At 38.1% G+C, this 72,089-nt stretch overlaps 2 protein-coding genes across 7 annotated transcripts in view; both read left to right on the top strand.

Annotated features, from left to right (window-relative positions):
* LOC149776829 (uncharacterized) overlaps positions 1-11,802 on the top strand; it is a 20,116-nt gene extending 8,314 nt beyond the window's left edge. For both annotated transcript variants that reach the window (XM_089941558.1, XM_089941559.1), the window contains 8 exons: positions 811-849; positions 1,764-1,873; positions 2,494-2,620; positions 3,219-3,368; positions 3,675-3,854; positions 4,814-5,008; positions 6,864-6,960; positions 8,024-11,802. In XM_089941558.1, the coding sequence (XP_089797684.1) occupies positions 831-849; positions 1,764-1,873; positions 2,494-2,620; positions 3,219-3,368; positions 3,675-3,854; positions 4,814-5,008; positions 6,864-6,960; positions 8,024-8,153 (1,008 nt within the window). In that variant the 5' untranslated portion in view covers positions 811-830 and the 3' untranslated portion in view covers positions 8,154-11,802. The remainder of the gene's footprint in view (positions 1-810; positions 850-1,763; positions 1,874-2,493; positions 2,621-3,218; positions 3,369-3,674; positions 3,855-4,813; positions 5,009-6,863; positions 6,961-8,023) is intronic.
* Positions 11,803-31,019: 19,217 nt separating this feature from the next.
* Positions 31,020-56,138, top strand: LOC149776828 (death domain-containing protein CRADD-like). 5 transcript variants are annotated; one of them, XM_089941556.1, is made up of 5 exons: positions 31,020-32,295; positions 32,794-32,905; positions 47,732-47,819; positions 51,934-52,083; positions 52,942-56,138. In XM_089941556.1, the coding sequence occupies exons 2-5, from the start codon at positions 32,897-32,899 to the stop codon at positions 53,256-53,258; spliced, it is 564 nt and encodes a 187-aa protein (XP_089797682.1). In that variant the 5' UTR covers positions 31,020-32,295; positions 32,794-32,896; the 3' UTR covers positions 53,259-56,138. The 5 variants fall into 5 exon arrangements, with proteins under 5 accessions (XP_089797682.1, XP_089797678.1, XP_089797683.1 ...); XM_089941557.1 differs by lacking the exon at positions 31,020-32,295 and adding an exon at positions 32,302-32,710; XM_089941552.1 differs by lacking the exon at positions 47,732-47,819 and having other exon boundaries at positions 31,022-32,295.
* Positions 56,139-72,089: the final 15,951 nt, after the last annotated feature.

Genomic DNA, 72,089 nt, shown 5'->3' with positions numbered 1-72,089 from the left:
CGAGTGAATCGTGACAAAAAAAAAAATGTCTCGGTTTTTACATGCACGACACATTCACCGAATACATAATGCTTCGCTTTCTCGTACTATTCTGGCGAAGATGTAAGGACATAACCGATAATGGAAAGCTATATGTACGCATTTGAAAATTCCAACAGCTATAATATTTCCAATGTAAATGTTTTCTTTTCTGGCGATGAAGATATGATAGGAAAAGATCTGAGTATCCGATCTAGTTGGTGGTACAGCGAAATTTTCTGTCTTAACTTTTTTGATGCATTTTTTTATACTACTTACTTTCATATTCGTTTCATCGTGAGAAACTGAATGCACCATTTAATGACATGTTAACGATGCTGATGCCGATAACTTAAGTCTACATTTCAATCCAAGATCTTTAAAGGCTCATATCCTATTTGGAAGGATAGTAGTGTTTTTTATAATTCAGACGTTTTTCTGATATTATCTGAAAAGAAATTTACCCAGTTTGAAAAATATTTAAAGTTATTCAATTTGACAGCGCTATATTGATAACACCCTTTCTCCTTCTCATGAAAAAAAAGAGCAGTCGATCGATGAAACTGTTTACAAAATTTATTAATTTGTATGTAGCGGCCTAGTAGTTATACTGACGATGATATGCTATGCAATTTTCTCATTTATTGATGAAATCAATTGGTTTTAAATTTTAAAACAAAATTTGTTAAGAAAAATGACTTGAAATTACACATATTTGACCAATTTCTTTCAATGCGTCGGATATATTTTCATAATATTATAAGCCAATCTACCTTTTTACGCCTTCAACAGATTATCAAGGCTCCACAGCTATGTGGATTTCGATGGAAGGTACGTACGTAAAGGGAGAGAATTGCTTCTGTATAATATTGCCTTTTTAGTCCTTCTTATTAGAATTCGCAAACGACAAAATTCATGCTCACAATAGTTCTATTATTCTTCCTCCTCCTCCAAATTCTCTTCCATCTCTTCGTTTTCGTTATACATAGAGGATCTAAAAAAGTAATGATTTATTATTGCATTTATGAAACGAGTTGAATAATGTCCAGCTTTGCCGAACCATAGCGAGCAACAGCTGGTCAATATTCAACAAGTTTCATAAATTTAACATTAAATCATTACCCATTTGAGATTCTTTTTATCACCTAGTTTTTTTTTCAGTGAAAATTATTTAGATAGAAAGAAGACCGAATAATTCGTTCATTCTGACAGACACCCTCTCTGATTTCAATGAATTCGTACGTGTAAAAGATAACTAATGCAGATGGGGATGACACTTGTATTTTCCGAATCAGTCAGAAAGCTCCCAATTATCTGGTGACGGAATAATTATATAGTAATTGATGAAGCAATCTATTGGAGGTCTCACGTTTACAACTAATATAACAGCCACAGTTTAAAAGATTCATCCCATAAACTAGTGTTATAAACTGTAAGCACTCTGGAGAATTATTATTCTTTATTGTTTCTTTTAAAAGTATGAAGCATGTTTTCTCAGATTTATTTTACTAAATTAAAATTTAAATGTTCTTCTTGGTAATATGAAGTAAATAGTCGTCATCCCTTTCCATATACTTAACTGCACTTCACAAACAATTGCTTTAACCTCTATTAATGATATAACCAAAACAACATCGCTCAGAAGACAGAGGTTTTCAATCATGACCCGAAAATAGTGCGTATATTAGTGTTTGATATTTATTACGTTGATACTAGCAGATAATATATTTTTTTTCTGTGTCAAGGGTGCTACTGGAATTCTGGTAACTCTTCATGTCATCATGATTTGTCAGAAAAGAATAGCCCGCAGAATTGCTTCAATGCACGTCAAAGCTCGACATATGTAGGATTAAAGGTATATTGAGCCTTTGTAGCAAAACCTAGTTAAAACATATATAATGTTACCAAATTACACTTTTATACCTAGTTCTTAGTTTTGTTTTTACATTTGGACTTTGTGAATGCTTGACGAAAGACTCGTTTACATCATTCAGAAAGATTAGTCCGTTCATTTCAACCTGCGTATTAATGGTTTGTTTGAAAATATTCATAGCTTCTACTTTCATTTTAAGGCATATACATGTACATAGCTTCTACTTTCATTTTAAGGCATATACATGTATAACATTTTCTAAGCAAGAGGTTTGAACTTCTATCTTAAAAAAAAACACATTCATTACACGCAGAATATATGTTGCTCAAAATGATAAAGCAAAAATTGATCGATATTTATTTCAACACCATTAGCTATGAATAATTATAAATAATCGATTCCTAATCTGTCGAACAAAAGTAAATTAAAACGATGATGTCTTAGATAAACATGTATATTTGAATAAGCATTCATATTTAAGGTTTACACGTTGAATATATGTTCTTTCCTTGTGATATATATATATATATATATATATATATATATATATATATATATATATATATATATATATATATATATATATATATATATATATATAGGAACACTGTTGTATGTGTGATGTACCCCCAGGAAATTACTCCTCTTCAAGAAACTGCAATTTTCCTTGTCGCGGAGAAGAAAATATGTACTGCGGTTCAAGAAACACAACATCAGTATATTTAAAAGGTAATAATGATTAAAAAAATGTATTCCTATATCGATCTCAGTCGAGGTCGATCAGCCATAGATCTCTAAAATGTAAGAACGTATTATATTGTTCCTTCTGATCGAATATGTTTTTCATATTACTTCCATGAACCGTTATCTGCACAAAAGTGAACGTTGCCTCTCACTCGTTATAAACAAAGGTATAGATAGTGAACGACGTACGTTTCTGGAGAGTACGCAATTAGTCACGTCACAACAGTTTTCTCACACGAGATGGATCTAAATTAATCATCTTAAGCTATAATAATTACATTTGTTTTACTCTTGGTTAAGTGAGAACAAAAATAAGAGTAGAGCTACACCAAATTTGTAAATTATTTGTTAGACAAGTAAACATACTGAGAAACGACCCTTAATCACATTAACATGGATATGGCAACTGTTTATTTCTTATAGATTGACTTATTGTTCGGACGGAAACGCAACCTCTAGGACTCACGAAATTAAAATAAAAATGTTTTTCGCTCTGTGTTTATGTATATATATATATATATATATATATATATATATATATATATATATATATATATATATATATATATATATATTCGTACAGTGTTGCCACAGACAAACATAAATGGCGAGTATGGATATGCCTACGTTCACATATCAGGTGCTATCGGAACTCCTTCTTATGCGTTTCGTGCAGCAGTTAATGCCTCAGAGAAACACAAGTATTTTTGTTCAGATGGATATCCTTTTGAAGGTATGTAACTCTAATGTCTTATCGTTACCATGACAATACAAATTGTTATGGCCTGATAGTTATATTGCTGACTGATAATTAGCCTTTGTATATTATGCTTATTTTCTATAAATCAAAATGTCAGACGTAATTAACAAATCTTTTGGAAATAAAATGAGCACTTGCAGGCCAAGATTAGGAAACACAAGTTGTAATGTCACGGATGATTTTTCAAATAACATTCATATATATAATATCTCATACGATAATTTTTAAAAAAGTAAGATCGTTTTATTAAGCTGAAAATCAGTAATCTTCGTCTTTTAGGCCACAGTAGATGCTCGTATTCGAATGGAAATGAAGTGAGTTGGCTGGAGGCTCGAAATCAGTGTGTACATCTTCACAACAGAATCCTTACTCCATATCATCTTTCTTACAATTCAAGCTTGTGTTTCCCGCAAACACAAAACGGAGACTACTGGATAGGAATGATCTGGTCTAGACCAAGTAATAATATGTTTTTCCATCTACTAATCTATCTCTATCAATGTTTGAACGTATAGCACCGTTGTTCTTCAAGTGAAATGTATGTTTGTCAACATATGTAATTTGCAAACAAAATCATAGTCTCTCTTTTTAAACGACTTAAATTACTTGAATCACAGACGTCAGATGCCGTGCGAAGAAGCCACGTCCAATTTGTTTGATAATTGTTGACAGGTGCTTTCAAATCTGTCATTGTGACTTATACACTATGCTGCTTTGAAAACTGCATTTAAAGAATAGGCATTAGTGGGATAGCATTATATCCTACCATCCGTACTTCATAACAAATTTATGATAGGGTGATGCAAAAGAAATTAAAATTATCATTTAAGTTGAACGAATAGTTTGTATGTGCTTCTATAACACACACACACACACACACACACACATACATACATACATACATACATATAGCTGTATATATATATATATATATATACACACACACACATATATATATATATATATATATATATATATATATATATATATATATATATATATATATATATATATATATATATACGCATATGTGTGTGTGTGTGTGTGTGTGTGTGTGTGTGTTTCTTCAACATTTTGCACCCAAAACTGGATTTGCATCTCATTCCGACCGTGTCAATGAAAACTAATTTGAATATATGAGTGGCGTTGCGATTGATTTTGCTGGTGATGGAGCTGAACAATGTACTGGTTGGTAGTAATTTAATATAGTTGCATTTGTAGAGAGATTAAAACGATTTTTGCAGAATATGTACTTGTACCAGTAGATTTGCATGTTTGCTAAATGGCATTCACTTTCAATGTTATATCATATTAAAAGTTTTCTTATGAATTTGAGTGTGATAAATACCGAAACAGCAGAAGAGTTAATAAGGACATACAGTGCCTCTGCAATCCGAAAATGGTACAATTGTTTTCAGAATCCACAACAACCATCTCCACGGCCTCAATAACAACAACAATGTCAACAACAACAATGGCAACAACAAAAACGACAACAACAAGAAAAACATCAATGACACCACTTAAAGCAACACAACTGAAAAATACAACGATGACAGCATCTAGTGCACTTCTTGTTCCGACGGCCACTAATCATACGACAGCTATTACAGGTATGCTTACAAAACTATAATTATTGCTACCATTTTCAAGCTTCTGATAATAAAAAGGTTTGCGAATATGCAGGGATTCTTTTAATATACACATGTTTCAGAGGATTTTACTGCGTAATACCGTTGTCATAGATGCAAACACGACTTGAACAAGAAGAATAGTGTATCATAAATGTAGACGCATGAACCTATTGACCTGTATAAGCTAGGTGTTGACATTGAGTTAAGAATATTCTTTTTACATTGTCTTGATGAGGTTATAAGTTTGTTTTTATTTACAGTGTTTTTGGGTTCAATTGATTGAATTTAATGACAAGTCAAGCAAATATTCAAAATTCTAACTCGTAAAGAAAGCACGAGGTCTAATTAGGGCTGTATCAAGAGATTATTAGTCTCATCAGAAATAATTCCATGCAACTTATCGAATGTTTAAGATAAACCAAACAAAGTGAAATAAATTTTAATGAGATATGCATAATGTTTAAATGACAATTATGATTATTTCAAAATCAAAATACAGATCAACATGTAAAGCATAGTTTCCAGAATTCCTAGACAGTAGACGTTAATAAGGAATAAATGCCAGGTCTGAATCACGAAGAAAATGCACAGCACTGCACTCATATTCTTAAGGCAGAGATATAAATGCGAATGAACTCCGTGCCTGATAGCAACCTTTAAAGACATTGTCCATATGAGATGCTTGAACATGGCAAGATCATAATTATGGCAGGTTTCATGCTTGCATCATTTTTCTTTAATACGGTTTTGCTCTCTTTCATGATGAACACGACAATGTTTATTCTACTTACGTGAGTAGATTTTCACATCAAATTAACAAAAAATTCGCAAGTTGAACATTGCAAGAATTTTTACTGATTCCAAGACATTATGATACAGAATAGTAGGCACTATATAGCGTGCATGTCTAAATTAATGTCACTTTCAATATTGAAGTCTCTGTAGCTAAGCAATCGCTAATTATAAATAGATCTATTATAAAATTCTGTTTCTCGGAATATATCACCTATTTTAATCAGAGGAAAATCGAAAAACCTTGAACTTGCTAAATTGTAGGATAGACGTCAGCACGTTCAATGTTTGTAGTAATTGGACTGCATAAAAAGGGAACAATAAGATTTTTTAAAATTTTCTTCTGTTTTTGAGCTCTGTGATTATTAATATGTTTCATTCACTTTTTACTTTTGCAACGTTAACTTCTATTTTTTTTTTTTTTTTTTTTTTGCAATCTGGGTTCTAGGTTAATTATTTTCATTAGCAAGTAATCAGTAATTAATACAAATCTCCTCCGTGTTATACTTAACATTTGTTCAATGGTTTTACGATAATAATATAAACAACGTTATGGAACGCCAATGTAGGCCATAAATGGTGAGATAAGTCTTTGTTTCACAGTCCTTTGACATATTTTAATTTTAAGATTAACATGTTTTGTGTTGAAGCTAAATAGCCAAAACATTATCATATATAATTCTCTTTTCTGAACTATTGACTAGATAAATAACTGTTTGAGTCAATTTTAAGTTTTGTACAAGTTATTGAACGAAAATACACGTTATTATCTCTTGGTGCAATATTACATTTTAGTTTTACCTTGGTATCATGTATAGTAAGTGGATCCAGTTATTTGCTTTAAATTGCTTCTACAGAGTATTTCAATCAAGGCTATTCTTACATGGAAAGTACGTTTTGTCAAAGAAGAAACAAGTATGATATTGTACGAATCAAAGATGAAAATAAAAGACATTTTGTATCATTATTGTTCACACTAATTAATATATATGCTAGCAATTCAGATTTAATATACGTAACACTTATTTATCTTCAACCGCAGTTGCTGTGATCATATCTGTCGTCCTTATAGCCATCGTTGTATCAGTTGTCTTTTGCTACAAGAAAAAAAAGATGTGCTTCAAACATCGACAAAATAGGTTTGTAATCAGATATTTGTTTGTTTGATGTGGCGTTCAGTTTCTTGCAAATATACGCCTACATGGGTTTTGCTTCGGGTGAAGTCAGAAAACCAACTCTTACGCGAGGAAAGATTGCGATAAATTCATACTTACAAAAGCAATATATGCTTTATAAATTCGATTGTAATGATCACCATTTTACAGACCTTTTACCCAAAGGAGATATAAGACTTTTAATTATCGACTACTATACTAGTAAAGCATCAACCCGAACCAAAACACGAATTCAGATTTCCCAGACGTCATTATTTTAATTTACAAATAGCCTGAAGAATTACATCTATCTCCACCCCATATTTGTTCTTCAAAATTACTTCCAATGTAGCTATTTTTATGGAAGGTTTATCTAGTGGACTTTCCAGGAATTCGTCGTATTAAACCAATGCCAAAAGCAAGGCATCATACATTATTTTATAAATTATTTCTGATCGCTTTTTTATCACAGAATCTGGGTTGTGATTGTAATCTATACTCACGTATATTCATTATCATTTCAAGAAGAACATCGAACAAATTTCCGGTGCTGAAATAAATCCAGGAAAGGGAAATATTATCCTTGATCCTGCATTGCATTTATGAATGAGCTGCGTCATGTTTTAACAACACGCACATTTTGCTGTGCATTTCTCGACAATTCGTGCCCTTGTCCGACGACATGCTTCTCCCGATTCCTTCAAGATTATGCATCGATTATTTCCCGAAGGAAAGTTTTCAAACTCATTTAAGTAAAGAAGTTAGAAATACAACACCTAAGCGACTATATAAAATACTATAGCAGCAGATGAAGTATAAATGTATAAAAGTTGATCATGACCCCGTTATATCAAACGATTTAATACTAAGTTCTGAATTTTTGTCTAAATAAATTATCAAGATAAAACGTTTATAAAAGTGAGGTGCAGTTCTCTTGCTCATCTTAACATTTTTCTACAAGCATGACTCGTACAAATATCAACTTCGTAGGCATATTTTCCTATTCATGTTGGGTTGCATTATTTAGGGATGTGATTTCTTCCTGCAGTGTTGGAGTGGACGAGGGTACTAAGAATTCATCACCAGAGACTCAAAGCGTAAATTGTCTAATACCTTCAACTTCTATACCAAGTATTCCCCCAGGCTCAACACTGGCTCCGTTTACATTACATCATTAGAGTAACAGGCCAGTAATGGCAGGGGAAAGGGACATACAGTATATGCACAAATACTACAAAACGACTGGACACTTAGTCGAGTCAATCGAGATGGTGCCTACTGAATAAAACCTTGTTTGGACCAACGTAGAATGCATACGTGACGAACGATACTGGATATTCTAATTGTAAACTTATGAAAACCATTTTTGTATATTTGATTTAATTCATATTTGATTTAATTTATTTGTCTGTTTGTAAGTTTTAATTTTTTAAAATGTTCATTACGTGTCAATGTAATGTAATTTTGTTTACTAGAAATTTGATATTTTCCAGAAAATTCAGTTTGACCAGAATTTTCCCTTAAATACCTAATAATAGAAACACTGTTTCTATTTCTGACTTAGTTCCCGACCTTGATTCAGAAATCACTGAGACATGTAAACAACTATTTGATTTTATTTTATTCTCGACGAAAATAATTGGTTTTTATCAAGGTCATGCTAGGAGTACGTAATTTTTATATATATGTAAACAGCCTCCATTTCGCAATTATGGGTTGTCCGAAATTGCGCACTAGTCAGGCTTTATACCGATGTCTATAGAGATATTTTTCGGTTGGGCTTTTTTGTTTACACTGGAAAGTGTCTGTTGTGGCAGTCTGGAGTTATATGTTAATTTTTAATCAATATATTTGGATTCTAAAAGATTAATTCTTTTCATGGAAATATTTGAGTGCTATTACAGAATTCTTGGACAAAGAAATTTCTGTAAATTTTTTCGGAAATTCAAACACCGGAATATTTTTGACTGCGGAATAAAAATGAACTGTAGACGATACAGCACCATAAAGGCTACAGTATACTTCATCTCCTTCCATCTTGGAGTTTTCGTCGGGACTCAAACTTAAATTCATTAGAACATTGCTAAAATTTAAGTCGTGGACTATTCTTGGATTATTTTAGGATTTTACTCTGAAAACCGTAAGTTCTTATTTTTTCGTTTTTATAGTGTTTTTCTAGGGAAATAAATTATTTTTAATATTTCAAAGCTTTTGATTTCACTCTTTCTTTTGCTACTGTTTATTAGAACCTAAATACGTAACAAAACTAAATGAAAAAAATCGAAACAAGCGATGCTTTCTTTACTCGTGCACAATTTTTGGTGATACTATTTTGTCAAGTAATTACATTCATCATTATTATTATTGTTATTATTATTAGAGTTTTGTCCATTTTCCCGCCGCAGATTCTCTTGACATTTTTCCATGAGAACCTCCATGTATAGCTACACCGGAATATATCTGTGTGTGTGTGTGTGTGTGTGTGTACGCAAAAAGAGACTAAGAAAGACTGACTTGACTAGTATGTTTGTATATTTTCTTCCTTAAAGATTTTTCTTTTTGTATCGAGATAAAATATGCTTTCCTGTACTTTGCATAAGTTGACGAATACACATATTTTTCAAATTACAGTTTGGTTAAAAAAATATTAGTTATCATATTTGCTAACCGTAAACAGTTTACATGCTTCTTAAATGATTCTTCCAATACAATACTTTTAAAAAGTTCAGAAAGTTTAATTTATCTAGAGCAGAAAACTTATGATAATGATATATAGCAAACGTGCACAAAAGAAACTTATACAATAACTTTCACAGTTTACATGTACATATTTATGAATGCATATATGAATTCGTTTATTCTTGCATGAACGATGAGAATGTATATATACATGTATGTATATGTTAACTCTTACATTGTCGGGCATGTTCCAACTTGTTTTGGCTTTAGTGACGTAAAAGAATAAAGAAAAACTTGTATTGACTGAGTAAATCTGTTTCTCTCTTTCTTATGCAAGTTCCTTAGATCTGTAATTTGTTAGTCGTCTTTTTATCAGTCATAAAACCGACATAGAAATGTCCTTGTCTTCATTACCGACGGGCAACTATCAAATCAAGCAAACCATAGATGAATTTCAACGTGGAATTAAATCTATCCAAGATAGCAATAACTGTACACGAGCCAACGCTGTGCTGCGATTGAAATATTAACACCAGATTATGCCGTTGATATATATATATATATATATATATATATATATATATATATATATATATATATATATATAATTTGTCGATTAGAAATATACTTGGATGGCCAGAGATAGCACCACCAGCACCACCAACACAACCAGAACCTCATCTATCTGATTTTATTACAAACGAACCTGAATTCACGTCAGATATACCTGGTTATATAACCAATAATTTTTGGTTCTACCACCATCTCAGGAGTGATAGATATTTTATTAATATTTATGGTAATAAACATCAACCTGTTATGTACGATGATGGCCTTATGACAGGAATGAACCCTAGTAAAAAAATGGCTGACGAAATAAAACTGGTGCATGAAAAACACATGACAAATTATTATCGTTATTTAGGTAGTATACACTCTTATGTCTCATATTCTTGCGGCAACTCTGATCTAGATTTTCGCTATCGCCTGTGCGAATGAACTTGTGTATCATCACGTAACATCGCTAGCGATTGTGTCATTGCCTGCTGGAGTAATTTGATAAGCCTGATTCGGCTGCGAGTATGTATCTTCCTTCAGATTTTCGTTTTTGTTACGTTTCAGGTTCAAGTTGATCAGTAAGTCTGACCTTGCGGTGGGGATTGACAACATCAGGATTGTTATTAACTCGGTCATGTTAATTAACAATAGCAAATGCGATTGCATTAATATTTTCGTGAATCATTATAAATTAAAAGATTTTGTTAAATATAAGTGATTGATATGTTAACACATTTACATGTTGTTTTACGTAGCGAAAATAGACAGTAAGAACTGAGTATTTCTGCCTTGGTCCCTTCATGGGGTACCCTTCAATGAGAGTTATTCTTTAAGCCAGTTTTATAGTGCTGTTCCATGGGCTTCCCTCTCTTTTTGTCAGCTTATTTGCAATTTTGTAGTGTCTCTTCCCCATTTTTGCTAGTTTACTTGCCGTTCCATTGGGTCCCTTCATTTGGCACCCCTCACGAGCCTTTTTTCTTTCTGTGTGTTTCTAGCTTATTTTTATTTCTGGCTATTTTTTGTTCACATTGCTCTTACTGTCCATTATTACCATGAAGGGTTGGAATGTTTTCCCTTCATAGTCATGGACACATGTTCCGGCGAATTCATAGAAACGAAACGAAGTTAGAGAAATTCAGAAGACTTTCCAAGCAATTCTTCTGCGCTTTTCTACGGATGGTGATAAATGGACATACCTCCCAGGGAATTTCTAGATAAGAAACGAAATTCTAGACATTGAGAAGACTGTGCAATTAATTCCACCCACTGCTCTACCGGCTAAACTGAATCTGAATAATGTCGGAAAAGGTGACTAGTAGACTGCAGTAATATGTTTTGTTAACCTTACCATGTCTTTGAGTTGAAATTATCTTCTGGAGAACACATTGGCATTAGGGGGAGTCATAACCGGAAGTATGTATGCAAACGAGGATGAGATAGCAACTGGTATCATTAGGTACATTGGATTTATCTGCATGCGAAGAGCCTGAAAAAAGAATAACACTATCGTTATTTGGCACTAAGTTACCTAGATGGTAAAGTTTGTTGTTCATGTATGTATATCAATCTGCACGTGTGTGTGTGTGTGTGTGTGTGTGTGTGTGATTTAGATTTTTAACGTAGCTTTAACCTTTGTAGCAATATCGCTATGATGCCTACAGTGTGGCAGTTTATAGTGATGTCTAACACATTTAGCATCATGTCCCACCATGACACATTGTCCTGACACCTGGCCGACCAGTCCTTACACCAACCTCTTAATCCTCAGCATTACGAGGTTGGTGTTAGGACTGGTCGGCCTGCTGTCAGGATAATGTGACTGGTGGGACATCATGTTACATGTCTGCGGTATGATGCCCAGTGCTGAACATCACTATAAAATGCGACACTGCAGACATCGTAGCCATATGAGTGAACATTTGTTAAAGCTACGTTAAAAATACAAATCACACACACACACACACACACACTTTATTGATAGTGACCACAAGCAGCTCTGTCACCCACTACCACTTAAGCTTTACAGAGATACTTGCTTTCAGCTATTATAAACCTGCATTTATTCAATTTTGAGTGTTTTGATCACTTCGTGCATTGATCGGTCTCATAAAGAATGGCGACTCTGTGTGTGTGTGTGTGTGTGTGTGTGTGTGAAAATATCGTGCTAAATACATATATTTGTCGTTTTAAGTAAACTATCGGCAATATTGCAAAAGCTAATAAATAAACACCTTTTTCTTTTCATAGTGAATGTTGTACAATAGCTAGGACAAGTCTGCGCCCCTCCCAATTTTGACTTCGTGAAATTAATGTTGCAGTTTAATCAGATGCTAATGTTTCCATCATAGATTTCACTTTGGGTACTATTTTATACAACGGAGGCTGCTAGTAGTATATGGGGTCACCCTAGCGTCAAGTGGACTTACCATGCAAAAACAGTCGATTCACTCTGGCGTCAAGGGGAATTTAACATGGGAAATTTTAACATGGATGGAACTGTAGAGCGTCAAGGGGAATTGAACATGGAAATTGAACAGGACCGGTACTTTAACGTCAATGGGACTTTAACGTTAAAATATGGGGTTTGCACTTTGTCGTAAATGGAAATTGAACATGAGAATGTCACCTGGATGTCAATGGGAATTGAACTTTGGGTGACGTCATGAGGTTTATAGGGTCAAAACATTTTATAGGGATTTTAATGTATTTGTAAGGACAAAGGGTAGATAGGGACAAACATACAAATACACATTTAAACACACAGAAAAGACGACAGAAATGTTCTAAAACAAACCTCACAGAGAGAATAATGGCTCAAAAAAGAAAAGTCTATTGTATGGGTTCAAAACATTTATTCAAGTATATACATGGGCTCTCTGGCCTGTGCTTTGGTCTAAGCACTATCCATTTAATACATAAACATTTCTACATCAAACAAACCTATTTACTAGTTATTTAGTTCTTGGCTCTAGTAAACCTGTTTACATTTAATGTTCATTTATAAGAAAAAGCTAACACAAAACAAGTAACATGCAATCAAATAGGACAAAGTTCATGTTTCTCTCTCTCTCTCTCTATTCGTCTCACACGTTGTTAAAAATCTGGTCAGCTAGCACTTGTGTCCCAGCGTAGATATTTCCCATCACTTAATCCGTTTCATTCATAAATCGGCTGTTATATCCATCGTGCTAGGTACACTTATCAGTAAGCAGATCAAGTGCAGTCATCGTCTTCTTCCCATGGAGGTACAATGTATACCATATGAATGGTTACTTTTCCTTCGTTGATGTTAAATTTTCCTCTCATCGACTGCACGTCTTCAATAGCCCTAAAAAGTTTGGACGAAGTTATTTCTGCAGGTGTGCTAAATCCGAGACATACAGGTGAGTTCAAACTGTCGCGATACATAGATAGGCTCAAACGACCTCGATCTTTGACTTGGCAATGACATTTGAGTTCCTCTAACAGTGAGTCAAGTAGGTCCGTAATGAAACCTGCTACTTCCTCGGCTGAAATGTCAGACGCGAAGTCTCTAAATTTCACCGTGTAGGTGTAAGTTGTCGTTCTAAATTTTCTTGAGGTCTGAGTCATTTGGATGCTAAAATACTCCTGTAGGTCTACTGAATCCTTTCCCTTCTTGGACGCACTTTGCTGTGACCGTATCGTAGTGAAAGAGGTCAGTGATGTTTGTTCCTTCTCTTTTTTCATCTGCGTAGAGTGATTCATCTTTCTCGTTGCTTGTCCTCGCAATGAAGTGTCGTTCTTGGAAGTCGTCCCTTTTTATACTGGGTGATATCAGTATGTCCATAAGGTAAAGTTTTGTGGTCTGGAAGTTTCACTAGCTGCACGTAGTTTGTCATGGCGTTAGTACATAAATAACTAAGATGTGTTACTGCATTGGTGATGTGATAGTGAGGCAAAGAATCACACCCGAGTTTCTCGTTGGACTTGAGTCTTACGCTCTATACTTGCTGTTTGAAGGGATTCATTTTTTCTCAGTTGGTCTTAGTAGTGACAATGAACTGTTGGTCTTGGACGTTGTCCTTTTTTATATGCTGACCAATATTGATGTGACCGTACGGCAAAGTAAAGTGGTTGGGAAGTCGCACTCGCTTCTGGTACACGATTTGATAGACTTTTTCCAAGGGTCGACTGACGATGTGGTGAGTGGGTAAACGTACAATCTTGTTCGGCTGGTAGGTGGTCACTTTAAAGTTTGCATCCTCTCCAGACTGCAATGCTTCTTTCAATACGCCAAAGTTGACCACACGACTGGTACGATAATTCAGAGTCAATCCTTTCACTTTACACTCTGTGTGCACTTCTCCTTGTGGGTCCCGGTATTCGTAGCCGTAATTTTTGGGACCGCCACTCGCGAAACTTAGAATCTTGTCGTCAGGATGTTCGTCTGTCCAGGCTCCTAAACGGTCTCCTTCGATGTTAGGGTGTTGCTGACCCGGTCGATCGATGTAGATGCAACTGTCCGTGTCAAAGTACAGGACGCGATCCCCTAACAGTTCTAAAGCTTCGTACAATTTTAAGCGAGCATGAGCTGTCACGTAAGCCGCAATGATGACATTTCCAAAAGGGTCGTCTTGTACAAAGTCCAGATCTTCTTCGTAATTGACCAAGATTAAATTCTCTCGAACGACGTCCACGTGTTTCATGTATTTGGTTTTGCCGTGAATCATCTGGAAGTAGCGGGAAGGTTCTGTCAAATATTCCGTCTTGGGTAAACACGGTCGTTGTGCCATTTTACCCCACAAGCAATTTAACATCACTTTGGCAAACGATCGCCTGCCTTCGTTTTTCTCGATGTGGTCTAAAGTGATGCCTTCTTGTTCCCGGTATTTCTCTTTGAATTTTATTTGGTCTTCGGGAGTGTGACACCAGGACGGATAGCCGCTGGCTTCTTGCTTCAGTTTCAAAAAGGCATCCACGTAGTCTGCGAAAATGCCTTTCTGAGTAGGGTCACCCTTGTGGTATTGTTGTGTCTTGGGAAAGTGGCAAATTTCGTACACTTCTAACAGTTGGTATCCCATGTCCATAGCTTTGAACAATTCTACGCTGACCCAGGTTCCCGTCAAGGTCCGTTCTTCCTGGGTGTCCTGACAAGGCTGATCTTGGTTGCACGTTTCGGCACAAGTACGGCACAAAACAACAAAACAAGGGAAACATCAGTTTGCCTTGACAATGGTGAGGTAAGACGGGATGGTATAGGTTCGTGGGAGGCAAAACTTTGCACTTGATCAAGCCTTCGTATTGTCGAATGTTGACCAGGTCGATGTGTTCCGTCAGCAATCGCGGGTGCCCTGTAGGAAAGTGACAATATTTGCACACGTAGGGATACAGCGAACACACATCCAAGTATTTGATTTCTTCTCCTTTCTCTTCGTCGGCTTGGTACAGCAAACAGGTGGCATTGGTCCTTCCTCCGTACAAACTATCCCTCGGGTTCAGGGGGTCCATCAGCTTGTAACTTTCCACGACACGTTTAAACTCGGGATCGATTTTCAAACGGTGATCGTATTCGTGTTCCCACATTTCCACCACTTGGTATCCTTGCTGTTCTAACTTCAAGCGTCGCTGACAAGTGTCCTGGTACAGGTCTTCCATGGTCCGTTGTAAAAACTGATTTTTAGTGTCACGGTCAGGGTAGCAGAAGGGACATCCGTGAAATAAGCAACCGTTAAACTCATACACGATCTTGGGGTTTTTTAAGTCCCAGCCATCGACCGAATACGTTCCGATGGTCCTTTCGCCTCCTCCGTTGCGGGCATGCTGAATCCATTTGCCTTCCTTGTCGCACAAGTAATGTAACCAGCGTAGGGCTTTGACCGAGTATTGACGCTTGACATAGTTGGTCGTTTGAGGACTGATGACAGCCACGGTCTTTTGAGGCATGAATCGTTGGCGGTACACTAAGGAACACGCTTTGGCAATGGTGCAAGCTTCTTTCAAAGGATCGACCCCTCCGTGTTCCATGAACAGTTCTCGAAATTTTCCACAGCAACGTCGTAAAATGTCCACGTCGGAACGACAATACTTTAACATTTCTTCCTGAAAGTCGAAGGGGTCAGAGGCATGAGCCTGGTACCAAGCGTAGAAATCTTCTCGTTGTTCGGTACGCATGTTGTCGGGGTCGTAATAGTGAGCCTCAGGCAAATGGGGTAGAACGGCATGTTGATTGGCTTCCGTATTGAAAAAGTGTGGAAAGTACCCTTTAGCCATTTCTCTCATTCCAAACGTTTTAGGCATTCGACTCAAAGGCATGGCCAAGTAACTCATCGAATCTTTAAACTGCACTTGTCCCACTTGCATGAAAATGATTTTGGCTCCGTTCAAAGTGACTTTAGGACGTTCGGTGCCATCTTCCGTATAGTACCTCAAAAGAAACTGTCCATCGTATCCGGAGAAATTGTGAGCCATCACCGTGGCATGGCGATGACAATCTCGGTAACGTTCGATGTCCTCTTTGCTTCATGTCTTGTCGATGGGGTCTAAGAGCCATTTGGCAAAATCGTCTAGCGTCCTTGGTCCTCGAAAGATTTTTTCACGCCCTCCAGGAATTTTGCTGCAGTGAGGGCAATAACTGAAGATAGGTTCTTGAATACACTTCTCGCACGCTCGATGAGCCACGCAGAAATTAGGAATCTGAATGCCAGTCTCTTGCATGCATTCGAAATCGAAAAAGATGAAATTGCCTTTCTTCTTGTGACCGTCCTCTTTCTCTGGTGGGGGGTTGGTATTTTTGCACGTAACATTGGTGTTCCAAGTCCACGATGTGGTGACAAATGTGACATTTTTTCTTTCCTGAACATACGTGTGCCTTGACACTATTGGTACGTATGCCTTGTCCACACGCGGGGCACAATCTCAGCAGTTGACAAGCGCATTTCTTCTGTGAACCTTGCGTCTTCAAATGTTGTTGGTAACAGGTAGGGCTGACAAACGTGCGCAGACAAGTTGAACAAGGCACTGGTTCTTCGCTCAGACAGGGTTGAGAGGCCAAACATCCTGAGCATTTCCATCCACAATGTTTGTGTTGCTCTCGATTATTATAACCATGGTCACATTTCTCACAATAATAAACATATCCCAGGAATCCAGTGATACTGGTAATGGTATCGAAATGTTCATCGTGATGATAAAGGTGAATGTATTTTCCGTCCTTAAAATGTTGGCCTCGAAACAACAGAGGCCCGCGCATTTCTTGAGGGTGCACTTTCAAGGTGTAGCGTGGAGCTAGGGCATCTTGCAATTTTTGCATCTCAGGAATGCCACAGGGTGTGTCTTTGGACAGTCCGGCTTGTTGTAACAGGAGTTCTGCTTCATTTCGTTGTTTGGCTCGGTCGGATTGTTGAATAGTTTTCCAGGTTCTTTTCCATTCTACCGTGTCGTTCTTGTTGGCATAGGTTCGTCCCACCACGATGGCACGGGCTAAACACATCTGGTCATGAGGGTTGTTAATTCGGACGAGACTTGTTTTGGTGTTGCGAAGGTCGTCCACCAATAAGACCCTTTTGCGTCCTGTCCCTTGAGGAAGAGAGACGTGAGCCATTTTCAGTGTGGCTTTACCATCGGTGATGTCAAACTTGTCATTGGATTGTTGCACCTGTTGTATCTTTTCCATGACTTTGGAAGGGGTCAGTTCTGCGGGTCTGCTAAACTCGATCCAAACAGGGGATTTCAAGCTGTCGTGTTGTATGGATAGTGTCAAGCGATCGTCTTCTTTGGGTTGACATTGTCGCTTGAGTGTGGTGAGCAAAGAATCCCACATCTCGGTGATAAACCCTTCTGCTTTCTCCAACGGTACGTCGGACTTGAAATCTTTAAACTTCACCGTGTAGGTGTAAGCCGTGGTTCTAAATTTTCTAGAGGAGCGCTTTTCCGTCTCTCGAATGTGATAGTACTTTTCAGGGCTGACTGGTGAACTTTGGTTTGGAGTAGACTCTCTCTGTCTGGTCGCAGACGTGGAAGGTGTTGGTTCAGGTTCGCTCATGTCTTCTATTTGAGCGAACACTTCTTTTCGTGTGTGAGGCGATACGTCACTTCGCTGCCTCTTACGTTCTTCTTCTCTCTCACTGAAATCGTGCGATCGTTTCATCTCGATTGCTGATTCAGAAATGATTTAACCAAGTTCATTCTTTCCATATATACCCTCTCTACCTCTCGTTGTGACAATGACTTGGTATATTTCACAAGGCAAGTGAAAGCCAAGCATATAGGAACCCAACGACAGCGTTGCGTCTTAAACACCTCATGCATCTTGACGACCCTTCGATTCAAACCCTACCACGAAAGAAAATAGTTGCAAGAAAAATTAAACAGACAGTTGGTGTCTTCAAGAGAGCTAGAGACGGCACTGTGTCGCTGGGACACGTACGTACGTACTCCAGAAAACTACGCTACTCGACAACGTGAGTGTGCTTGTCAAAATGTTTGAATAAGATTAAAAATGTTTGTCAGTTTCAAAACGCGAACCAGTACTGTGTCCGTTTAATATTTGATGTGGCAAGAAGAAATGGTACAATACGCAACAAAGGGTTTGTACGTTTACACTCCAATCTGTCTGTACTGCAATGGTAACAGCGCTCTTGCGTTGGCATTATTTTGCCACACTACCTTTTAAATAAAACAATGCATCACTCATCATAAACGATTTCATTGGCTATACTTATTTTCTTACCGCTTTCAGTACCTTTTCGCACAGCGACAAGATCGGACGTGTTTTTTTATTCTGCGTCTGGTCGCTACACTACTTGCCCTGAATTTACAACCAAACAATGTGTTACACATTGTAATTGACTTCATTGGCTAACCGATATTTTACACTTCTGTCTCTGTTGATGTGAGTGTGCTTGTCAAAATGTTTGAGTAAGATTAAAAATGTTTGTTAGTTTCAAAACGCGAACCAGTACTGTGGCCGTTTAATATTTGATGTGGCAAGAAGAAATGGTACAATACGCAACAAAGGGTTTGTATGTTTACACTCCAATCTGTCTGTACTGCAATGGTAACAGCGCTCTTGCGTTGGCATTATTTTGCCACACTACCTTAAAAAAAACCCCAATGCATCACTCATCATAAACGATTTCATTGGCTAAACTTATTTTCTTACCGCTTTCGCTTCGAATTGACTTCAGTACCTTTTCGCACAGCGACAAGATCGGACGTGTTTTTTTTTTTATTCTGCGGCTGGTCGCTACACTACTGTCAACAAGCCCTGAATTTACAACCAAACAATGTGTTACACATTGTAAGTGACTTCATTGGCTAACCGATATTTTACAATTCTGTCTCTATTGATGTGAGTGTGCTTGTCGAAATGTTTGAGTAAGATTAAAAATGTTTGTCAGTTTCAAAACTCGAACCAGTACTGTGGCCGTTTAATATTTGACGTGGCAAGAAGAAATGGTACAATACGCAACAAAGGGTTTGTACGTTTACACTCCAATCTGTCTGCACTGCAATGGTAATAGCACACTTGCGTTGGTATTATTTTGCCACACTACCTTTATTAAAACCCCAATGCATCACTCATCATAAACGATTTCATTGGCTATACTTATTTTCTTACCGCTTTCGCTTCGAATTGACTTCAGTACCTTTTCGCACAGCGACAAGATCGGACGTGTTTTTTTATTCTGCGGCTGGTCGCTACTCTACTTGCCCTGAATTTACAATCAAACAATGTGTTACACATTGTAAGTGACTTCATTGGCTAACCGATATTTTACACTTCTGTCTCTGTTGATGTGAGTGTGCTTGTCAAAATGTTTGAGTTAGATTAAAAATGTTTGTTAGTTTCAAAACGCGAACCAGTACTGTGGCCGTTTAATATTTGATGTGGCAAGAAGAAATGGTACAATACGCAACAAAGGGTTTGTATGTTTACACTCCAATCTGTCTGTACTGCAATGGTAACAGCGCTCTTGCGTTGGCATTATTTTGCCACACTACCTTAAAAATAACCCCAATGCATCACTCATCATAAACGATTTCATTGGCTAAACTTATTTTCTTACCGCTTTCGCTTCGAATTGACTTCAGTACCTTTTCGCACAGCGACAAGATCGGACGTGTTTTTTTATTCTGCGGCTGGTCGCTACTCTACTTGCCCTGAATTTACAATCAAACAATGTGTTACACATTGTAAGTGACTTCATTGGTCAGTCGATATTTTCCACCGCCTTAGCTTCAAATTGGTTTCACTTGTTATTCGCACCGTGAGATGATCAGACACGTTTTTCTGTACCTGACCATTAGTCACTTCACAAACAATAAAACTAAAACACAAACGATCAAGTCATGAGCGGCTCATGGAAATTATGTTAGTCATGTTACGAAATATAGCACGACTTGTTTGGATGTACTTTTCTGTGGTCACTCTTTAATTACATGCGTCTTCAGTTCACTCTTGTGATATTTTTTGTAAAGGGTGTATTTTTTCTATGGATGTGATTGTGTTATGTTCTATATGTTCTTTTATGTTTTCAGTGATTTTACTTTATATCTATATTTTAATTTAGATGTATAGACTATGTAGTCTTAAATAAAGAATTCTTATCTTATCTTATGTAAATGGAATGCGTGTTTCTTTGAAACTTTCATAAGGAAAATGTGCCATAAAAACAAACGTACGTGTCGTCATATTTTTAAAGTAGGAATACATGATCTCGATCTCTCTCTCTCTCATTGTAGTTTTGATTTATACCCTAATGGATTATGTTCCCGTTTGAAGATACCTCTCCAAAATTGTGATCAGTAGTCACCATAATTACGTGAACTGTTCGTCATGTCATTTTTTTCAAACGTTTACACTCTAAAAAATTGTAGAGCGATTTTTTTTCTTCCATCAGTAAATCTTTGTATGAAATAAAAGCTTGAGTTTGCACAATTCTGGTATCTTAACTTTATCCGGTTTTGGAACTGCAATATGTCACGCAATTTTTTTCTTTTAACGTTAGATTTACAGTTTTTCAGAAAAAAAGACAATCACACGGCTTTTTTAAGAATGAAACAAATGACATTGCACTGTATAACCCTGCATATGGTTAACTCTGAATTCTAAAGTCAAAACATGGGTTCAGGAAAAAATGTAACAATGTTCGTCCTATCCTCAGTGTAAACTGAGAGATTATAGGACGAACATTGTTACATTTTTTCCTGAACCCATGTTTTGACTTTAGAATTCAGAGTTAACCATAGGCAGGGTTATACAGTGCAATGTCATTTGTTTCATTCTTAAAAAAGCCGTGTGATTGTCTTTTTTTCTGAAAACCTGTAAATCTAACGTTAAAAGAAAAAAATTGCGTGACATATTGCAGTTCCAAAACCGGATAAAGTTAAGATACCAGAATTGTGCAAACTCAAGCTTTTATTTCATACAAAGATTTACTGATGGAAGAAAAAAAAATCGCTCTACAATTTTTTAGAGTGTAAACGTTTGAAAAAAATGACATGACGAACAGTTCACGTAATTATGGTGACTACTGATCACAATTTTGGAGAGGTATCTTCAAACGGGAACATAATCCATTAGGGTATAAATCAAAACTACAATGAGAGAGAGAGAGAGAGAGAGAGATCATGTATTCCTACTTTAAAAATATGACGACACGTACGTTTGTTTTTATGGCACATTTTCCTTATGAAAGTTTCAAAGAAACACGCATTCCATTTATATAAGATAAGATAAGAATTCTTTATTTAAGACTACATAGTCTATACATCTAAATTAAAATATAGATATAAAGTAAAATCACTGAAAACATAAAAGAACATATAGAACATAACACAATCACATCCATAGAAAAAATACACCCTTTACAAAAAATATCACAAGAGTGAACTGAAGACGCATGTAATTAAAGAGTGACCACAGAAAAGTACATCCAAACAAGTCGTGCCATATTTCGTAACATGACTAACATAATTTCCATGAGCCGCTCATGGCGTGATCATTTGTGTTTTAGTTTTATTGTTTGTGAAGTGACTAATGGTCAGGTACAGAAAAACGTGTCTGATCATCTCACGGTGCGAATAACAAGTGAAACCAATTTGAAGCTAAGGCGGTGGAAAATATCGACTGACCAATGAAGTCACTTACAATGTGTAACACATTGTTTGATTGTAAATTCAGGGCAAGTAGAGTAGCGACCAGCCGCAGAATAAAAAAACACGTCCGATCTTGTCGCTGTGCGAAAAGGTACTGAAGTCAATTCGAAGCGAAAGCGGTAAGAAAATAAGTTTAGCCAATGAAATCGTTTATGATGAGTGATGCATTGGGGTTATTTTTAAGGTAGTGTGGCAAAATAATGCCAACGCAAGAGCGCTGTTACCATTGCAGTACAGACAGATTGGAGTGTAAACATACAAACCCTTTGTTGCGTATTGTACCATTTCTTCTTGCCACATCAAATATTAAACGGCCACAGTACTGGTTCGCGTTTTGAAACTAACAAACATTTTTAATCTAACTCAAACATTTTGACAAGCACACTCACATCAACAGAGACAGAAGTGTAAAATATCGGTTAGCCAATGAAGTCACTTACAATGTGTAACACATTGTTTGATTGTAAATTCAGGGCAAGTAGAGTAGCGACCAGCCGCAGAATAAAAAAACACGTCCGATCTTGTCGCTGTGCGAAAAGGTACTGAAGTCAATTCGAAGCGAAAGCGGTAAGAAAATAAGTATAGCCAATGAAATCGTTTATGATGAGTGATGCATTGGGGTTTTAATAAAGGTAGTGTGGCAAAATAATACCAACGCAAGTGTGCTATTACCATTGCAGTGCAGACAGATTGGAGTGTAAACGTACAAACCCTTTGTTGCGTATTGTACCATTTCTTCTTGCCACGTCAAATATTAAACGGCCACAGTACTGGTTCGAGTTTTGAAACTGACAAACATTTTTAATCTTACTCAAACATTTCGACAAGCACACTCACATCAATAGAGACAGAATTGTAAAATATCGGTTAGCCAATGAAGTCACTTACAATGTGTAACACATTGTTTGGTTGTAAATTCAGGGCTTGTTGACAGTAGTGTAGCGACCAGCCGCAGAATAAAAAAAAAAACACGTCCGATCTTGTCGCTGTGCGAAAAGGTACTGAAGTCAATTCGAAGCGAAAGCGGTAAGAAAATAAGTTTAGCCAATGAAATCGTTTATGATGAGTGATGCATTGGGGTTTTTTTTAAGGTAGTGTGGCAAAATAATGCCAACGCAAGAGCGCTGTTACCATTGCAGTACAGACAGATTGGAGTGTAAACATACAAACCCTTTGTTGCGTATTGTACCATTTCTTCTTGCCACATCAAATATTAAACGGCCACAGTACTGGTTCGCGTTTTGAAACTAACAAACATTTTTAATCTTACTCAAACATTTTGACAAGCACACTCACATCAACAGAGACAGAAGTGTAAAATATCGGTTAGCCAATGAAGTCAATTACAATGTGTAACACATTGTTTGGTTGTAAATTCAGGGCAAGTAGTGTAGCGACCAGACGCAGAATAAAAAAACACGTCCGATCTTGTCGCTGTGCGAAAAGGTACTGAAAGCGGTAAGAAAATAAGTATAGCCAATGAAATCGTTTATGATGAGTGATGCATTGTTTTATTTAAAAGGTAGTGTGGCAAAATAATGCCAACGCAAGAGCGCTGTTACCATTGCAGTACAGACAGATTGGAGTGTAAACGTACAAACCCTTTGTTGCGTATTGTACCATTTCTTCTTGCCACATCAAATATTAAACGGACACAGTACTGGTTCGCGTTTTGAAACTGACAAACATTTTTAATCTTATTCAAACATTTTGACAAGCACACTCACGTTGTCGAGTAGCGTAGTTTTCTGGAGTACGTACGTACGTGTCCCAGCGACACAGTGCCGTCTCTAGCTCTCTTGAAGACACCAACTGTCTGTTTAATTTTTCTTGCAACTATTTTCTTTCGTGGTAGGGTTTGAATCGAAGGGTCGTCAAGATGCATGAGGTGTTTAAGACGCAACGCTGTCGTTGGGTTCCTATATGCTTGGCTTTCACTTGCCTTGTGAAATATACCAAGTCATTGTCACAACGAGAGGTAGAGAGGGTATATATGGAAAGAATGAACTTGGTTAAATCATTTCTGAATCAGCAATCGAGATGAAACGATCGCACGATTTCAGTGAGAGAGAAGAAGAACGTAAGAGGCAGCGAAGTGACGTATCGCCTCACACACGAAAAGAAGTGTTCGCTCAAATAGAAGACATGAGCGAACCTGAACCAACACCTTCCACGTCTGCGACCAGACAGAGAGAGTCTACTCCAAACCAAAGTTCACCAGTCAGCCCTGAAAAGTACTATCACATTCGAGAGACGGAAAAGCGCTCCTCTAGAAAATTTAGAACCACGGCTTACACCTACACGGTGAAGTTTAAAGATTTCAAGTCCGACGTACCGTTGGAGAAAGCAGAAGGGTTTATCACCGAGATGTGGGATTCTTTGCTCACCACACTCAAGCGACAATGTCAACCCAAAGAAGACGATCGCTTGACACTATCCATACAACACGACAGCTTGAAATCCCCTGTTTGGATCGAGTTTAGCAGACCCGCAGAACTGACCCCTTCCAAAGTCATGGAAAAGATACAACAGGTGCAACAATCCAATGACAAGTTTGACATCACCGATGGTAAAGCCACACTGAAAATGGCTCACGTCTCTCTTCCTCAAGGGACAGGACGCAAAAGGGTCTTATTGGTGGACGACCTTCGCAACACCAAAACAAGTCTCGTCCGAATTAACAACCCTCATGACCAGATGTGTTTAGCCCGTGCCATCGTGGTGGGACGAACCTATGCCAACAAGAACGACACGGTAGAATGGAAAAGAACCTGGAAAACTATTCAACAATCCGACCGAGCCAAACAACGAAATGAAGCAGAACTCCTGTTACAACAAGCCGGACTGTCCAAAGACACACCCTGTGGCATTCCTGAGATGCAAAAATTGCAAGATGCCCTAGCTCCACGCTACACCTTGAAAGTGCACCCTCAAGAAATGCGCGGGCCTCTGTTGTTTCGAGGCCAACATTTTAAGGACGGAAAATACATTCACCTTTATCATCACGATGAACATTTCGATACCATTACCAGTATCACTGGATTCCTGGGATATGTTTATTATTGTGAGAAATGTGACCATGGTTATAATAATCGAGAGCAACACAAACATTGTGGATGGAAATGCTCAGGATGTTTGGCCTCTCAACCCTGTCTGAGCGAAGAACCAGTGCCTTGTTCAACTTGTCTGCGCACGTTTGTCAGCCCTACCTGTTACCAACAACATTTGAAGACGCAAGGTTCACAGAAGAAATGCGCTTGTCAACTGCTGAGATTGTGCCCCGCGTGTGGACAAGGCATACGTACCAATAGTGTCAAGGCACACGTATGTTCAGGAAAGAAAAAATGTCACATTTGTCACCACATCGTGGACTTGGAACACCAATGTTACGTGCAAAAATACCAACCCCCCACCAGAGAAAGAGGACGGTCACAAGAAGAAAGGCAATTTCATCTTTTTCGATTTCGAATGCATGCAAGAGACTGGCATTCAGATTCCTAATTTCTGCGTGGCTCATCGAGCGTGCGAGAAGTGTATTCAAGAACCTATCTTCAGTTATTGCCCTCACTGCAGCAAAATTCCTGGAGGGCGTGAAAAAATCTTTCGAGGACCAAGGACGCTAGACGATTTTGCCAAATGGCTCTTAGACCCCATCGACAAGACATGAAGCAAAGAGGACATCGAACGTTACCGAGATTGTCATCGCCATGCCACGGTGATGGCTCACAATTTCTCCGGATACGATGGACAGTTTCTTTTGAGGTACTATACGGAAGATGGCACCGAACGTCCTAAAGTCACTTTGAACGGAGCCAAAATCATTTTCATGCAAGTGGGACAAGTGCAGTTTAAAGATTCGATGAGTTACTTGGCCATGCCTTTGAGTCGAATGCCTAAAACGTTTGGAATGAGAGAAATGGCTAAAGGGTACTTTCCACACTTTTTCAATACGGAAGCCAATCAACATGCCGTTCTACCCCATTTGCCTGAGGCTCACTATTACGACCCCGACAACATGCGTACCGAACAACGAGAAGATTTCTACGCTTGGTACCAGGCTCATGCCTCTGACCCCTTCGACTTTCAGGAAGAAATGTTAAAGTATTGTCGTTCCGACGTGGACATTTTACGACGTTGCTGTGGAAAATTTCGAGAACTGTTCATGGAACACGGAGGGGTCGATCCTTTGAAAGAAGCTTGCACCATTGCCAAAGCGTGTTCCTTAGTGTACCGCCAACGATTCATGCCTCAAAAGACCGTGGCTGTCATCAGTCCTCAAACGACCAACTATGTCAAGCGTCAATACTCGGTCAAAGCCCTACGCTGGTTACATTACTTGTGCGACAAGGAAGGCAAATGGATTCAGCATGCCCGCAACGGAGGAGGCGAAAGGACCATCGGAACGTATTCGGTCGATGGCTGGGACTTAAAAAACCCCAAGATCGTGTATGAGTTTAACGGTTGCTTATTTCACGGATGTCCCTTCTGCTACCCTGACCGTGACACTAAAAATCAGTTTTTACAACGGACCATGGAAGACCTGTACCAGGACACTTGTCAGCGACGCTTGAAGTTAGAACAGCAAGGATACCAAGTGGTGGAAATGTGGGAACACGAATACGATCACCGTTTGAAAATCGATCCCGAGTTTAAACGTGTCGTGGAAAGTTACAAGCTGATGGACCCCCTGAACCCGAGGGATAGTTTGTACGGAGGAAGGACCAATGCCACCTGTTTGCTGTACCAAGCCGACGAAGAGAAAGGAGAAGAAATCAAATACTTGGATGTGTGTTCGCTGTATCCCTACGTGTGCAAATATTGTCACTTTCCTACAGGGCACCCGCGATTGCTGACGGAACACATCGACCTGGTCAACATTCGACAATACGAAGGCTTGATCAAGTGCAAAGTTTTGCCTCCCACGAACCTATACCATCCCGTCTTACCTCACCATTGTCAAGGCAAACTGATGTTTCCCTTGTTTTGTTGTTTTGTGCCGTACTTGTGCCGAAACGTGCAACCAAGATCAGCCTTGTCAGGACACCCAGGAAGAACGGACCTTGACGGGAACCTGGGTCAGCGTAGAATTGTTCAAAGCTATGGACATGGGATACCAACTGTTAGAAGTGTACGAAATTTGCCACTTTCCCAAGACACAACAATACCACAAGGGTGACCCTACTCAGAAAGGCATTTTCGCAGACTACGTGGATGCCTTTTTGAAACTGAAGCAAGAAGCCAGCGGCTATCCGTCCTGGTGTCACACTCCCGAAGACCAAATAAAATTCAAAGAGAAATACCGGGAACAAGAAGGCATCACTTTAGACCACATCGAGAAAAACGAAGGCAGGCGATCGTTTGCCAAAGTGATGTTAAATTGCTTGTGGGGCAAAATGGCACAACGACCGTGTTTACCCAAGACGGAATATTTGACAGAACCTTCCCGCTACTTCCAGATGATTCACGGCAAAACCAAATACATGAAACACGTGGACGTCGTTCGAGAGAATTTAATCTTGGTCAATTACGAAGAAGATCTGGACTTTGTACAAGACGACCCTTTTGGAAATGTCATCATTGCGGCTTACGTGACAGCTCATGCTCGCTTAAAATTGTACGAAGCTTTAGAACTGTTAGGGGATCGCGTCCTGTACTTTGACACGGACAGTTGCATCTACATCGATCGACCGGGTCAGCAACACCCTAACATCGAAGGAGACCGTTTAGGAGCCTGGACAGACGAACATCCTGACGACAAGATTCTAAGTTTCGCGAGTGGCGGTCCCAAAAATTACGGCTACGAATACCGGGACCCACAAGGAGAAGTGCACACAGAGTGTAAAGTGAAAGGATTGACTCTGAATTATCGTACCAGTCGTGTGGTCAACTTTGGCGTATTGAAAGAAGCATTGCAGTCTGGAGAGGATGCAAACTTTAAAGTGACCACCTACCAGCCGAACAAGATTGTACGTTTACCCACTCACCACATCGTCAGTCGACCCTTGGAAAAAGTCTATCAAATCGTGTACCAGAAGCGAGTGCGACTTCCCAACCACTTTACTTTGCCGTACGGTCACATCAATATTGGTCAGCATATAAAAAAGGACAACGTCCAAGACCAACAGTTCATTGTCACTACTAAGACCAACTGAGAAAAAATGAATCCCTTCAAACAGCAAGTAAAGAGCGTAAGACTCAAGTCCAACGAGAAACTCGGGTGTGATTCTTTGCCTCACTATCACATCACCAATGCAGTAACACATCTTAGTTATTTATGTACTAACGCCATGACAAACTACGTGCAGCTAGTGAAACTTCCAGACCACAAAACTTTACCTTATGGACATACTGATATCACCCAGTATAAAAAGGGACGACTTCCAAGAACGACACTTCATTGCGAGGACAAGCAACGAGAAAGATGAATCACTCTACGCAGATGAAAAAAGAGAAGGAACAAACATCACTGACCTCTTTCACTACGATACGGTCACAGCAAAGTGCGTCCAAGAAGGGAAAGGATTCAGTAGACCTACAGGAGTATTTTAGCATCCAAATGACTCAGACCTCAAGAAAATTTAGAACGACAACTTACACCTACACGGTGAAATTTAGAGACTTCGCGTCTGACATTTCAGCCGAGGAAGTAGCAGGTTTCATTACGGACCTACTTGACTCACTGTTAGAGGAACTCAAATGTCATTGCCAAGTCAAAGATCGAGGTCGTTTGAGCCTATCTATGTATCGCGACAGTTTGAACTCACCTGTATGTCTCGGATTTAGCACACCTGCAGAAATAACTTCGTCCAAACTTTTTAGGGCTATTGAAGACGTGCAGTCGATGAGAGGAAAATTTGACATCAACGAAGGAAAAGTAACCATTCATATGGTATACATTGTACCTCCATGGGAAGAAGACGATGACTGCACTTGATCTGCTTACTGATAAGTGTACCTAGCACGATGGATATAACAGCCGATTTATGAATGAAACGGATTAAGTGATGGGAAATATCTACGCTGGGACACAAGTGCTAGCTGACCAGATTTTTAACAACGTGTGAGACGAATAGAGAGAGAGAGAGAGAAACATGAACTTTGTCCTATTTGATTGCATGTTACTTGTTTTGTGTTAGCTTTTTCTTATAAATGAACATTAAATGTAAACAGGTTTACTAGAGCCAAGAACTAAATAACTAGTAAATAGGTTTGTTTGATGTAGAAATGTTTATGTATTAAATGGATAGTGCTTAGACCAAAGCACAGGCCAGAGAGCCCATGTATATACTTGAATAAATGTTTTGAACCCATACAATAGACTTTTCTTTTTTGAGCCATTATTCTCTCTGTGAGGTTTGTTTTAGAACATTTCTGTCGTCTTTTCTGTGTGTTTAAATGTGTATTTGTATGTTTGTCCCTATCTACCCTTTGTCCTTACAAATACATTAAAATCCCTATAAAATGTTTTGACCCTATAAACCTCATGACGTCACCCAAAGTTCAATTCCCATTGACATCCAGGTGACATTCTCATGTTCAATTTCCATTTACGACAAAGTGCAAACCCCATATTTTAACGTTAAAGTCCCATTGACGTTAAAGTACCGGTCCTGTTCAATTTCCATGTTCAATTCCCCTTGACGCTCTACAGTTCCATCCATGTTAAAATTTCCCATGTTAAATTCCCCTTGACGCCAGAGTGAATCGACTGTTTTTGCATGGTAAGTCCACTTGACGCTAGGGTGACCCCATATACTACTGCTGCTCCTACGTTCATTTAATGACCAAGAGTCAGTTTGTGTCATGTTGTCAGGAAATTAGTATGTATCATCTGCTTGGCTGGATGCAAATTACGATACGATTGATATTTTATATGTATTCATGTAAGGATAGTAAAGGCAAGAAAGATCTATTTTCCATTTAAAATATTTTAAAATAATAAAAAATTGTCTTTACTTTAAAATTGCAGAGTTGACCAGTTTATTTCTTTTGAAAGTTCACTGACGTATGAACAGAACGCTGTGCAAACTTATAGCTTTTTCAGTTCTTACTTCAGTGAAATAAAAGAAAGTAAATGGTCAATCCATGAATGTAATCACACCAATGTGCTGCAAAGTTGTTTCAATGCCAATATGTGTGGTTTTATTTAAATAATAAATTATCTTCGTCGTTTATTATTTACTAGCTTAAAAGGGAATAAAACAAAGTAAAAAATTATCAGGATGGGAGTGTTTAAAGTCTGAGGATAAAAATACAAAAAGGTAAAATTGGGATGCCGCCGCGAGTTTCGAACTTGGGAACTCTCGTTTGGCAGCAGGGACACACATAAATAAAGACAAATGTGGGTGTTCATATATAAGATTATGGTGTTGGAATTTTGTGGGTTTTTTCCATGGAAATTAATAAATTTAGTGAAATAAATTTTCATTTTACAGTATTTTTCACAAGTCTCATATATTTCTTTTTAAATTGGGACCACGTGAAGAAATAACAACAATAAAACAACAACAGCAATAATAATAATAATAATAATATTAATTATTATTATTATTATTATTATTATTATTAAGAAAGTTACACTATACCTGTTTATTGGAGAGAAAAAAAAAATAGCCCCTGTCTGCAACCTGATGTAGCCTTTGGTGAGTCATTCAAGGCACAGTACCAGCAAGCATGCATAATGTTACATGATCAAAGTTTCAGTGATAGCTGGCGAACCGAGTTTTACAGAGATAAACTCGTAGACGTCATGGTTAATTATAAAAATGTAATAAATATGACAAACGATGCTTTCTTATACAAAATGATTTTATGCTCACTCAAGAAATTTTTTTTTTTTCTAATAGGAATGAAGAGGACTCTGCTTGCGATTTAACTCAAGTGTTTTTTCTGTTTCATTGAGAGAGAGAGAGAGAGAGAGAAATTGAGACTTGCACAGAACTAGAAGTGTAGTAGAGTAAAACTTCAGCGTTCAAGTGGCACGTGGAAAGACTATAGTATTAAAAACAAAAATTACAGAACTAGAAGTGTAGTACAGTAAAACTTCAGCGTTCAAGTGGCACGTGGAAAGACTATTGTATTAAAAACAAAAATTACTCCTTTTAGTTTTTACCCCACTTGAACCTCAGTTTAATTTAAAAGCAGCTTATGTATCGATTCATTATCATGAACATAATGGGAGGAGTGAGGGGAGGGGCTTAAGTGGAATAAGGGTCCCGCCATTATATATTACAGATATCTCACTCTGTCCTCGTTAACGCTTAGGGGTTAAGTTCTGGTGGACTATGCTTTTACCATAACCGCTAATGTTATCAGACAATCATATTAAGTCTTTTATCTTCGCGTTTGGGAGTCTGAGCAATGTTGCTGAAGATAATCAATGTTTGCCGAATGATTTGATTCAATTTCAGATTTATGAAAGCCTCATTTCCTCTGGCTAATTCAAGGGTCACCAGAACATCACAACTAAGCGATCGCTGTCATATATTCACGAAGAACAGTGAAGATCTGAATCTAATCAGATTGGGTTTTTTTTCCCCCTGTTATTCCTCCATCAGATTTGGGGTTTTCCCCCAAATTCTCCTCCACAAGATATACTGGCTGTCATGTTTAGTCATATCCTGTACCGAGAAATTGTGTTACAGCCTTGAACGTAAGGGATGGAACGTTTTATTTTCGAGTAGGGTTTTGTATTGAAATAATTGCAAACAAGGTTATTATTATGTTCTCGTGATCAATTATTCTTTGTCAACTAATATAATTGGAATAAATTGTTATAGTTTCTAAAAATCGGAGCAAGAATATTTTTGAAGCTATTTAATGGTTGGAATTTTATTTTTTCAAAACCACCCGGGCGCCCCTGCCTCACTGGAATGTTAAACTAGCGGCTCCTAAAAGAAACGATTCAACTGATTCCTGGTAAAAAGAAACTATTTATCACGAAACACAGTTGTGCTTAAAAAGGTATGATTTTGTTATATAGTTAAAGCGTGGAAGGATCATTTGAGACAAATACTACTATTCTGACGAGCCGGTGTAGTCCAACCAGGAAAGTCAATAGATATTTAGAACAATGTGTATACGATACAGTGGTTTAAAAAAAAGAACTTGTGATTTTCTCCGTGGCATAATCACTAAAATAGAAAACACGTTCGCGTCTATTTGGGTTCCATCATAAACTGAAAACAACAACTGTCTGTTTCGCCTTGTATGACTATCGATTCGTTGCAGTGAAATACAGTGATAGAGAACATTCTGTTAAATTTATCTTTTGATTAACTTAAATACCGTTAAATGTTATTTCGAGTCATTATATAATTCTTAAGCCATGCTTCTACATCGTAGCCTCCAATGACATCTGGATAAATCAGCAAAAGAGGTAGGGTTTTGATATTATGGTGTGCTTGGATTGTAAGATATTCTGAAATATTCTCTAAGGTGAAGAATTTATATTTCTCGCAGTAACTGCATACAATGGCTGGCCTGGAATATCAGGAGGCACGAATGAACGGGGTCCGTAGAAAGCCTGACGTCTGCCATAGAACCCTTTGTGAAACTGGAGTACATGCAAACGGTATGTACGATATGATAGTAAAACTTTTCTGTCTTGTAAAATTTTTGTGTGTAAATTTTGACATAAAGGACATATTTTACCGAATGCTTCTAAAATACTATAGGACTAAATGATCATTGTTGGTTATTTATCGATGTGTAAATTTTAACTAGGCACTCACATATTACCTTTGTGAGTGATTAGGTAACAACTTACACATCAATAAATACACAACCATGATCAGTTAGTCCTTATAATTTAAATTCACTTCCTTTCTAGCATCACATCAACTGATTTCAGTTGCCCGGACTTTTCTTTCATTAGCCTCTTCACTGCGACATGATATGACTGAAAAACTGTTAAAGCTACGTTAAAAATCCAAATCACATCACGCCACTCTTCACTGCGACCGGACGCATAGCCTCATCTTCTCTAGCCAAGGGTCGTCGATTGTTTATATAGTAATATAGGGTAGAGTGTCAGAATGGGTCATGCCATTGATCTAGGGAGCTTGTTATGATCATTTTTTGTAACCAAAGAAAACTGGTTGATGCGATATATATATATATATATATATATATATATATATATATATATATATATATATATATATATATATATATATATATATATATAGGCTATACGTGGCGGCCAGTATTAATGGTGGAAGAAGAACCCGGGAAATCCCCGGAAAGAACCACCGACCCTCGAGAAACTACTAGCAAGCTTTCTCACATATCCACATTGGCCGAATCCGAGACTCGAACCCATGCAGACAGAGGTGAGATGGCAGTGATCCGTAACGGAGAGCGCTTTAGACCACTCGGCCACTCGGGGCCCCCGCCACTGATTGTCTTTACGTCATATCAACTTGAGGACAAGCATCACACGTCGTGCAGGGGTACACAACGGACTAAATCCAGCCAGTTCTTGCTTGGACAAATCCAGTAAGCTCTGTAACATGCCCGATCTCTCTTGGACTTTGATTTTAGGAGCAGGTACTTTGTGAGCAGCTGCCATCGCAGTTAAAGAGAAGGAGGGTGTCACCGCTGAAGGAGAAGTTCTTGGAGACACGGGAATCCATGGTGTCATCAACGGAGAAGTGGATAAACCTGAGGCATCCGGAGACGCGGTCACCGTCGTTGCAGGTCGTGGTTTGCGAATGTAAGGTTGCGTCCTGGCTGAAGTGCCTCTCTTGCGACTAGAAGCTGTTTTTTGTGGACTTTTCTTTTTCTGGGGACTTTGATTTTTCAGGGGTTGTGACCTGGTCTTGACACCGTTGCTCTTTTTCGTCTTGGGGTTTCGCTTGGCTTTTTTCTTGGGGAGAACGTATGGGGCATTAGGATCCCATCTTAAGAGGGAGCGAACGATGACACCTCCTAGAGTACCGCTCCCTCCAGGTTTGAAAATGATTTGCTTTTTGGTTTGAGTGTCGATGCGGGGATCGGCCAGTTGGGTCAAAGCTACTTTGTTTCTGTCAAAAAAAGCGTTTGGTTTGATGAGGAATCTTAACGATGCCTTGCAGTAATCGACGTGCTATAACCGTGAACCATCGTAAGACTTCTTTGAGACTGGCTTCTAAGACACGAGCACGTATTTGTATATTTTTTTCGCGACTGATGCCATACAAGGCACGAATCAATTTAACGGGAAGATGAGACTGAAGGGACGTCATGTTGACGGTGTGTGACAGACAAAAAGTGTCCGAGGTTTTTATAGATTTATTTTTGGTTAAGTCGAGGACAGAGACGTGTACAGGACAGGTCCTCCGTCTTGACACCAGTGGTGAAACAAATGGCTACGAAATCGCAAATAATCGGGGGTAGTAGGTTTCAAATCGACGAGTAAATAGGCGTGTGGAGTTTGAGTGGCATCGTCGTACGCCTGAATGAGCCAAGGGGTTCCTTACTGTTTAGCTAAGACTTGCACTTGCGATTTATCTTAAGGGCTTTTATACAAGACCACGTAATGAGCATTGAGACTGATGGTGCGATGGACTTTACTTTGTTGAAACAAAGTTTGAGTGATATAAATGATACTGGCGTTAGGATGATGCCCTTTGCGGGTAAACCACAGTTTAATTTCTTCTTCGTCTTCTCCTAAGATGTCGTCGAAAATTACCAAATGGGTTTGACGAGGTCAGACACGATTCCGTCGTCTTCGTTAGGAATGCCTTCCACTAACACGATGAAATCGCCTTGACTTTCTCGCAAGAGGCTGTACGCCGATTGCCACTCTTTGTAACACCACATGATTTGTTGAGGTGGACGATCGATCAAATGATGTTTATGTTCGATCAAACGTTTGACAAATTCTCTTTTGCCTGAACCGCTAGGTCCATCAATGAGCGTGTTAAAGGGATGGCGAAGATACAAATCCTCCCAACTGTCACGATCTAAGTGATCGTCGATGACTTTGAAAGTGGGGGAAGAGGGAGCAGAGACAAAAGAGGTAGCCATAGTGTCAGGAATGTCACTTGTGACACGAAAACAGACAAGACAAGAGTTTTATACTTTTTTTCAGGGCACGTTTATTGATGCTTTAAAAATGAACACGAAATAAAAAAATACATAAAAGCCAAAGGCTTAAGTACAATGATAAAATGCACATGAAAACGATCAAAGTGGAATAAAAACAAGCCTTTGTACAACATGTTTTGGGTAATGTTCTGACAAGTTCTACAGGGGGTAATGTCACACAAGTGTCCTCCCGAAAGAGCCTTTCAGGAATGTCCATGATGGGTTCTTCTGGTACTGTCACTAACACAGGTTGAAAAGTGACTTTTTTCTTTGGACGTTGGAAGGAAGGATCACAACTCTCGGGCGTACTGGGCCACTTCTTGTGTCCAAGCCTAAAAACCTAATTTTTTCCAGTCACGTACATTTGTCCAATGGGGGTGTAAGTCACAAGCTACACACCCATCGTCATACACGTCTTCGGTAGCTAAAAGTTGACGAATCTTTTTTTCCCGTAGAGTTCGAGAAGCATCCAGATGAAAACGTATGGCTTTGAGCAAAATGAGTCTCTCGTGACCATTTAAAGGCACCACTTTCATGTTTGATTGAGTAGTAAGTGCTCTTCGTAAAGAGCCCAAAAGGAATCGGCCGGTAAACGAAATCCAGAAAACAAGTCACTAAGACACACATCACACGTCGACCCAAATTCAACGGATACAGTTGTCGTACTAAGTGTTGGTAATCTTCCACGGTTTGAATAGTGTTATTGAGTTCCTTCCATGGAATCTGTTTAATCAGTTTTGATAAAAGCCGTGGCATGGCAGCCTGTTTTTGTACCCTCTTTTTCTCGGAAGCAATAAATGTACTTTCTGCCCAGAGATCTTTGTTCTCCAGTAGGAAGTCTAAATCTTGCAAACTGAAACCTACAGTCCAGAGTTCGTTCAGAAGTTTCCTCTTCCACTAAGCAGATGTTGCGTAAAAGATGTTTGTAATCCTCTAACTCTTCTTCCTCAATTCGTTGCATTAGGTGAATCTCGAAGTAACGAAAATGATGAACATGTTGATCATTTGCGAGCTGAAACTGTTTAACAAGGTCTGACCACTGAAACACTTTCGCATGAATCAGTCCTCTTATAGCATTCAGGTACCAGTGGTTAAAACACTGGTGACGTAACGGATATAATTGTTCTTTAAGTTTAACTTGTATTTGGACCCGTTCTCGGTAAATGCGTTCTCTCAATTCCACAGGCAAGCCGCGAATGTTCTCTTGTAAAGTATCCACAATAAATGTATTGTTTGCACAGACATGGTTTTACTTCAGTGTCGAATCTAAATCATGTAGTCACTAATTTGCACATCACAGTTCGTTCAGAAGTTTCCTCTTTCACTAACTTGACATTGTGTAAAAGATTTTGGTAACTCGTTAACTCTTCCTCTGGAATTCGATGCAGTGAGTTTTAATTGTAAGAAATAGAATCATCAATAACAAACCAATCCATTTTTAAACCAAGGGGTAGTTGATGAATGTCTGCCCAATGGAAGACTTTCAGCTGAATCAGTCCTTGTATTGCATTCAGGTACCAGTGGTTCAAACACCGGTGACGTAACGGATGCAATTTTTCTTTACGTTTCACTTGAATTTTGACCAGTTCTCGCTAAATGCGTTCTCTCAACTCCACAGGCAAACCACAAATGTTCTCTTGTAAAATATCCATTCAGGGATTACTGATATCGTCCCACTAAAGGTAAATAGTGACTATTGGGAGACCATCGAGCATGTTCCAGGTAGGCTGAATCTTGTGGTTCCCAGTGTGAATGACACACCGCAACTGAAGCACTTCATTTTATCCCCTTCGCCCAAGTAGAAAAATCTGGCTCTGGCTAATTCTTCGGGGGTCAGTCTTCCCATATATTTAGGCCATTTTCCTTTGAACGATTGAAAACAATTTTCAAAGTCGCAGTATTCAGGCAAACGCACAGGGAACGAATATTCGTCTTTCACAGGTTCGTTTCGATGAGGGTAGGGTGACATTGACATGACAGGAGTTTGCTCAAGGCTGGATGACATCCATAGGGTGGTAGACGTGACGGTTGACATCCACATTTACCATGAAACCGTGTACACGATAACCAGTGGCATCGCTTTCGCATCCATCAGGTTTGACACGCACAGCATCACTTTCCATGATAGGGGTAGTGACACTAAAGTTCCTATGATGCTTTACGGCATCACTGAGGTCACAGCGTACATCATCGCTCAAATATCAAGGCTCAGCATCGCATTCCACTTCAGAGGCTCAAAACTTGAATTGTGTCTGATTGAACTTGTTTTGTGTTTCTCTGAAAGTATTCATCTTGTTCGCTTGGTCTTGGTAGTCACAATGAACTATCGATCTTGCATATTGTCCCTTTTTATACTAGTCGCAATGAAGTCTCAAGCTTGTACATCGTTTCTTTTTAATGTCTAGTTTTGGAAGGTACCGTCTCTAAGGTACCGTCATAATTGTACCGTAGTGTGATGGATGGAAAGGCCATAGAAAGGTAAGGACAGTGCGGAGACCATCGAGTATGTTCCAGAACAGCTGAATCTTTATAGATACATAGATTCATTCGTAACGTCAGGCCACAACTGAAACACTGTACTTCGTATCCCAATCCAGTCTCAGGTCCCAAGTAGACAAATCCTGTTGTAGCTAAAGCATTCGAAGTAGGTAATCCTTCCCTATCCGTAGGCTATTTTTGAAACGTTTCCAATCGACGAGCACAATCACAATAGGCAGGTAAGAAGACAGGAAAATGGGTTTCTCACTCGATTCTTGCTGTGGCGAAGTCATCCTTCTGGTGGGTGGCTATCCTCTTGTAACCAATTTTTTATAACGACATGTCCATACGGCAAAGTGAAGTGATTGGGAAGTCGCACTCGCTTCTGGCACACGATTTGATAGACTTTTTCAAAGGGTCGACTGACGATTTGGTAGTGGGTAATCGTGCAATCTTATGCGGTTCTCGGGTGGTCACTTTAAAGTTTTCATCCTCTCCAGACTGCAAGGCTTCTTTCAATACGCCAAAGTTCACCACTCAACTGGTACGATAATTGAGAGTCAATCCTTTCACTTTACACTCGGTGTACACTTCTCCTTGTTAGTCCCGGTATTCGTAGCTGTAATATTTGGGACCGCCACTAGCGAAACTTAGAATCTTCTCGTTGGGGTGCTCGTCTGTCCAGGCTCCTAAACGGTCTCCTTCGATGTTAGGGTGATGATGACCCGGGCACTTGATGTAAATACAACTGTCCGTGTCAAAGTACAGGACGCGTTCCCCTAACAGTTCTAAAGCTTCGTATAATTTTAAGCGAGCATGAGTTGTCACGTAAGCCGCAATTATGACATTTCCAAATTGGTCGGCTTCTACAAGGTCTAGATCTTCTTCGTAATCAACTAAGATCAAATCCTCGCGAACGACGTCCACGTGTTTCATGTAATTGGTTTTGTCGTGAATCATCTGGAAGTAGCGAGTAGGTTCTGTCAAATACTCCGTCTTGGGTAAACACGGTCGTTGTGCCATTTTACCCCACAAGCAATTTAATATCACTTTGGCAAACGATCGCCTACCTTCGGTTTTCGCGATGTGGTCTAAAGTGATGCCTTCTTGTGCCCAGTATTTCTCTTTGAATGTATTTTCGTCTTCGGGAGTGTGACACCAGGAAGGATAGCCACTGGCCTCTTGCTTCAGTTTCAAAAAGGCATCCATGTAGTCTGCGAAAATGCCTTTCTGAGTGGGGTCACCCTTGTGGTATTGTTCTGTCTTGGGAAAGTGGTAAATTTCGTACACTTCTAACAGTTGGTATCCCATGTCCAGAGCTTTGAACAATTCCACGCTGACCCACGTCCCCGTCAAGGCGCGTTCTTCCTGGGTATGCTGACAACGTTGATCTTGGTTACACGTTTCGGCACAAGTACGGCACAAGGGAAACATCAGTTTGCCTTGGCAATGGTGAGGTAACACGGGATGGTACAAGTCGGTGGGAGGCAAAACTTTGCACTTGATCAAACCTTCGTATTGTCGAATGTGGTCCAAGTCAATGTGTTCCGTCAGCAATTGAGGGTACCCTGCAGGAAAGCGACAATATTTGCACACGTAGGGATACAGCGAACACACGTCCAAGTATTTGGTTTCTTCTCCTTTCTCTTCGTCAGCTTGGTACAGCAAACATGTGGCATTTGTCCGTTCTCCGTACAAACTGTCCCTAGGGTTCAGGGGGTCCACCCACTGGTAACTTTCTACGATACGTTTAAACTCGGGATCGGTTTTCAAACGGTGATCGTACTCGTGTTCCCACATTTCCAACACTTGGTATCCTTGCTGTTCTAACTTCAAGCGTCGCTGACAAGTGGCCTGGTACAAGTCTTCCATGGTTTGTTGTAAAAACTGATTTTTAGTGCCACGATCAGGGTAACAGATGGGACATCCGTGAAATAAGCAACCGTTAAACTCGTACACGTGCTTGGGGTTTTCTAAGTCTCAGCCACCTGCCGAATACGTTCCGATGGTCTTTTCGCCTCCTCCGTTGCGAGCGTGCTGAATCCATTTGTCTTCCTTGTCGCACAAGTAATGTAACCAGCGTAGGGCTTTGACCGAGTATTGATGTTTAACAAAGTTGGTCGTTTGAGGACTGATAACAGCTAGGGTGTTTTCGGGCATGAATCGTCGTCGGTACACTAAGGAACTGGCTTTGGCAATGGTGCAAGCTTTTTTCAAAGGATCGACCCCTCCGTGTTCCATGAACAGTTCTCGAAATTTTCCACAGTAACGCCGTAAAATGTCCACGTCGGAACGACAATACTTTAACATTTCTTCCTGGACGTCGAAAGGGTTAGAGGCATGGGTCTGGTACCAAGCGTAGAAAGCTTCTCGTTGTTCGGTACGCATGTTGTTGGGGTCGTAATCGTCAGCCTCTTTCAAATCTGGTAGAACGGCATGTTGATTGGCTTCGGTATTGAAAAAGTGTGGAAAGTAGCCTTTGGCCATGTCTGTCATTCCAAACGTTTTAGGCATTCAACCCATAGGCATGGCCAAATAGCTCAGCGAATCTTTAATCTGTACTTGTCCCACTTGCATGGAAATGATTTTGGCTTCGTTCAAAGTGACTTTAGGACGTTCGGTGCCTTGTTCCGTATAGTATCTCAAAAGAAACTGTCCATCGTAATTTTTGCATGTAGCATTGATGTTCCAAATCCACGATTTGGTGACAAATGTGACACTTTTTCTTTCCTCGTTATACGTGTGCCTTGGCATTATTGGTACGTATGCCTTGTCCACAGGTAGGACACAATCTCAGGAGTTGACAAGCACATTTCTGCTGTGAACCTTGTGTCTTTAGATGCTGTTGATAACAGGCAGGGCTGACAAACGTGCGCTGACAAGCAGGGCAATGTGCTCGTTCTTGTCCTTTGTCCACACAGGGTTGAGAGGACAAACATCCTGAGCATTTCGATCCACAATGTTTGTGTTGCTCTCGATTGTTATAGCCATAGTCACATTTCTCAGAGTAATATTTGTATCCCAGGAATCCGGTGATAGTGGTAATGGCATCGAAATTTTCATGGTGGTGATAGACGTGAATGTATTTTCGATCTTTAAAATCTTGGCCTCGAAACAACAGAGGTCCGCGCACTTGTTGAGCGTGCACTTTCAAGCTGTAGCGTGGTGCTAGGACATCTTGCAATTTTTGCATTTCAGGAATGCCACAGGGTGTGTCTCTGGACAGGCCGGCTTGTTATAACAGGAGTTCTGCTTCATTTCGTTGTCTGGCTTGGCCGATTGTTGAATAGTTTTCCAGGCTCTTTTCCATTCTGCCGTGTCGTTCTTGTTGGCATAGGTTCGTCCAACCACAATAGCCCTAGCTAAACACATCTGGTTGTTAATTCGGACGAGGCTACGCTTAATGCTGCGAAGGTCGTCCACCAATAACACCTTTTTGCGTTGTCCGGTCCCTTGAGGAGGAGAGACGTGGGTCATGGATAGTGTCGCTTTGCCATCGGTGATGTGAAACTGGTCATTGGATTGTTGCACGTGTTGGATCTTGTCCATGACTTTGGATGGGGTCAATTCTGCAGTGCTGCTAAATTCGATCCAATCAGTGGATTTCAAGCTGTCGTGTTGTATGGAGAGTCTCATGCGATCGTCTTCTTTGGCCTTACATTGTCGTTTCAGTATGGTTAGAAAAAATCCCATATTTCGTTGATGAAGCCCTCTGCTTTCTCCAACGCTACGTCGGACTTGAAATCTTTAAACTTCACCGTGTAGCCGTAAGCCGTGGTTCTAAATTTTCTGGAGGAACGCTTTTCGGTCTCTCGAATGTACTTTTCAGGGGGTTTATTGGTGAACTTGAACTGGGTGTAGAATCGCTGGGTTTAGATTCTGGTTCACTCATGTCATCGTCAAAATCACTGGCATGAATTTGTGCCAAGACTTCAGCGATGGTACGAGGCGATAGATCACGTTTCTGCCTCTAACTTTCTTCTTTCTTCTCGAATTGATTCGATCGTTTCATCTTGACTGTAAAAAGTCAAATGACTACATGTTAAACACCATGGGTCACTTTATGTCCATGACAGACCAGCGTATATATAAAGTGTGTGTGACTTGCCTTCCACTATTCATTTCACTCTCAAACTGAGCAGAACGATGAAAGAACCATCACAGATCGAACTTTTCATCAGAGCTTTGCGAGGGGCCATCAGAATATTTTCTTTAGACAAGCCGACGGACTACTCATCCTCCTTTCGAGATAAAAGTCAAGATACTTGCTATATCTGTAAGAAGAAAGGGCATTGGTCTTCAGAGTGTCCAGACCGTCAAAAAAGCAAAACAGGCACTAGAAGAGACAAAAGTCAAGATACCTGTTATCATTGTCAAGAAAAAGGACATTGGTCTCCAGATTGCCCTAAGAAACAACAGGAGAGGAATCATGAAGAGGAAGAAGAAGAGGTACTCTCCCCCAAGGAAGAACCCAGACACGTGCAGAAAGAGAAACAGGAGAAGATAAGAAGAAGGGGAGAAAGTGAGGAAGAAATGGAGGAACAGACTGTGAAAGTAAAGAAATTTAAAAAAACAGAGTGAAGACATACACAGAAGAAGCCTATGAACTTTTTAATGTGTTATGTTGTGAATTGGATTGTAAAATTTGTACAAGAATAGACAGTCTATAAAACGAAAGTGTCTCTTGGTTTTGATTTTTAGAATAAGAATCTACACTCATGCACTCATACATTCACAAGTACCATAGGGTTAAAAAGGTGGGGTTTTTTTAGTTTTAATCGATGTTGTCAATTGAAATATTATCTCTTTTCGAGAGAAATGGGTGGCCCAGAAAAGGGCCTTTGGGTAATTTGTTGGTTTAAACAATCAACTTTAACTGCCTTAAGCCTTTTCCACGGCCAAGGCCTACTTCTGGAATGCGTACTGTCGATGATTTGGTAGAAATCACAACGGGTGGTATGGCAGGCGTAGTCACTGGGTTAGGTTGTTTAGCTCGGGAAGCTCTTTTTCTCTTAGGTCGTAATAAAGAAGTCTGATACATCTGTTTCAGACTTCTTAACTCCGCTAAAATGTCTAACAGTACCGTGACCGTTTGACTTTCACACCCTTGTTTCTTTGCTGCTTGTTGTTGTTGTTTCTTTCTTACCTCTTCTTCTTGCTGCTGTAGGAGAAAAGCATGTTCTGCTTCCTTTTGCTGCTGTATAAATTTCTCCAGTTCTTCTTTCTGTCTCTGTTTAAAATTCTCCACGTGTGGTAAAGAAGGAGAAGGTGGCGAAGTTACTGGTTCCGGAACAAATTCTTGCGAGGTAAGAAAATCCACAAAATCCCAATTTTGATTCACCTCTTCTGGAAGTAAGTCCGGGTTCACTTGGGTAGTCAATGCTATTCCATTGCTTTTCGTTTCCACCGCCGGTGCACCCCAATTCATCGTCTTCTGAGTTTCCGTCATGTTTGAAAACTGTCGCATGGATTGACTGCGCACAGACGCTAGCACCTCTATAGAGGGAATGTGACGTCACAGACTGCTTTCTTCGGGTTGGACGTGGGGTGACTGAATTTTGTAACGCGTGTTTGGATTGGTCAATCAACTCAATCCGTTTCGATCCTCCCTTCCCCTATAAATAACCGCAGTTCGCTGCATTCCTTCACCTGTTCTCGTCACCAAGATGTGGACCAACGTGGAATCCTCTACTCTTGTCTCTTCAATGCTGTTCCGTACGGACTTACCCATGTATGTCCGATCATCGTGGACTATTGTCAGGATGACAGATACAATCATTTGGAAGAGAATAATCTACATGGAGAGGCAAGGCTGTTTAAAGAGGGTTTTAATTTACGGTCCAGAAGTGAGACACAGTGTGTGGAAAAGAAGAAGACCTAAACTATGCCCTCTATGTTAACGGTATCGAATGTTAACATAAACCCAAAGGCCCCTTTTAGGGTCATTCATAGATCTCGAAAAGAAATTGACTTTCATGCCTAACCCCTTTAACAAAATTTTTTTAATTTCTTGTATCAGTGTTTAGTCTGTTGTCTGTTGTCTGTTGTCTGTGTTATATCACTCTCCCATGTTAAATTTCCCTTGACGCTATACAGTCCCACGATATATTCCCATGTTAAATTTCCCTTGACGCTATACAGTCCCAAGATATATTCCCATGTCAAATTTCCCTTGACGCTATAGTGGATATCCTGTGCTCCCATGTTAAATTTACATAGACGCTATAGTGGATATACCCCTTTTTAACGTTAAAGTCCCACTGACGCTATACCGTCCAACTACACTACTCATATTGGTTTTTCTAATAAATGTTCAGGCATGGGCATTTTGAATGATCTAGTTAATTCTAAATATGTTTCGAAAACGTCTTTCCAAATTAGATCATTTTTCATTGACTTAAGAAAAGTTGTTCCAAAGGAAAATGAACTATGAATAATTTATTTTGAAAATTTTAACAAACGTTTCTATTTAACTCATCAGACAATATATTCCTAAGCAATGTAAATGTCAGTATTCACAAAATTAGATATATTGATCATATTCAATCCCCATTCAGGATAATCATTCATGTCAATATATTTTTTAATTTGTTTCTTTGACCCATGCCATACAAACTGATCAAATAGTACATTTATTTCATTTACATCCCATTCAGATTGATTTGGAAACGTCAATAAAGGCTGATTAATTTTAGAGATAGCTAAATTTGTAATCGCTGAACCTTTTCCAAATGGAGTTGAAAACATATTGTTTCAATGAATTAACATTTTCTCTATTACTCGAAATTTAGATTGTTAATTAAGAGGTGGGAGTTTTTTTAATTTGACATTTAAGACAACAAACTCAGTACAAGTCCAGCGCATTTTATATTCTGGACAATATGGTCTGTCTCTATTTGGTCCAAAAATAGTAACAAGTGTAATCAGTGGTTTCCTCTGTCTCGATTCAGTCCATCAATATTAAAATGTTTTTGTTTTCAATACATTTTATTGCCATAAATGCTATCGAATGGGGACGTGCTACAAGTTCTCTCAACTTAGAAAGAAACCCTTCCCCTACAGTCTATAAGAAACTGACATGGATAGCATCAGTAATATATATATAGAGAGAGAGAGATATGAACACATTAAGAACGGTATGAATTAATGATCGTGGTAGAAGTTGGACAAGAGTAAATACAACAAATGAACTCAGTGGCTGAATAATTACGAAAGTCATGTATTTCTTAATTAAACCAAAATCAATATTATCAGTTAATAACAGAGTAGAGAAATAAAACTGAACAATCCATAACTACGTAAAGGGTTTCTTTTTTAATTAATGTCTTTGCAACAAATCCGATAAAGGATTATTAATATCGCTGTAAAGTCAGATGATTCTTATAACAAATTATTTGTAGTTGCTGGTACATGGAGATGATTTAAGTTCTGAATCAATTTTCTACGCTGTTCAATATGGTATTTACAAGTAAATATGAAATGGTATGCATTTTCTGTATTACCGCCACACGCACACAATGGATTATCTCTCAAATAAGAAGAATATAAATCGTTTTGTAAATCAGTATATTTATTTCAAATTCTAGTAAGTAGAATTGATACTTTTTGTTACCTACAAAAAATGGGTAGGCACTTGTGTTGTCATAGTCTCTATTTTGCTTCTTTTTTCCCCTTTTACCGACTCCTGGAGTGAATTCTAGACACGAATAGAAGAGCGAAGCAGTGATTTTCTGCTTATTTCGAGTCTGACATCAATGCGATTAAAATTATTCATATTTCTAAGGCTATACCTTTTTTGTCTCACCATCCAGTAGTGGTGATAGGTCAGCAACATAAGAAGGAGAGACTCCGTATACGATTTTATGAAAGTAACATAGTTAATGAAACTTTCGTCTATCTGCCAAGGCAGATCACGCAGTTTCTTCATAAATCTAATGACACGAGGCACTTCTAGTAAGCCCAGTTACAATTTTCCCTGCTTCTAATTGTATTTTTGTTCTAATTTGAGTGAGTTTTCGGTTTAACGGCCATCCCATACAACATCCGCATATTCTAGTAAGGATCAGATCAATGTACTATTTTTAGCTTCAAATGTCTCTCGGCTAAATTTATATTTAAATAAGTTTGTAGTAGTTATAATGTTTTAGGTCAACACAAATATGTCATTAATATGTTTTACCCAGTTTCATAGACACTACGCTCGCCAAGATGTTTGTGGAAGTCAACAAAATATATGATTTTGTTCTTGAATTATTGTTCAGGTAAAGTTGGTTCTAGATTACGCGACAATGTCATTGGCTCAGTTTTGGTTGATTTAAAGTCAACTAACCTCTGCCTTGACCACTCGTCAACCGTTTGTAAATCTGCGTTCAGTACATACCCTATTAGATGAATACGCCAGTGAGCAATCATCAGCAAAGAGTATGTTTGCACTCTAAATCGTGGGTATACACAATAAATAATAACATACCTAAAATAGAGCCCCATACACAAGCCTCAACATGCATGCTATTTGATTCAGGAATATTTACCAAACAAAAAAATGTTTGGAGTCTATTCGATAGGTAGACAGAGAACCAATCAATAAGAGATCTATCAATGACATTGCATTTTAATTTATGTATTAAACTTTTATGCCTGATTCGATCAAGACCACATACGTCGTTGTTGTTATCAAGCGCAGCACATATACTATGGTACATATCTATGAGATGAGATACTGTAGAACTGTTCGGAAGAAAACCGAATTGATATCTTTAAAAATAAAATCATTTGAGTGTATGTTGTTATAGAGATGTCTGAAAATAATTCGTTCCCTAACATTCTCAAAACATTTAATAATGTAATAGGTCTGTAATTTTTAAGGATCAGTGGTTCATCCCGTTTTACACACATGCACTACTTTCTCGGTTTTCCATAAAGATGGGAACACTGTTTTAACAAGCGTAATCTGTAGTTTCCCCTGTCTTTGTTTGGTCCATACATATTAGAAAGTGTAACCTGTGGTGTATCATGTCTCTATTTGATTCATAAATATTAACAAGTGTAATCTGCGTTTCCACTGTTTCTTTTTGGTCCATAAATATTAACAATTGTAATCTGATGTACATATACTTGGTTCCTAAATATTACAATTGTAATCTGTGGTTTCCACTGTCTCTATTTGATCCATAACTATTATCAGGTGCAATCTGTTGTTTCCAATTTGTATGTTCATTCTAATCCTTTTGCCTGTATTATCTTTCTTTAATCCAAGAGGTGAACTTTAAATTATTATTGAATAAAATGGCTACACCTCTTGAATTAGTAGAGTAACTAAAACCATCCACATGTCCAGGTAGTCCGTGTGATATGTTCTCATTTTTGAATGAAGTGTTCATCTTGAAGAAAGTATATTGTTTGTTATTCTTTAGAAAGTTAAACACACCGCATCTTTTCTTGAGATTTTCCAACTCCCGACAATTCGCTATTGCAATAATTTTGACTCAGACATAAACTTTAAGGAAGTTCTTTACTATTATTATCATTTCTTGTGTGTAGAGATCATGATAAAATTATATGTAAAAATGTGTATAAACACATCATGCATATCATAACATTAACATTAATACTTTGTATTGTACAATGTCAGGAGTTCATCTTTTACAGTTATTGGTGGTCTGGTATACGAAATAACTTTGATCCATCAATATACTTTAGTACCTATTTGTACGTCGCGATATTCTCCCCATTTCACCATACAAAATTTGGGGTACATTTCCTCACTCCTAAAACTTCGTTATGACACACATACACACACACACAAACACGTGAATAATGACATCTATACGTTGTATATTTTATCTTGCAGTGCTTAGTTATGCATTTATTTAGAAGATTTTATCTTCCTAACCCGGATTTGTCAACAGGACTTGGAGCTGATTCGATTTGCATACCAGGTAAAACATCTCCACATATTATATTTTGACTCGTACGCGCCTTCACCGCCACGTAAAGTCGTTGATTATCTATGCAGATGCGGAAAGTCATCAATTAGAGTTTCGCCACTTCTATTTTATTCAACGATGCTGTTACAAGCTCAATCAGACGTCCCAATATGTGGGCATCTCGTTGTGGAGCGCTGCATGTACATGCAAGAAAGTAATCTTCGGCTCCGACCCCACGCTTGCTTGTCTACTTTGCACTGTTACTTATATGTTACGCTTGAATTATATACGAAATGCCTGTTGACATTTACGGACTCACTGGCTTAGTGACCATACGGGGATGTACCGAATGTTGCAAAATGAGGCGATTTTGGTTGAGTTGAGCAGCTGGGTTGTCGACAGTGTCCACCTAAATGAGCCTGTGATTCTTCAAGATCGAGCAGGACAACTTAATACGTCCAACGTGAACATCAACGATGTAGTTTTGAAGTCGCGAGAAGCCGCCGCGAAAAACCTGGTCGAAATCACTGAAAACGAAGGAATCAAATACTTTAGGCATCGATTTCCTTTATCAAAGACTGCATCATCAGAAATATTGAATCGTAAATTAACAAATCCGGTGATGAAATAAGCGGAGATTTTATCATGAACGGGAATCAAGGCCAAAGGGTACAATAACCAGTTGACGATAATGATGCTGAAACAAAACAATAAGTGAATACGAAACCAGGGAGCATTTGATACTCAATATCAAGGTCGTGACTGGTAACACCAGATTGTCACACAAACTTGTAGAGTCTGCTGTTGAATTTTGAGATGAAAAAGGAGTATCCTATGTAAATATTTGATGCATCACATTTAAATATTGATGGGCTGAACCCCCATGGCGATTTTGGACTTGTTGCTGATAGACCCTAATATTATTTCTTTATCTTGTACAAGTCAGATTCAAATAACAAGTCATTAAAAATTTTACATTACAGGTTAATTTAATATTAAGAAGTTTGAATGAATAGTACAAAATGGAATGAACTGTGAACATGGAGCGTTATTAACCGTCTTTAACATTTGTATTTAAAGATAGCTAACCTTGTACACATGGCCGAAGCAACGCTTGCAGAATTTTTTGATCGCTGTGTCATTGGTTGACGAATATCTTTGTTGTGAGAATGGTGTTTATGTTCCCTGATATAACACTGAATAGACTCTACACGAGAATCAGATAGGAATCAACAGTTGGGACCAATCTGATGTACCAGTATCCATTCCAGGCCATATTGGAATCATTGCATTAGCGCATGGAAAAACTGTCACAGGAAGTTGCGTCACCACAGGGTGTGAAATCATCCAGAGATTGTTTCTGCGACCATGAAGCGTCATTCAGCGGGATAGAACTGAAACAAATAATTGATTTACAAGCAATAAACCTGTCACAAATACGGTGATAGCGAGGAGTCAGTCATGATAACCTTTGAGCCGCGCATTCGATACAGCAGCAGTGTTCTCGCAGTAGGCCAGCATTAGGGTTCTCAGTTTGGGAACCTTGGGATAATTGCGGTCGTCCAGCCCTGCAATTGGGCTGACACGAATGAGTCTCGCGGACACATGCGTATGCAACAAATTCCCTTGGTGAAAAGTCAGGGGTACAGAAGGTGTTAAACCTAATCTGTAACCAACTCCTGAAATTCTCATTTAATATGCTACTGGTAAGGATACAATACCAATACCAATAATAATAATAATAATGATAATAATACTAATACTAATAATAATAATAATAATAATAATAATAATAATAATAATGATAATGATAATAGTAATAATGTAACATTATTATTATTATTATTATTATTATTATTATTATTATTATTATTATTTTACGATGTATATTTTCTTCAAAGAACTATTGGTATATGTACTAGAAAACTATATCCTTGCATGCGCTGCAGGCTGTACATATATTAGGACAGAAGTTTTTAGTAAAAGTATTAAGATTGAAATTTTCTCTAAATTGTATGAAAAGAATTTTTCATTACATTATATTGAAAGTAATTTTCCACTAAAATATTTTGAGATTAATTCTATCTATTTGGGTAATACAACTGTATGCTATTTTATAAAGACCGCGCTTTACAAGCAGGTACAGAAATCCATAAAATACATTTCTCTTGCATCTAAAGGTCAGCAATTTAAATTTGGTGGGAAGCTGCTGAACAGGCAAATTATTAAATCAATAATGGACGAGTTAAGCTAGATGATTCACACGGTTTCCGTGGGTAAGGTCGAGAGCCTTGTCCTGATCCGAAATAAGCGAAAAAAAAACTGCGTACAAATAGAGAAGCAGACTTGCGCAGAATTGGTTCGTCCCTCGAGTCAGAACAGCTTTGTCTTTTCCTTATAGCGATTCTGTACCTCATTCCCCAAGATTTAGCCGTACCTACACCGTTATGGGTGACACTCTTTTTAAGAGAGCCTGAACTCCTTCTTCTCTATCTCTCTCTAACCATGGGCAAAGACGTTTCTTAACTTATGAGTAATCCCTTCTCATAGGAAGAAATGAGAAGAATGTTATGAAACAACCATTATCATAACAGTTGGTGGAGTATAAACAATTAGTGGAGAATATCATAAATAAAGGTGTCACACTGCATAATTATGATCCACGGAAGCAGACTTGCGCAGAATTGGTTCGTCCCTCGAGTCAGAACAGCTCTGTCTTTTCCTTACAGCGATTCTGTACCTCATTCCCCAAGATGTAGCCGTATTTACACCGTTATGGGTGACACCTTCGTTAAGAGAGCCGAACTCCTTCTTCTCTTTCTCTCTCTAACCATGGGCAAAGACATTTATTAACTTATGATTAATCCCTTCTCATAGCAAGACATGAGAAGAAGGTTATGATACAAACCCTTATCATAACATATATATTGAAACAAAGTCTTTCAAAATTTGGCAGATTAATCGTAACTGGATTGCTTCGTCTGTTTGACGCGATGATAGCTCCCATACTTAATTATGGAACTGAAGTTCGGGGCTTTTATAATGCCAATTTTATTGAAAAAGCTCATTTGTCATTTTGTAAATATATCCTTGTTACATCTAATCTACTCCAAATGCATTCGTTCTTAACGAATTAGGAAGAATTAATATGCAGTGTATAAGATATAAACGTATTTTGAAATGTTGGCTAAGAATTCTAAAAATGCCGGAAGACATATCCTAAACAATGCTACGATTTACAGTTAACGGGGGTGGGAATTTTGATTGTTGGGCTGACAATGTCGAAAAGCTTCTATTTACATTTGGATTGGGCAATGTTTGGTGTACTCAGGGCGTAAATGAGGAAAATATCTTTATTAGATTGTTTAGCCAGAGATGTGAAGATATTTTCAGGCAAAAGCTGCAGGATGAGATTAAGTCGATGGAAAGACTTTGCTTGTCAAAGAGATGTAGAAGTGTTGGAAGATAAAAATCTTTTTTATATAATCACTATGCTTGAGTGGGGAATTTGCCACTCAGAGAATACGGGAAGATAAGAAAGTGTCTGCTACGAGGAAAGATTGTGTCAAATTTGTAACGTTAACACCGAAAATTTCCATTTTATTACTGCTTGTCTGCTATATGGAGAAATACGAAGAAAATACTTACCCACCATTGTATACAAAAATCCAACATTAGAAAACTTAGATCTTTGATACACAATGATACTAGTAAAATTCTGATGACTAATTTAGCAAGGTTCACTATAAGAGCCTTAAAAATTAAAGAAACCGTTTTATCAACGACCGCTGCTACATAAGACTTCAGATTAATATCACAAATCTTGCTCCACACAAGTTTTAGGGTTATCCTTACATCCGTTTGTTTGATTACTGTGTAGTATATACTTTTATCTCACCTATATCCGAAAAAAGCAATAATGATTACTTTCATGTATATTACTTCTTATAAATACGATGTTCTTTTGTTACGCACCATAACATATTTTTGTGCCGCATGATGTATGGATATGTATTATGGGCCAGTGGCCTATATTACAAATAAACACTATTATTATTGTTATTATTATTATTATTATTATTATTATTACTATTATTATTAGTATTAGAATTATTATTATCTGCAGAAGCTGCCTGCGAAATGGTTCGTTCAGGATTAAACTCTGTTATGACCCTAGACAATCGTTTGGACCTTAACAAACGACACGAAGAAGAGGAAGAAACAAATTCACCAAAACGGTTGAAAGGAGTCCAAGAAAAATACATACAAATACCTGGTAAATTATATCTGTCTCCACATCATCTCAAACTATGAAAAACATGTCATAGAATATTATTATTATTATTATTATTATTATTATTATTATTTTCGACATTATGACCAACATGATATGTGATGGGTGAATTGAATGCACTTCGAGTGCCATTAAGACATTTTTGTCTAATTCTTTCTGGAAAAAAAACAATACAAGACATAGCGATGCTGATATCGCTGTCTTTTACGGCGTCGTCAGCTCCGTCTGTACGTTTTTATCCATATCTCTAAAATGGCCGTCTCCTAATTTCTCTATACATGTATTTTGAAAGCATTAAATGCACTTTTGATATTAAGCATAAGTTTTACTTGAGAAGATTGCATAATAGGCATTTAACTTTCTTGAAATACCAATATTGTTCCTGAATTATCCCCTGTGTTTATCTTTATGTGCCGTCTGTGGCCAAGCCCCTGGGTCATAACGTTAAAACGTTTGAGATCTCCACTCTGTAACAATTTATAGACGTTATTAAAATGAAATGGTTACATACGCTCTTAAAATGGAAAGGTCGCATAAGTTCTTAAAATGAGAAGGTCATATCATTTATGCAACCATGTTTGGCCTCTGGGGCTTTCTCTAAGTCTTGGCAGCTGGCCCCGTGATCGTAACTTATAAACCATTCATAGCCCCTCCATTAAACTATACATTCACATATTGCCATGACAAGGGAAATTCATGTATGTACTTACCATTTGGTTCAGCGTGTCTGATATTTTTATGCCAGACCTCTTAAGTCTTACATTGTAAGTCACGCATACATTTTCGGCTACGACATAAGTGTTACGTTTCCTGTATTTATTTTTCTTTACTTTTCATTAGGTGGGAATCAATTTGCAACCGGAGAACTGCAGTATACAGTGTCTGATCTAGAATTAGGAAACATGAGCAATGCCCTGGGAAAATGTTGGCAGTTTCTAGGTTTATCATTGGGATTAGAATCGGTAGATACAGATCAGTGCGAAGAACTTCATCCCAAAAGTATACAGTTGCAAATCTTTGAAATGCTTCGTCGGTGGAAACAAAAAAATTCAGATAGAGCCACTATGTATGCACTTATAAAAGCCATTTTAAAACATAAGGAGTCTGTAAGCTGGAAAAGGATTAATGACATACTAAAAGAACATGATCAAGATTGAATTACTAGAATTTATACTAGACGAGATGGACCTACTCATATGCGTTCCGGTATTCGTCAGTAAACACCTAGGTAAATTGCAGATAGCTATAATGGAAATATAGCACGGAAGCATTGAGAAAAAAAAACATGTTAATATGAAGAACAACGTGTATGTCTGTTGCAACGGAATTGCAACATCTGTATTATTACGATGCAGAGATACGTTTGGGCTATACGTATCCTCGTTGAAGTCAAATCCACGATCAGAAAACCCGAAATAATTCAGTTTTTCAGCGCCGGCACTTTTCATGTGCGGCAGTGTGTGAATCGAACCCAGTATGTAGTGACTAAAACTAGACATAATTGAGTAATGCTCTACACGGCAATGCAATCCATGTGTATTTTGGTTTACCTGCCAAAGTATTTTAGTAAAGAGGTGACAGTGTAGTCAAGTAAAGTGTCATTTACGTGAGTGAACACAGTATGCTATAAGTTTTTCATTTTTTAAGTGACCAGTCGAGAGAAAGGAAATTTATGGGGTGGTGAACAATTTAAAATCAGATTGCTGACAATTGTTAAGGCAATTGTGCACTTGGGTTTCAGTTCGGCTCTGTGAGTAAGACATGGCGAATTCAAGCATGTAAGAAATAACGAGTATGTTGCGAGTGAGTACAACAGATCGTTTGATGAGAAACCCACTTTAATATTGGCAAAATCTGTCGGTGAAGTGGAGCCTAAAAAGAGATAGAACATTCTTGGCGTAAAAGAGATTTCATAGCGTTTGATTGTGTACTAAAGACTTTGGAGTATGTATTATGTATATTTATATGCGATTTAATTTGCAATACCGTAAGTCCTTTTTTCTTCATTTTACCCATAGCATTCTAGGGAACCAAATTATATGTAGAATTTTACAAAGCTTGTAGCTTCTCACTCTTTTCTTTTATTTATTTTAAGATCATAGAGTCTTAATATATGGCAGTCAATATTAAAAAGTCACGAATCGCAGGTAAAATCAAGTTGTGTATGGAGGGTATGATTGTGGGTTGCCTTTGCAATGATATAGAGCTATACGGAGAATTTGTTATTCAGGGAACTCACAAGCTCATCGCTGCTAACGGTTTAGGTCAAGGTCAGTGTGACATTCATAAATGCCCTTGCCCAAGCAAAGTCAACTTCAATGCTAATTTCACGATTTCAAGGACGTTATAACTGGTGCAGTAACTATCGGTGATGATGAGTCGAGCACTTACAGAGACGGGACAGCGTTGGTAGAATGAACAAGTACTTGTCATGGAACATTTCAATAAACTTCATTATCTTCAGGACTTATTTTCAAATAATGATTTTGTTCCCTGACACATAGAGCAATGAGCATAGCGATTTCGTTGTATATTGTGTCAAGTGTATCCGTTTAGAATTACTGAGAAAATAGACCAGTAAACGTTACTCTAGAAAAATTAGTTTTTTTAATATTATCAATCAGCTCTCAAAATACGGAATTAATATGTTGTTGGAATAACGATGTGAAATGGCCTGGTTGAAAGTTGAATTTTCCGGTTTTGAGAAAGTGATTGATATAATACGATATAATGCAATCAGAAGACTGTAGGTTGAGATGGAGACTTTTGACTGATTACGAAACAAGTACAGTATATAACACAGGGATTGGACAGCTGCCAGATATCATATTTACTTTTTAATTTGCAAATGAAGTTCTATGTGGTTCGTTGAGCAGTAAGAACAAAGACATAACAGGGATGAATATATTCATAAGTTTTGGGGACTCTAGCAGCAGAGGAGATGAACAGACCTTTTGTTGGAACGTCATTCCGTCATTACCTATAGCTGGTAACTTGGTTACTTAGAATGACTTACCACTTGCAATACTAGAGCCGTCGTTGGGCTTGATGGGTTTGGGATATTCGCCCAAATGATAGGTATACGTTCTCAGATTTTACTGAGTGTGCTGGCCATACCAACTAGAGATAATCTCGAAACACCAAACACGGCGCATCACACTCGGCATTTTCTACTATCTTTTGTACTTGTCCATTCCTACTTCAGAGATTGTGGTTATCTTTAGTTAGTTAACAACTTTAGAAAACAGTGTTCTTTACGAATGTTAACTTTAGGGTAAGAAGAATAACGAGAACAATAACGTTTTCTCGTCAAGAACTGAGCTGCCTAAAGCCACTCCAGCAGAAGCAAGTGTTGATTACGCATTGTATACACGCACGAAACCCGTCTCCTGATTAATGCTCATGATTCTTAATATATTTAATATCAACTTTCTTCATACTTTATGGAGTATATTAATGCTGACTGTTTGTTTTTTGTGTTTGTTTTGCTTACGTTTGTAATAATGCACAATGTATAAATATGTGACAACTGGAGAAAATTTCCATACAGGAGTATATTGTATTTGTTACTTATATTTGAGTTAAAACCGTTCCATGCTGCTTTTCAATTTAAAGTGATTGAAAAATGAGATTAAAACGTGAAACACATTCCTTCTTAATTCAGGACGAGTTTCATCTAGGACCTATATTCAGTCTCTCCAAAGGCTATAAGGTAATAAATTTACACACAATATCACAAATCGCACGGTAATTAGTTCTTCTTAAATATATATATATATTCCATAAACAGTAAGACTAAGTAGTTTTCCAATTAAATGATAGCCTTCATCTTTTGTTATTGTAATTGTTGTTCAAATCTCATGACACAAAGTTGACAAACAACCTAAAGCTTCAAGTGAACTTCGTCATCCCAGTATTTTTTGTTTTGAATAAAGATGATTTGCTGTTAGGATTTTTTCACTATTGCTTTTAATTTCTGTGATTTTTAACCGGCTCATGGAGAAAATAAAATAGTTACAACGTTTTCTGCAAACAAACAGTCTCTGCTTTTGCTGTCGATATATTGACCGTTTACATGTACCGGTGGCACTATTAATAGCTAGGGATGCAACCGAAAGTCCAGGTGTGAGTGAAGAACAACAAGGGCCAGGACTGTTGATTTACCTGATTATTTTGACTTTGACTCAGATTTCTGGCATTACGCCAAGATTATATGCTGGAGCAATTTATACCCAATGTGCTTTGCACGACATCTCCAACAAGAATGCCACCGGTGCTCGCTTGCTAGATCTTTATGAAAAGGATCTGGGTTACACATTGTTAAAGTTTCAGTAGGTTAAGACAACCATGTCAGAAAATATATGCTTTGAAATAAACAAGGAAGTGATATAGTAGATTAGGTCTTAATTTTCTCAACCGTTGTTTCGATCCATACTTGATTTTAAAGTTGATTTGTCAAAGGTCCATTGAGATCACTCTCTTATATTTGCCGATGCCATGTTAGTGCCTGACCAAGTCACTTATCCAGTGTCGGCGTCGTTGACGTTGTTCATTTACATATATTTACCAAACCCCGTAATTGATTCTGATTATTCTCAGCAAGAATCATTTCGAAAACAGTTCATTCTGCAATATGCTCTCTAGTTATGTTGACTTCGCGGCCACAGATGTTTTCATTACTTACATTTCCTAAACCCCTTGATGAATTGTTTCTTACTTGGGAAGTATCATCATGAAACTGAGACGATTGATACTAACAGACACTTGTTCGTCCCATTAATCATGGTGTTAAAAGTCACATTCATCGAAAAGTTTCATTAATATTTTGCTTATATATTTTTTAACTATTATGTTTTCCAAACCCTTTGATTAATTTTATTTTTATACTTGGGATGAACCCAGGAAGCTGATAATTTATTCTGCTACGTGCTTGCTGAATATTTTTACCTTGTGGTCAAGGTTCCACGTTTTACAGCAGTGCTTCCATCGCAGTCCTGAGGAAAAGGTAAATTATTTGCAAGATATAAATAATAGCACAAAGCTAAACTGGGACGGATGTAATCGTTTTAAGAGCAGATAGAATTTTTTTATGAGCGACTTTCTTGTACATGTGTGGTACTAACAATTTAATGATTCTAGAGTGAATGGTTGAAATACAAATTCAACCCAAGTCAGTAAATGACAAAATACGTACTTTTGTAACGAGGGTGTAGTACCCATCAAAATGTATCCCTTAACCAAGTTTCATGATTTTGGATATAACAGTATGTATAAAGTGTAAAAGAATATATGCGGTCAGGAGCTAAACGCAAAGCTCAACCTACGCAAGTTATATGTAACTGTAGGTGTTAATGACTAGCTTTCGTTGTAATCGTGTCATACTAATAGAGATGCATATCAGCATGAACTGTGTTGGATAAATAAACTTAAACATTTAACCAGTCATTAAAGCATGAAAAATGGAGCACAACGACCTAATTTTGCAATGACGGTGTAATATTTGTTAAGATGCATCACATCACCACATTTCATGATTCCATGTATAGCAGCATGTATACAACATTTTAAAATAATGGAGTTAAGCGCAAAAACGTAACCAAGAATGTACTACATTGTTTAGCTACTATATACGTACTCATGAAGATGCATCCCAAAACCAATAAAGCTGAAATTTAGGGTACGATCAGCTTAATTGTGTTGCAGTGTTGTGTCCCTAACAGACATACATATCAGTTGGTATAGTAATAGGAGAGTTCTGTATCACTATTGATTTTTTCATGGTTTCTTTGCGCTTTTCTGTATAGTCTGATATCGAAGGCAATGCTCTTATCTCCAGAGGAAATGACCTTGGCGTCCTGGCTAACGTTCGAAAATAAGTTAATTTTCGTCTGCCAAATGTTCATATCGGAAACAGCGCTAAGAGAGCCATGGAATAAACGAAGCCGGTTATCAGAAATTTTCTGAGATCACTATGGGCAAAAACTTCATTGGCAACGACATCTGCATCAAATATTGAAGACATCAGATACAGTCCAGACGGCTTCCTTGTAAACGTTAATAAACGTTTGATTCTAGAATTCAAGTGTCCTTATGTCAGAGACATTAGAAAGCTGCTTGATTACAAATTGAAGCAAGTACTGTCTGACCTTGATGTTTCTATCATTGCATCATACGGTCTACTTGTAGACACAATTTTTCGTAAGTGCTTGCTAGATCAATATGAATTTTATCCGGTGTATGATAAAATATTTTTCAATAGAGACTACTCTACAGCCGATACCAGAAAGATCCTATCGGAATCGGTATCATAAGATTTTTAACGAATACGACTATATTGACATGGACAGATCTTCTGAAGCGGAATTATTACTGTTTCTGATTAAAGATTGGGTACAGAAACGGTACATAAATGTAACTTTAGTTTCTCTTCCTTGTCTAACGTTTGCAGAATACATTACAGTGTTTTGAGGCTTTCTCAACTCTGAGAGCAATGATTACTTCTATGTACTATGTAGATACTAGTCCATACTGCCTTTCTAAGACTGCTTTTTTTGCAAAGCAGAATAAATCAAAACGCGGCAATAAGACAACTAACAGTTAAATCTCCTCACGAGGAATAGGGACGCCTGGACACAGATTGCATATGACTATTTACGGTTTAGAGAAACATTGTACTCTTTGAAATTGAAGGCATCTGTCCAAAAGTTAATTTAAGAAAAGCAACGAATATTTAATAAAAAAAATGCCATAATGTATACCGGAATTGATATACTGCTATGTCATGAAATTTAATTAAAATTAATGTGAGGAAATGTCATTCTGCCTTAACAGATCTGACTTTTAGTTACTCCCGTACATTCATGTATTAAACACGTGTGTAATAGGTCACTTGTTTCTCTCTCTCTCTCTCTCAACAAACGTCTCCACTTGCTTTTTGTCTCAAGAAACAAAAGAACTTTAAGCTTATACACTTACTCTGGATGATATATGTAATGTGTTCTAATTCAGATCTTAATTTTATCATGTCGAACAGCATCGGTTCAGAGTCATCGTGCACGTGAACCAAGGAGCAGAGGTCAGTACTACAACAAATCTAAACATTTATTTATAGAATTAGGGAAAACAAATGTTTGGTATGGTTTAACGCCATTGTTCAACGCATGATAAGCTATACATGGCGGCCAATATATCTGGTGGAAGGAAAACACGGACCCCCCTCTCCCCGGAACGAACCACCGACCCACAGGAAGCTACATGCAAACTTAGTCGCACGCCCACGTTGGCCGAGCGCGAGACTTGAGCCCACGCGGATAAAGGTAAGATGTCTCTGATCTGACCACTCGGGCACCCGTGGACCCAAAGCTACAAAGCAAGTAAAGAAAGAAAGAAAGAAAGAAAAGAGGCAAAATAACGAAAAGAAAATAAAGCAAAAGAAAAAGAATGAAACGATAACAAAAAAGAAAAGGAAAAGGAAAGAAAATGAAATAAAGACAGAGAGAATGTGATATGTTGTGGATTAGCTTGGGGCAAAAAGTCCTATGTCCTATTTGGTGAAATGGTCGGTAACAAAAGTCTATGAAGCTATTCATATTGGTGTGTGCGTGTGTGCCTGTGTGTCTGTGTGAGAGACAGTTGTTCAACGACTTTAAAAATGTGTATCTTAATTATCCGTTGTCATACACATGATTCCGTGTATTGCGATATTGCTAATAGCACAGAAATCTTCACACTGGTATTATAACGAGATATAGGGAAGCATGGGCCCTGTGACCATTCTATATAAATTTCTTGCTTGAATAAACAACAAATAGAAGAGTAAATACAAGTAAAATGACTTCAACAAACACATTTCAATGCAAGTACTCATACAAAATCGTAGAGATGAAGCAATCAGATCTACCAAACCGAGAAACATTTTGAGAACTTGCACTCGTTTTGAAAATTTAGAAATATTGATAAAGTTTACTTGTATATGATCCTCTGAACAAGAAAAATCACACATTGGTTGACAAAAAAGCGAAACAAAAATACAATTAATCATATTACACGTGTAAGGGAATTGGATATAGCCATGCATTTTGAACATCTGGGTAGCAGAGTGCATAGTATAGTGCAGCTTCGAAATGGTATACTTTTTAAATTTTTTCTCAATGTGTTTTGAGGAGACGTTTTGTTACCCTTGTTAGGTCTTATACATCCTTCTTTTGACAATGTACCCATCCATCCATCCATTATGCTTATCTTGTTTGCTATTGGTGTCGTGTACACTGTTCACGAAAACCTTCTAACATTGTATACCAATTGTTCAGTTCTTGTAAATACTCATATTCAGTGTTTCTGTTTTACTCTCAGCTATGTTTGGAAGATCATTGCTTAGTGTGTACTGATTTTTTAACTGTCCTGGCAGGCTAGAAAGGAGTGTTGAACGTTTATTGTCACAGGCATGTATGCACTTGTTTACCCCATTCTCCGAGAAAAACAAATGCTATTTTTGTAGTAGAAAGAACAATCACCTCTTTTGTTAGCGAGGCCTTGAGACGGCTAGGGATTTCGACACTAGCTGATAGAGGCAACATTATCTATTTTTCATTCGTGTTGGATAAATAAAATTTATGCATATCATCGGTTACTCTAAGGATTTTGCTTAATAGTCAACTTTAGTTAGTGCTTGCAAATTAATATCATCAGTAGATAGTACTTACCTTACCAGTGGTAATGATAGTTTATTCATATCAATTTTTAATTTTCACTTGTTATATCATCATAATATAGCTATGTTGTAAATAGTTATGCTGAGATTAATTACATCGCTGAGAGTCATATTCGAAATCCATGGGTCACGGATTCGATAACCGCCTAGGGAAGTTACTTGGCCTCCATTTTCCTACAAAAAATAGCAACTAACGGGTCAAAAAAGTCGTTAAAATGCTAGCAAGATAATGAAGTATAATAGATGGCTCATACTATGTATAGATCGTATACACGTTTTCATGGTTCTCTTAACTGTATTCGTAACCCATTCTTTCTTTTTTCTTTTTCTTTTACCCATGTCAAGGCCACTTAACTTCGATATTATTGGGTGTATTAAAGTTCTCTGAAATACATCATACAGATTTATACGAAATGTATCAAGGATGGTGTGATCATGCTGGTTACAGTATGTTTGCGTTCTAGACAGATTTGAACTGCTTTGAACAGACACGATTACATTCTTACAAAATGTCGTTGTTTATTGCAATCTATGTCAATGAAAATATTAAATTAAGTACAGAAAAATTAAAGAATTTATGAGTCTTTTACATTTTATCAGCTAACTCGCAACGTTGAAAGAAAACTAAACACAATTATGTGATGTTTATTTATATTGCATATAAACAATGATCGAATGTGTGTTGATAAATTCCAATAGTAGATATATAAAAAAGATGCTCACAAAGTTCAATTGTGGGTATAAGAAAATAATACCGTTCCTAAATGGGACCGATCAAAACATGGAGTTTTAACGAATAACTAGCAAATTGTAAGTAAATTATGTACTCGGAGAACACTTTCCCAATCACATTACGTTAGAAATGTTAGCCTCGTACCTTGCACCAACATAGAAATAGCCAAATCAGAACACACAGGTCGGGTGATCTGGTGCCCCAATGTTTGAAGAGGTGTGCCATCACCACAGAGTTGTAGGACCGTTTTGTCTGAGAGTCGATCCTTCCAGAAGATAAAGGCATTGATGACAGCCTTTATTTCTAAAAGGTTGTTGTGTAGAGGCCGCTCCATGGTTTCTACGTGCCGGTGACAGTAGTGGAATTTGGTAACAGATGGGCAACCTTATGGTACATACTGGCGTCGGTACATACCGTTATTTCTGCTTGGGACTTCTCGAGCGGGATCACCATGGTCACCCAACCTGGTTTTCACCACTGATGCAGGAATGATCGTATCTCGGGCTTGATCGTGAATGATAGATCAAGGAGACTTGAAAATGGGCGCCATTGTGCTAGAAACGTCCTTTGTTAGGGGCGCAGAAAAAGACGGCAGAGTGGTTTCAAGTCCTCTGCTGCACTGAATAATCCGAGGAGTTGCAGGAACTCTCTCGCTGACATTTAAGTCCTATTGAAAAGGGATTCGATGAGTTCTACGATCCTGATTACGGGAACACGTGTATGCTGTGCCAGATTGAGGTTGGTGACAAACTCTATACCCAGATGAAAACAAAAGCCGGGATAAACGGATTTCCCAGATTGAGGTTGGTGACAAACTCTATACCCAGATGAACAAAAAGCTAGGATAAACGGAGTTCGTACTTTTGCCAGTTCACCTAAAAACCTAGATGTTCTAAAAGTGAGAGAACAGCGTTTCTGCCTTGGAGTAGAATAGAATTTACCACATGATTCTCGAGGACGTCGTCCAAGTACGCTGCCGTCGTTGTAGATGAAATCGATCGGAACAGGGTGTCGACGCAATCCATGACCTAACAGATATCAAGGCTGATGTTGAAGCCAAAGGATAGGACTTTAAACTGCTAAACCGTGTTGCGGTAAGCAAAATAGAGAAACTTTCCGTGACTCGGAGTGGATAGCGATGTTAAAATATGAATCGGTCAGATCTAGACTTACATCATTCACGTCTCATCGGATGGAGAGACGGATTGCCCTCGTGGTCTCCATCTTGAAATTTGGTGGCTAGATGAATTGGTTGAGGCAACTAAGGTTTATGATCGACCTCAAGCAGCCTTGAAGAAAACCCGGGTGACTGTGGTCTTTACATAATCTCCGCCGCCTGTTTTTCGACAAATGACCGTAACTCCAGTTATAGGAAGTGATTTTTCTCCCAATCTGACGGTACGTCCGTGAAGAGGGGAGAGGAAGAAAGGGGAGGTGGGGATACATGGGATTTGAATTCCGTCTGAAATGAATTGGATCACTCGATTGGTCAGAAGAAATAGAGAGATCCAGTGAGTCTGCAATTGGAGAAGTCGGCCGTCCACATGTAGGTTGTCTGCGGGAGGTAGGAAGGTAGGTCAATGTCAAGAGTAAAGAGGCTTGACGGTATGTTTACATCAAAGCATTGTTAGGATGTTGTCTCCTGGGATTGGCGCTGAGATCATTAATACTTATTTGCCTGAAAAGATCCTTGGTCCATAAGTCCACTTATCGTCCTCTTGCATTTGCAGTTCTGATTGTTTCGGAACGCCAGTGTGGGATAAGAGGTGATTTGGCAGGACAGTTCATGAGCTGCATGCCTCCATACTTCTTTAATTATCTTCACAGGGGGTAACGGTGACCAAAATTGGGTCATCCATAAAGCCAAGGTAGAATGAGGCTTGAGTGATATGGATCACAGACATGCGTCACGTCGTTTCAGGTTGTTGTTGGCCTAAGCAATTGATCTCTTTTTCTTTTTTAGTCTTGAGAAGCGGTAGGAGCTGGAGGGTATTTTGAAGTTGCCAACACCCTATAAACGTCTGTGATGTTTGTTCGCGCAATCTTTTGCGACTTTCACATATCTTTGACCTTTTTGTTGCTTTCGATCACATTATTCAAGCAATTGTAGATATTGCTGAGCTGCTAACGGCGGCATCTGTTGTAAGATCCTTTGGTATCACTGTCGGATATTTTTTATTTTTATAGGATTGTTCTTAAATTGACGCAACCGCGTAAGACACAGTTACGATGCTTACGTGGTCCACCAGCCAAATAAATCGTGATAAATCTATACTGGTTCGAAGTAATTCGCGCAAACCTGTCACGAAATGTATCCCAAGTGTGGTCGGCGTCACACCAAGTCCAATGGATGTTCTCAACACCATGTGCGTTAATGACATGAAATGTCATAAGCATGTTACAATTGTCATGGATCACTTTGGGCATATGGGCATATCGCTGAGCCCAATAATTACGTCCGTGTTTTTGTGTGAAAATAATTGTGCTGGATTGACTTGATTCTCGAGCATCACATCGTCCTACACTACTTTTATTTGCATCCAAATCTTTAATGGTAGGGGCGTCGATGATGGTGGAAAAGATATCGATGAAAGCACTGTTACCGATTCCCGGCGCTTTTTTTTACGTTTTTGAGCACATTATAACACTGCTAATCATTGGCTGATGGCACAATCGCGCACAATCGTGTTGCTTGTGCGGAGAAATCGATGACAGAAATTCGTCTGCGAATTTTCTTTTGAGTGTCACCGTGAATAATGGTCTTTCGTTATAGTACGATCTTGTCTTCATTCTGCGCGAAATGTCGTGCCAAAACACATACAATAAGTCCAGCTCGAGTTGGAAGAACAGCTCTTACGTGGACATGTGTTCGATGTGGAGCAAAGAAGTTCACGTTCACCAGAACTTCCATCTGTGGACGCAAACAGGCCTCACGCCCAGGATCCAGTTTGAAAAAGTCACTGGCGGCGGTTATAAAGCTGATTCATAATAAACAATGGACACAGTAACCCGCACTTAATCCAAAATATAATACAGTCCGCGTAGGTACTGGAGAGGTGAATCTGCCGTGGAGTCATTAGCCAGTGCAGCCAAGGTCATTCATGGGATTGCTCGAGCATGGTTAGCTAAATAACCGCTGTGGCAAGCTCATTTGCCAGTACCCAGAAAGGTTTTGTAGGGGTGGTTCGATGTGCAATCACCTAACAAGGTTCATCTAACCGATTTTTTAGGTCTTCCACACTATCGCGTCCGTGATCGACAAGGCAAATTAATACCTACAAATACCTACAAATACGCGCTCAATATTGTCGACGTGGCAAGCCGATACAAAGAAGCGAAGCTGTTGACGTGCAAAGATTCTGCCAGTGTCACTGAGACATTTGAGCGCATTTATGCACGGGTCCTACTCATATGACTAAGAATGTTGCAAGTGGATCCTGGCAAAGAATTTCTCCAATTAGAGGTTCCGTTGTTAACCAAAACACCATATGCGAATACATGTCGGAAATGTTCATTAGCAATGACGAAGCTATTGTGAAACGATTTAGTCGCACACTAGCGAAACGGTTATTCGGTCATCAGTATGGACAATAATTACTGATGGGACCAGAACGGTCCCAGGAATGTGTAACCCGACTTCCATTAATCACAGCAGCCTTAAACAATGAAGTGACACGCACGACACGATTTAAACCAGCCAATGCGATTCGACAAGATACTGACGGTTACTAAGAAAATTATTTCACAGCCGGCACCGTTTTACCATCGTTTGGAGACAAGCTTGTTCGGTATTTGTATGTACTTGGAGAATTGGAAAGGTGGGCCACAACGCCGACGCCATGCCACTGACCCAGTATGGTCCGTAAACTTGTTCACCATTTCAGAACGTATTGATACTTCAAGACAACCAACCCTATGCGTCACCTGGTGAACCAAAATCTCCCAGCCGTGCATTTGTGCGAGAGGAATTGCAACTCATTTCAGCAAATACAGAGCTGACACCACGATTTGTGTTGGCACATCCCTCACCAGTATCAGACACAATAGCACGATGACCAATCGCGCAAGTAGTTGTGTCATCGGGGAGTGTCCATCCCATGGTGTCCCGTGTGGATAAACTCATAGATATACACCCATGGGATGGTTCTTGGATCGGATCATATTTGCCGTGTACGTAAACTCTCAATGGTCTCGAAGGTATTCCAGGTACAGTGCGTGCTTGAAATTATTCTGCACAATCATCCGTGCTAACCTGTGGCCTTTTTAATGTTCTTGGAGCTGATCACAGTCGAGTCAATTTTGGACCGCATTCCCACATACTCTTTGATTGGTTTACCCGAACACTCGTCCTTGAACTTGATCACCTTTTTTGGTAGAGTAGAGCGAATTCGCTGGTATCAGACTCAATCAAATCCACACGAAACACGTCCTCGTACATAATCGACATATTGCGGGCGCTGTTGATTCCTAATTGTCATATGACTTCAAACAAAGTGAATACGGATCTTTAGTAAGAAGAGGAGAAAGCTTAGTCATTATGTCATAACAAACATAACAGTTTTGCTCTCCATTTGGCTGAACGAATCACACATCTAACCACACATGTAACAGTCCTATTCTTCATCATCCTAGAAATACAAAAAACAAATGTTTGATGATGACTCAATAAGAAAAGTTGGAAGAGTATGTGAAAGAATCACGGACACTCATTCCAGGAGAGAAGATTTTCAGAGAGTAGTATAAAGAATTGCATTACCATTGTGTATCTCCAGTAACTTCGCTGAAAACGAAATGCATCGAAGCTCTCTAGGAACTGATTGCTAATTCATTCAGCCCTGGAGGTTGTTGTCCTTTTCGCCTGAAATGCGAGTAGGAAACGCATTTTTGGGCTATTTATGAATACATCCTAATACATCAATTTTCAACAGATTGTCCATTAGCCTAATGCCTAGTTGTATTAGAAACATTGTTTTCCATTGGTTATTTTGCTCGCGCATGAACAGAAGGGTAAAAGTTTGAGTTCTTTTGTTGTTCTTTTATTTTGCCTAATGGACCCATCATTTTCGTTTGGAGACCACTCTTTATTCCAAATGCCCACCTTATCCTATTTTTTGCAAAGGTTCACCTATCTGTGTGCAGTTCAGACCGGTCTGCCTTAGATCTGAGGTATAAAAGTCTAAAATCCAGACACAAAATCGGATTCCTACCATGGGCGAATATTGGGTTTAAAAAAAAGGGTCCACAAAATTAGGTTTTTCCCTCTGTATTTTGTAGTGCAGCTAGAACGTCCAGATTATTTGGTATCATTGTAGAGCTATATCTGTCTGCTTTTATGTAATACCACCCACGTTGGTGTATCTTAAGTGACATTGATGCTGCAGGCGGGATTGGAGTTGAATGAGTTAGTCGTCCTGCTCACTGACTTAATTGACAGATCTTTTTTAAAAGAACAGTCAAGTGTAAACATATTACACACCCTTAGCTGTAAAAATGAATACCTGGAAACTTCATTGCCTTGTGACCAACAGTTAATACAAAGCTTCCTAGAATCCAGAAGTGTGTACTAACGAAAAAAATAGCCTCATCGAAAAATATTTTCAAGCTTACATCACCAATACAGACCACATCCATCAACCGAGAACCCATTTGATGTCCATTTACCTTTCCGAAGCTCAGTAGTCGAATAGAATGATTCATATTGATTAACTCCTTTCAAAAATGATACTGTAAACCTGAATGTTAGGACTCTACAATAAACTTTTTGTTTTCCAATGTTTTTGAAAGAAAATACAAACACTGAACAATACAAACGTACGGTCCGTATAATGGGATGGATCACTACTGTATAACATATCCTAAGTGTTACATTAGAAATTTGTATTATTTCAGGGTAGAATAAACGGTTGCTTTGATGCAGGTGACCAACTTAATACTTTATATAAAAATAGAGAGAGCAGTGGAAAATATTTCCATGCTCGCCTTGTTAAGCTGGCCTCTGTATTATTAATACATGCAGAGTATTTACAAAAGGTAAGAAAATAATTTGGTATGCAATCAATGGCAGAATATGTGCTGCTTACATATTTGTTTCCACTCTAAGTAGAGTTGGATCATCTATACGGGTTTCTCACTTACATTTATAATGTCAAGATCACATCAGGAATATAATATATATCTCTAAAGTAATTGTGAATGTTTATATTATATCTCTACTCATACCGATAGAAGCGGCCATATTTTGAAAGACCTTTCTGTACATGTCGATAAGGAGTAATACTTGATTTGATATTAATTAAGGGCTAGTAGCCTTTATCAGCATAATAACAATGATTTTTGTTACTGCCTTTAAATTACTGCTCGGTTTTGTTTTGTTGTTTTCTAAAAATAATAAGTCCCCAAGATTTTATTGCATATTTTGATAAAGCAAGAGGGTTAGGCATAAGTTCTTTCAACTTGGAATAACCTCTCCGGTAACAAATATAATACACATCATATTTCATTTATGAGGTGGAACTTACAAAGAAATTTCAAACGATACTTTAATGGATGTTGGAATCAAACTGAGTTTATAAAGGAATAAAGAAAGGTGAAACACCATGGCAGACGAGACACACAAACCCATGCTTATTTAAAAATATGTGAACAAGCCTTATGTTATTGACACTTGACCTCCTGGACGAATAAAGTTAACTTTTTTTTTAAGTGTAGTATACTAGCTTCGAATACATGTAGTCATCTGCAGATATATAGACGTACACACACACACACACACACACACACAGAGGAGGAATTGATGACGATTGTGCAGTACATTAATTGAAACAGTGACCAGTGTGCTAATTGGTTCAAATCCAATAGACAATGGATTAGAAACAATGTGGTTTAAATATAAGCCAACCGTAGGCATTGAACAGTTATTTCTCATTGTAACATGTATAACAGACATCTTTCTTTCATCTATGGAATAAAAGGATGTCACTTACTTGTCTTTATTTAGTTATTTGTGGAAGACAGATATAGAAATCAAGTTTCTTGTATTGTGAGATAGATTGTTCCATAGTTTGGTTGTCGATTGTAAAAAAGACATTTGATAGCTGTAAATGACAATAAAAACAAAATTTAACTTGTTTCGTAAATAATGTATCTGGTTCCCACGACATGCAACTGTTGATAGAAATTTTTTAATTAAAATGTCTGGAATCATTTGATCAACCACGTATTAAAATGCAACAAGTTTGTGAACTTTTCTACTTTCTTTTTAAGGTAACCAGAAACATTCTGTATGTAACAATTTAGAGCTTACACTTCTAATAAGTCATGTTTAGTGAATATCTCTTGATTTTGAACCTGAGCGCTCATATTCCAATGACCTATAAAAGAAAACAGATTCAGTTTTACCATTACAGTACAAATCTTAGCTCAAGACTAAAGATTGTACTATTTGCTTTTCAAATATGGGCACAGACAACTAGGTCACAATAAATAAAATGTATTCCTTAGATCTTAAAGATTATGTTTGTCCAGATTAATGTGTTTTCGTGGTAAAACTAGCCAAACAAGATTACATCCTATGAGCGACATATCTAAGAGAAACCTCGTAACCTATGAGCATGATATGCCTTGCCGGTCGTTTTTTTTTGTGTGAAAATAATCCATTGTAGGTGTCTACTTTGAAAGTCAAACAAAATGAAATGTTCTTGTGTACATTTAACTGTGCATGTACTGCGACAGTGATACAATTAACGGTTGCATGTTCAAGATTACAACTGCATAAGTTTACGTAGACGTCTTCAGAAACAAAAGAACATGTCAAATTATAATCATTTTCATTCAATCAGCGATTTATACAACTACACATAGGCTAGTTCTGGAGCTTGTGAGCTAATTAGCCGCATGTGACTTAATGTTCACAGACACAATACATTTTAAATAATGTAACGAAATTATGAGCAGTTGTAGCATGATGGGAGTTGCAACAAAAGAGAAGACATATCATAGATAATCCCTGAAACAAAACACCCGCTCTTATATAAAGTGGCGTATACATACCGAATTACAATGTTAGAATTAAATCGTTGCTAGTTATCAGTTTGGTATTACCTATATAACTCAAGGTACTACTTGAATTCCCATAGTAAACATGATGAAACACCAGAATAGTAAAACTTCAATAACTTTGAATTTATACATGTTTGTGATAAAACCTGTTTTTCTCAGTATAGATCCATCCATAATACAATATTCCATGTTGGAGAAACCCACATTAGCAGCGTCATTTGTTTGTGTTCATGTGCATGAAACGTGTTATAAGCTGTACACCTAATGAATCAGGTGTTATAAATTGTACACCTAATGATTCAGGTGTTATAAATTGTAGACCTAATGAATTAGGAGTTATAAATTGTACACCTAATGATTCAGGTGTTATAAATTGTACACCTAATGAATCAGGTGTTATAAATTGTACACCTAATGATTCAGGTGCTACTTATATTGGAGCTCCGAGTGGCCGAGTGGTCTAAAGCGCTCACCGTTCCGGATCACTGCCATCTCACCTCTGTCTGCTTGGGTTCGAGTCCAAGGCTCGGCTAGCGTGGGTACGTGGGAAAGCCTGCCAGTAGCTTCTCGTGGGTCGGTGGTTTTTCCCTGGGTTTTCCAGGGTTCTTCCTCCACCAGTTACACTGGCTGCCATGTATAGCCTATCTTGTGCTGACAAATGGCGCTAAACCCTAGAACAACAACAAAAGCTACTTATATTATTGAGTGTACCTAAGCTAAGTCTGTACAAAAAACCAAATCGGATCGATATAACCATGTTTCAATATTGTTTTATTTTCAGCTACAGAGAGGATAAGCTGTTAAATATATTATATTGTTTACATGTCATTATTTGCCATATATCGACCACTAAATCGGTATATACTCTATTCTGCATTAACCTATTTCTAGACTGGTTCACAGTTTCTCCATGATATGAGTACATTGAAACTTTCAGTAATAACCTAACAGATGCATTCAGCGAAGTCACTAAGAAATTGGCACATGTGAAGCTCGAGCAAACGTTACCACTGTTTCCCATTTTGATAAAGGGCAAAATGTGCAGATAAATTCTAGGAAATATCGTTCTTTTGATACTTGGATCTTTAAAGAAAGGAAACGAATAGAGGTAAAGACTTTTGACATGACTCTAACAGTCAAAGTCAATAAGTGTCAATGCTATCGTATGTGCAGTATTTATAACTTATTTGTGTGATACTAGCTGATGAGTCATTTGTTCATGACCACAAGTAATTGGAAGTCCTCTATGTAACCATTGTTTTTTGAAAACTTTAAAAGGTACAAAATAAAAAATATTAGTTTTTTTTGGCGATGGGGAGGGAAATAAAATATAATAAACACAGTTTTATCAAATAGAACGCATTTTTGAGTTGTACTTTACATAAATCCTTAGAGCATATAAAAACAAACCAAATAGCTTATCAACAAGGGTGTATTAGTAATTGATAATAAAAAGCCAATTAGTGCTTTAAAAACATGCTAAAATTTTTGTTTCCATTTTATACAGTTAACTGTCTGATTAGTTTTTCTTCTCCAGCAGGATGAACACTTCATTGTTAGATATCAATCTATTGTGCTAAACCTAATGTCATGCGCTGGATTAAAACAGGTGTACATATTACTGTTTCACTCGTGGTACGTGTATATATAACTTACAGTTGTGGTAGTAATGCAGTATATATTCTATAATTTTCATCATTTCAATATTGAAACTGGAATCATTAATCATTATAAAAATATGATATGATTCTGTTATCTTCACTGTAATAGTGCCTCGAAAATAGTAAATGGTAACAAGGCAGGCTTCAGTTTTTTAATTACAAAAGATTTTTACACTGAAAAACATTGTAGGCATCAATTTATGTTATGAAATCAATTTTGATTCCTCTAGGCTAATAATAAATGTACATAATTTCGGTTACGGACTTTAATTTTCTCATGTTTCTGATCTCCACTATGAAAGCTGAATATAGGGTATATTTTTGTTGCTACAAGGAAATCCTATCCCTACCAAAGAATGAATATTGGTTATGTGTATCATGGAGACACATTTATACGTCACATCCGGCCATGGATCTTGACAGTAAGTAATTAAAAACTTATTTCTCTCGACTATTTTTAAAGTAGAAATACAGTCAGTTCCTCCTCTTCGTCATCATCAGTCCCGTAGTCTGGAAGACCGTGTGGGCACCGCACAAGACCGAACAACCAACTTCCTCCATTTCTCTCGATTTTCCGTCTTTCTCAGTGAGTTGCTCAGCGTCAAGCCTGTCCACTATCCAGTGTTATCTTCCTACCTCTTTCTTTGCCTGCCTCTCTTTCTTCTGCCTTGGACAGTGCCTTGTAGGATTGTCTTGGCAAGTCCTGATGATCGTGAGACATGTCCATACCACCACTGCAGTTTCCATTTTATAACTATGATCAGGTCATCGTGAGGCCCAACGGCTGTCTTATTCTTTTTGGCGTATTTCTTCATTGGTGATATGC

This window comes from Sinohyriopsis cumingii, chromosome 18 (genome assembly GCF_028554795.1).
Source record: "Sinohyriopsis cumingii isolate HCF-2022 chromosome 18, ASM2855479v2, whole genome shotgun sequence".
Classification (NCBI taxonomy): Eukaryota; Metazoa; Mollusca; class Bivalvia; order Unionida; family Unionidae; genus Sinohyriopsis; species Sinohyriopsis cumingii.
Note: the sequence above shows the minus strand (reverse complement) of the source record. Positions and strands in the feature narration are given on the sequence as shown.

Bases quoted from the DNA above. Each gene is read 5' to 3' on its own strand.
- LOC149776828 (XM_089941552.1), top strand. From the start codon at position 32,806: ATGGCTGGCCTGGAATATCAGGAGGCACGAATGAACGGGGTCCGTAGA. The intron at 32,906-51,933 runs GTATGTACGATA...TATTATCTGCAG, and splicing joins AACTGGAGTACATGCAAACG to AAGCTGCCTGCGAAATGGTT. The intron at 52,084-52,941 runs GTAAATTATATC...ACTTTTCATTAG, and splicing joins AAAATACATACAAATACCTG to GTGGGAATCAATTTGCAACC.